The 63,706-nt window shown below is 35.5% G+C and overlaps 1 protein-coding gene across 1 annotated transcript; it reads right to left on the reverse strand.

Annotated features, from left to right (window-relative positions):
- Window positions 1-331: 331 nt before the first annotated feature.
- On the reverse strand, window positions 332-52,435 carry Exn (Ephexin). The gene is made up of 19 exons (XM_090174351.1): window positions 52,365-52,435; window positions 23,072-23,353; window positions 20,932-21,110; window positions 17,817-20,255; window positions 17,127-17,217; window positions 16,897-17,068; window positions 15,839-16,432; window positions 14,586-14,994; window positions 14,417-14,495; window positions 14,199-14,358; window positions 13,380-13,709; window positions 13,041-13,276; window positions 12,820-12,972; window positions 11,285-11,489; window positions 10,322-10,587; window positions 9,701-9,883; window positions 8,717-8,796; window positions 2,145-2,249; window positions 332-2,066 (listed from the first exon to the last, which is right to left on the reverse strand). The coding sequence occupies exons 2-19, from the start codon at window positions 23,266-23,268 to the stop codon at window positions 1,879-1,881; spliced, it is 6,066 nt and encodes a 2,021-aa protein (XP_090030477.1). The 5' UTR covers window positions 23,269-23,353; window positions 52,365-52,435; the 3' UTR covers window positions 332-1,878.
- Between the last annotated feature and the right edge of the window lie 11,271 nt (window positions 52,436-63,706).

Genomic DNA, 63,706 nt, shown 5'->3' on the forward strand with positions numbered 1-63,706 from the left:
TATTTTCATTGTCGAAGCAGGGACACTTACTGGCAGGATTAGTGTATGGCACATGTTGACGTAAATAAACCGAAATAATTGTAAATTTGTTTGATCTAGTTTTGGGTATTTTGGAAACTTATGCAAACTGCTACAGAGACTATTAATGAGATTTGAATTAACCAAATATTTAGCATACTTATAATTATTACTAAAAGTCTATACATATATTTTTAACTCACAGTTACAAATTATTTATTCAAATTTAAACTAACACCTAAATTGCTACTGTTCCTTATTTATATTTTGGTTTCATTATCAGTATAAAATAAGTTAAATGAAAAGGGATAGCTACAATTTTAAAAAGCACTTATTAAGACTAAAATGAAATGGGTTTGAAAAGCATTTGAACAAAAGCCACCCGTTACATAATTTCTTTCACATATTATCATGGTTTTAAAATATATGGTACCCACATGTTGAAATATAAATATTAAAAAAAAAAGAGATGAATGTGTACTTTAAGATTTTGGGCGAAGTATTAATTTTTACTTGTATCATAAGTCTAACAATATGTCCCTTTAAGTACGAAATTTTAAACATTTCATCCAGGCAAATGCTAGTTGAATTTTCCTCAGATTTATAGGCTCATGAGAATGGAATGAACCATTATCTTTATGCATTCTTGGTAGACAATCTTAATGCAATTTACACGAAGACCTCAATACTTGGGTGATTCAAGTTTATGGGTGTACCAGCTCGTGTTACCTCAATTCAGGTTAAATTAAGCCCACTGCCAACTAGAATTTTCTGAGTGGCGTACTTTGTAACCTGCTTCTCGAGGTTGATATGGACAAGGGCTGTTTAAAATTGGTGTACACTAAGATAATTCCAATTCTTTTTGCAACCTAGCAAGTAGTTCTTTATGATTATTATACCTGTGGCAGAAATGTAAAAATTTGTTGCCTGATAAATATGGATGTCCATACTAGCTTTAATCCCCATTTTCACATTTTCTCACATTATAAAACTACCTAAACTTTACTATCGTCACCTTCTTAATAGAACTATATAATTCATGGAAAATAATGGGTTGATTTAACTAGTTTCCCACAAGGAAAATGCCTTCTAGTTTTAAGACAATTTCAATAACTTTGGTTCCTTTACTTCTGCTTTAACTAACTAAGGCTCCTTACTAGAGGCGTACTGACACGGATACAGAGTTGTAATTTAAATTTTGAGCCAAACACTGTTTGCTTACCTTGTAAGTCAATGGAAAAATCTTGTAATTTTCTGTTTTAGGTAATGGTTTAGCCATAAAGAGGCACTATTTAATCGATACTACACTGTTCTTGTCTCAATCATCAAAATCTCGTATTTGTTATACTTCTCATTTAAAATTCACTTCCGTAAAGTATATGATGCTAAACTTGTGTTTGCTTATGATTAGAGTTATTTAGAAATAATTCAAATCATTAATATAAATTGTAACCGTTTTAAATTCCAATCCAAGCAAATGAAGTATTATTGCTGTACATAAATAAAGAAATATCAGTAAAACTGAAAATTTCATAAGAGAAAATTGTTCTGTTAGCATTGATGGTTTGTGGGTTATTAGTTTCTAGTGTACATCTTTTGTACTGTATTAAATTTACTTTAGTAATATTTTAGTATGATGTTAAGAGCAAAAACACTTATACTAAAAAATATTTCTGTTAGAAAAAATATATTTCCCTTTTTAGTCTCAAAAACATCTGAAGCTTCAGTGTTTAAATTCATTTGTTAAGCACTAAGCTTCAACAATCTAGATAAAGACATTTACTTAAAAAATATATATTTACTATGATCATTTTTAAGCGTAAAATGTTTTATCAAATTGGACTAGACTAGTAAAACGGATTATTTCATTTTCGCTTGATTCATGAAGGCTTTTCTTTGTTCTTCAACATATGCCTGGGAGAGCATTAACAAACGGTAACGCTGTCTTAGGTTTCGTGCTCTAATGTGCGAGCTGATTATTTCGACAGAGAAAGAAGCTGGAAACCATCCACTTAAGCCATCTCTCAATCGTTCACCCTCGTACCAACCTGAAAAAATAATTTTTTTTTTAATAAAAACAAAATACACTTGAGGTAGAATAGTTTGTTCAATTAACTATGCTTTACCATCTGGCATTTTCCTTAAAACGTTAACAACATCAGATTCTTCAAGACTTAGTTCATCAGGTTGTTGAGCAAAGTATGGATATATACACTGAACCTGAGGGCAATCTATAAATACAAAAAAATAATTAGGAACTGATAAAACGTTTTAAAGTTCATATTGGACCAATTCTAGTTCGACTAAAATTTTAAAAACAATGCTAAGCAATAATATACCAACAACATATTAAGCCAATACTTTTAATATAGTATAAACAAAAGTAAATAGGGGGAGAAAGTCTATCACTGCCTTCAGATTTTACCTTCCACCATGCTTGACACCCTTTTTAAAGAGCTAGTGATCACGTGATATTTCTAACAAATAAGGATAGCACATTACACGCGAAGTAGTGTATTTGTGGTATTCCGGTCTGCGCTCAAGATGAAAATTTTGAATTTTATTCCCTGGCAACCATGTCACCGCCTCGCGATTTCAAATAGTCTCTGTCCAATGCTGACCATTATTTCCTTCGATAACGGTTGATTTTAATTAATAATTACTATATCAATTGTAAAATAAACAAAATAAGCTCGTAGCTATAGCTATTATTTCAGTAAAACTTGCAAATTGTTAGGCCTTAACATCGTAGATATACCAATTAGTCCCGATCTCTGCTCTTAAATGGCGCCACGCTCTCCATGATTAAAGTGAGCGTTATTCTAGTTACGGTTTATTTCTTTTCAAAAGTCGTGTTAATATTTTTAAAATGTCGCATTTTAGTTTCTATCATATATCTACTTTATTTAGGAACTAAATTAACCAAATTATCGAAAGCAAAAGTTTAATATTCACGTATTTTATAGAGAACTATTTTACATCGTGGCGGAGTACAACCGATACCTTTGTTTCCCTGTAAAGAGGCAAGGGGGAAGTCATTTCCGAAGCCCAAAAATTTTACCCCTCAAATAAGACGTCGTGCGGTTGGACCCAAGTGCCAGCCTTTCTCCCACTATTTACTTTTGGTATAAACAATATATTTTTTTAGTTTTACAAATATATTTGTTGGTAAACATAGTTTTCATTACTTTGGCATTACAAAAATCTAACTATCTACTTATGTAAATCTAATTTACTTATGAACATATTTGTTTATAAAAACAGTACGCGTTATGATCGCTTGGTGGCGCCACCATCAGTATGTTCTGGTATATAAAGCCATGCAGATATAGCTACTCATCTCACTCTTAACTTATAGCTTCAGTCACTCACTTCAGCTGTGCCCATCTGCTTGGTATTATGTTTAAAATTTAACTGTTAACTATTGTCTCTCATGGCACTTGTAACATTTGTTGTAAATATATATTTTAACAAAGTTTATTTTATTAAATTTAACTTTGTTCAAATACTTCGTCCACAATTTCGTAGTCATAAAACTTCACTCAACATGGTAGCAGAGCGTGGTTGGCGGTATTGGCGACTATATTGTTGGAGAAGACCCACAAGGCAATAGAAGAGACAAACGACGTCATGGCTGAAGGCGGAGTAGCGGTGAGTCGGATAGTTAAACTAACTTCCACTAATTATCGCAATTGGAAATATGAGATGGAATACCTTTTGGCTGAGAAAGATTACTGGGACATAGTAATCGGAACCGAGGCGCCGCCCCGATCCTTCTACTGCTAAGGATGCTGACGTAGCCAAATTCAGAAGTCGGGATTCCAAGGCTCATAGCGTTGACCATTAGCCAGGAGTTGAGGGGTCTATTTGCCGGTACGCCGAAGCATTCCTATACCCTGTGGAGTGTGTTGTAGAATCATTTTGAGCCAGTATCAAGGGCCCGTGTTGGAGCGTTGATGACAGAATTCTATGCGCTTACGTATCACGATGGTTAAGGTATACCGGAATTTTTGGGCCGACTATACAGGTCATCCCATAGACGATGTTCAGGTATCCTTCAAAATGATTGGTACTTTACCTAGCGCTTATGATTCTTTAGTGGCACATATCTATCAACTTGACGATTCAGAGTTCAAACCAAAGCGCATAAAACCAACCTTGGTCGCAGAATATGGGAGACGATTGCAAAAGGAATCTACTCAGAATGCATTTTTGGCAAGTAAATCCACTTAAGACAAGTCCAGGACGTTCATGGGTGAAAGTCACAAATGTGGAAAACAAGGACATGGTTCCGGCGATTGCCGACAACGGAAGAATCCGAAGCAATTGAAAGATAAAACACAAAGAGGCGCATTTTTGACTATGGCGTTTTGCACAAACTCTGCTGCAAAAGAATGGATTCTTGATTCTGGGGCGGCCAAGCATTTCTGCAATCAGCGTGAGTGGTTTTACACATTTACATCTTTCAAGTCTGATGCTATAATTGGCGAAAGAACCTCACGAATTGAAGGAACGATTGCTTGATCAAGCCAGATACAGGAGTTGTAGAGAGAAAAAGAACTGTCGTACATATTTCCCTAATGGATCATTTGCGTTTCGAGCCCCATTGTCGAAAAACAACTTGTATGCAGTGGACGCACAGGTCATGTTTAACGGTCCAGATGGGGAAGACAAGAAGAGTACTTGTAAAGTTTATGGCTTCACACGAGATGTTACAGGGTCTTGGTCCATTAAAGGGATCATTGGAGAACTGCAAAGAATGCAGTTTGTTCAAGAGTACGAAGACAAGTCATAAGCCTATTGCCCAGATCCAGAGCGAACAGCTGCTGGAGCTGATACACTCAGATGTATGGGGACCAGTACAGATACCCTCGATACTTCATCACGTTCATAGATGACAGGAGCCGGGAAAAGTATCAAGGCAGTTCGTACCGACTATGGGTTGGAATTTTGATCAAGGGAGTTCGATGGCTTTTGTGACAAAGAGGGTCTGAGACACGAGTGAACGAATGCCTATTCACCTGCCACGAACGGGGTTGACGAGCGTATTAATAGGACACTTCTCAACATGGTACGAACGTTCCTTGAAGATTCCGTAGTACCAACCAATCTATGGATGGAGATGGTTCAGACTGCCGTATATGTTAGAAATTATTCTAAACATGATAAACTCGGAGACCAAGTACCGTTGGAAATTTGGATGGGGCGGAAGCCGAGCTCGATTCACTTTTGACGTATTGGAAGCATAGCATATGTCCTCAACAGCAACGGCGCAATAAATTCCAACGAAGAGCCAAGATGGGAGTACTTGTAGGGTATGCCACCCGAACGAAAGGATAGTTTGGTATCCTGACAATAATACGGTGGTTGAAAGTCAACACGTCCGAGTTGACGAGAACAAAGCCGGGATTAACCACATTGAACATGACTTATCTGATGATGACTTCGTTGAATTCCGATGGGCACCTGATAATGAAGACCACATTGCTACGAATGAGGTAAGAGAGTCAGATGCGGAAGATGAAACATCAGAGACCAATATATGTCCTGAGCCCACTGACATGGAAGACAAGCCCGAAGTTACGAATCAAGAGGTTAAGGCTCAACCGTCAGCTACAGCGTTACCTCAGGGCTGGAGACGTGAAGTCCGTATACGTCAGTCTGGATCATCTAAAGGAGTATTGGATGTGTACTACTACACTCCCGACGGAAAGCAGTTCCGATCCTGGAAATCACTGGAGGAATATTTCCGCGGAAATGGGTTGGCATATGATAAATCATTGTTAGATTTTTCCAGAAAAACAATCACAGCGTCATTGGCCTCTTACCTCATAGACGAGCAGGATCAAAACAAACCAACTCACCCGAGCCATTTGCAAGACACGCCCGGTGAGAGGTTTGAGATTTATTACGCCGATGTACAGATCCCAAGGACGTATGACGAAGCTACCTCATCACCCCAAGCAGAACAATGGCAGCAGGCCATGGAGGCCGAAGTGGACACTCTCAACGTGCGAGACGTCGCTGAAATTGTCCATAAACTGACTTCAAAGAAGATCGTTGAATGTCGTTGGGTTAACACCCTGAAAGAAGATAGTCAGGGGCGCATTACCCGATATAAGGCACGGCTGGTCGCCCAGGGGTACAACAAGGTCGAAGGAGTTGACTACGAAGCTTCAGCCTGATACGACTCTTTCTGGTTTTGTTCGTCACTTGTCTAGGTTGGGAACACTACCACTTAGATGTGAAGAATGCTTATCAATATGGGAGCTTGGATCAGGAGGTATACATGCGACAAATACCTGGTTTCGAGATAGCAGATGTCAACGCATTGAAGAAAGCCCTTTATGGATTACCACAGAGTGGGCGCCAATGGTTTGTTGAATTGGACAAATGTTTTCATGAGTTGGGCTTTAGGTCACTAATAGGAACTAACTGTGTATATTACATACCAATGCTGATTAAGAACAAAGACTCCCTAAATGATGTGTTCAGGAGAATCTCGTCGAAATTCGAAACCAAACAGCTCAGCCCGATACGGAAGTTGCTGGGAATCGAATTTGATTTCCGGGCGGACGGCTCATTCAGGATGCATCAATCAAACTACATACTTCAAGTCGGGAAAAACTACGGGATAACGACCGAAACACATGTCTACCTACCAATTCCTGCGGGTACTGTCCTGACCAGGAATGACTCCCCAACTGATGAAGAGGAAATAGACAGGATGAAATCATTCCCTTATCGGTCGTTGATTGGGAGCCTACTCTTCATAGCTCAACGGACGAGACCAGATGTCCTTTATTCAGTGATAGCGTTATCACAATACAACAGCAATACGTACACTGGTGTCGTTTAGTCCAATTGACACGCTATCTCTTAACCACATCAACGAAAGGTCTGACATATAATAAAATGGGCAAACCTAATATGACTATTTATAGCGACAGCAACTGGGCTTCCGATCGAGACTCCAGAAAATCAATCAGTGGATATGTCGTCTGTTTTGGCTTTTCCCCAGTCGCAACAACAATCCGTCTCATTATCAACAATGGAGGCAGAATATGTAGCATTATCAGAGGCGACGAAAGAACTCCTGTGGCTATTACACATACTCAAGGAGCTGGAACAGTTTGGCATTGTTCTTTATCGACCAACCATCCTCAGCGATAGTCAATATGCAATATTCTACTCAAAGAACCATGTCGAGAAGCAGAGATTGAAGCACATCGACGTGAGATACCATTTTATCCGTGAAGACTTGGACAACAGTCTGTTCGAGCTGAAGTACGTCGAATCAAAGAAGAACATTGCAGACATCTTTACGAAGACATTAAATCGCGCGAACTTTGACAACTGTGTAAACTTATTACAACTACGTTCCTGAAATCGTATTGGGTATACCAAAGAGGGGGAGTGTTGGTAAACATAGTTGGCATTACAAAAATCTAACTATCTACTTATGTAAGTATAATTTACTTATGAACCTATTGGTTAATAAAAACAGTACGCGTTATGATCGCTTGGTGGAGCCACCATCAGTATGTTCTGGTTCACTCTTAACTTATAGCTTCAGTCACTTACTTCAGCTGTGCCCATCTGCCTGGTATTATGTTTTAAATTTAACTGTTAACTATTGTCTCTCATGGCACTTGTAACATTTGTTGTAAATATATATTTTAACCAAATTTATTTTATTAAATTTAACTTTGTTCAAATACTTCGTTCACAAAGTAACTAAAAAATATATTGTTCAAATAAAAATTACTGATTTTCACAGGGTGTCCACTTCAAAACAATTCAGAGCTAATAATCGAAAAGCTATTTTTTCCTAGGAATTTGATAAATATTTCAGATCATATAGCACGCACAGGGGGTCTTTTGATGATACAAAACTCAGCAGACATTGAACTATATCCTCAGGTCATTCAAAATCTATCTCGAGGACCTTGGGCTTAACCGGTTCCAATTAGAACGGTGTGCACATTTCTTTTTATGTCAAAGTGGCTCTGTACGACCTTGAAGACATGGTTCAAGGTCAACCAAATTTTAATAGTCAAAGATATTGTACCACAGTGAATTGGTCCTGAAAATGTCGATAACGTAGCACAAGTACTTTCTAAGTCATTAACACCTCAGCATGATCTCTTGGACATTTTTATTTATTTATTTTAGGTTTATTTTGTTGGTCAATTTACATTGGTTCAGAGTCACTTAGATATAAAATGCGATGGCACACACCTTTCTAATTGGAACTGAGTCTTTAAGCCCAACAGTTCTCGAGATATTTTGAATGACCTTGAGGACGAAGGTGTATGCTATGCGATCTGAAAATATCCAATTCCTAGATAAAATAGCTTTTCGATCATTAGCTCTGGATCGTTTTCAGTGGACATCCTCTATAATTTCATACCAAATTTTCTTAGTTTTTGTTTTTACTTTCTTTAAAATAATAAGTAAATACTTATTTTTGGTATAAGTTGAATTTTTAGAATATTCAGCGAAATTGGTAACTATCTACTTTTGCACCTGTGAGACTTTACAAGTTACAGAAAATGTGCTAATAAATATATTTTTCATGAACAAAATTTCAAATTTAATTAATAATAATTGAATAAAATTTTTTATTTTTCATACAAAGTTCTTATTTTCTTGATAGAAGGCGTTATAAAAATTATATATAATAAAATGTACATACCCCATTCTTCATAGATTTTTTCCTCTGGGTTTTCAGAAATTGGAGGTGTAACTGCTTCCATCCACCTGGTTCGATCACTCCTAAAAAATTATAAATTAAATTTTTGACATAAGCAACAGCACAGTTAAGTCACACAATTTCATTTTGGGTACTGTGACTGTAATATTGTATCAAAACACGGAACCTTTATGCTAGATTGAGTGTGCACTAAACTTTGTTAAATTAAGGAGACATAATTCCTAGTAAGAGCCGAATGTAACAAACTATCTAAATCAAGCATAAGTTTTATGCTCATTACATATGGTGGCCAGTGTTAGGATAAGAACTCCTTTCACAACCAAGTGATCAATGTCACAATTAAGCACTACTGCGTTGGTGGACAGCATACATTGACATTTCATGATATGGAGGAAGATTTTGGCAAATAAGTTGGAATACTACTTTGCTAATACACAGCTTTTATTTGAATATGTTGGCATTTAAAGACCGAGACCAGAGCGAATTTCCACCCCTCTTATCCTGTACTTAATTTTTTGACGAGTGACAACTGATTGACATCTCTGACAACTTGAATGACCGCCTGAACAATTCCATGTATTGTAGCTTACCTCTTTTTTTGATGCTCATTGTATATATTCTATTCAAAAACAGTCCAAGCCGTTGGTCAAGCTGTCGACGCTATCACTCAATTTTGTGGGGGTCTAAATTCGCACACGAGAAAATGGAATCTCTGTTCTCGGCCTTTAAGGAGTAATATTTAAAAACAATCTCTGAAAGATAATTTTAAAATTGGATCTGACCAGGTTAAGAATACATAATGCAGTTTTATCATAACTTTATTATAGTTTCTACTTGATTGAAGAGTTTTCCAAGGTTTAGTGAATAATCTGCTCTATATTACTATTACATAAAACCCGCAAATTCTACTGCTCACAGCAAACCACCTCTAAAACTTGCATTGCACCAAAAAATACACATACTTACTCTAAAGGACAACTTAAAATCATTTCAATTGTTTTAAATTCATTATTCTGCAACATTGTTAATTGGAATAAGTTCCTTAAACCATCTGGAAGTTTTCCTGGAAGTTGAACATTAGATTCTTCTATAGTGAAAACTTGGACCATATTTCTTGGACAGTAATCTAAAACAATGAATGACTCCTCGCTACAAGAAAGAACAGGTTTTTTTTTCAAACTTTAAATGGCTTTTCTTTCAAAACAGACTACTTTGAAATATTTTATATAAATAGCATGCAATAAGAGCTTTAAAACTTTATTTCGATTTGATACAAGTTATGTGGCGACAATACCACTGCAGTCTCAAAAGCATAACTTACCTCACAAATAAGTAGAATTTTTCAAACAAGAGCATATCTAGTAAAATCGTTTTTTACAAAAATTTGTTTGCAATGCACACGCAACTAAATGGCTTAGCCAAGATTTTAAAACATATAGAAAAGCTCATGCTTATAAATTAAATTATATTTTGGCCTAAGGTGTTCTATCTATTAGATTTTGTGGTACATTTTACTTTCTAACATTCTAAATCTAGTTCTTTTACACGATAGTTGCTAAAAATGCAAAAAAAATTACTGTTTCTTACTTTTTCTTTTTAGCAACCACAAGCAGATCAGTAAAAAGAAAGAAGTAGACAGGGTTCTTTGCAAACTTCGATCCTCTTCCAAATGTTCTTTTGGAAGTTGACGAGTCAAATGCCACTCTGGTTAACTCGCCTTTCTTAACTAACCACCTTGATGCTGAAATAAGAGGGATACTCTTGCAATCTCTGAAATCTAACTGTCGACTAATGACCAGCATTTCTTCCATTCGCTCCATTCTTCGAGCCCCTTCATTACACTCTGACACAACCTTAATGATAGAAAAGAAAATTTCAGGAAACAATGTTTTTCCCATTTGTTCAAATAATGATACACCATTAATAATATTATTTAGTTATTTTACATTTATTTGCTTATCTTTTGTTTTATTTAAAAATTTTATAAATTTTATAATTTTAAACTCTAGTGGTTGCCAGCAAAGTTTTCCATTCTTTATAGTATAAAAATTATTATTATTATAATTATCATTTCATTTATTATTAATGAGCCTAAAACCCGAAATTATGGTATCAATTTCTGGAAAGGGAGCCAAGATAAATGATTTTGTGGCATTTAATTACTGCCATAAGTATATAATTTTGTATATTTTTATTTTTAAATAAGTGGATCTTTTCCTTAAGTGTTTTCTACCAATAAATTTATTCACTGCAACTATTCCAACATCCAAGGTCTTCAATGACATAGGCCAAGCTTTAGTCTAATTTAGTTTAATTTCATGACATGTTAACCAGATTTTAACTCATTGATTACTAATTAGTTCATGGTTATGCCTTTGCTTGTCTGTATTATCCTCTTCTGCTTTTAATATGTTTTAGAAGCCAATTATTGAGCATAAAGGTTTTCAGGACACTATACAAAAGGCTAAAGCTATGCTTAGTTGATATTTTTTTATTAACATTAATGGGTCTCTTCTCAATTAAATGAACTTGAATTATGAAATTCCATACCTTGTTCAGCATAGCCAAAGTTAGTTTGCAAATACTATGGAACTGTGAGTTAGGTGATAGTCTATGGTAAATGGCGTCAACCAGCAGGGGCATTCTGGTTATTCTTTGCATTGGTAACATAAGGAAAGATAGCATATCCAATCCTTGACAAATAGGATTAGATTCCAAACGATGAAGCACATCTATGAAGTCTGGTCTTGTAGCCCTAATTTTAAAAAAAAGTCAAATTAATTTTGTGTTGTGTACTAATAGCAAGAGACATAGATGATAAAGAGTCTGCCTTGACGCTGCCGTGAAATTTTCTAACTTCTCTGTTATGTTTTGTCCTTCCTTGCGCATGATTACGTTTGACGTTTTAGCACTTTGAAAATGCTTTATTTGTCCGGGAAAAATAGGGCTGCTGATCTACTTTTCTCGGGTGTTTGGATTTTTATTTCTTGCAAGTACCAATCAATGAAAGCGAATGTTTTAACTAGGCTTAGTGGTTTGTAACTAGAAACTTGGTAATTTTCTTCAATATCTTTTGATTTTATCAGTGGCGTCGCTAGGGTGTTTTAGGCGGCGCTTGAGCCACCTGTCAAATTTCTGAAGCGCCACCTAAAATTTCCGAGAAGCGCCACCTAAAATTCCCAATTTTTCCAATTCACTTGTCGAAAAGGTTCTTCGAACTTAAAAATGGGCATCAAAAACTTAATTTTTCATAGTCGGCCTCAATATTTCAACTTTAAAAACCTTTTTGGGAGCTCCCCCCTCCCCCATATCACTCACTATAGGACGCCCCTGACCAGTGCTAATGGCTTAAGCGCCACCAGTTTTGAAATCCTGGTGACGCCACTCGATTTTATCAACATATCAGCAACTATTGAAATTTTAAAAAAAATAAAAATGCTTTGCTTTGTTTTCGGATCAACATCAATAAAGCATTGAGTACCAATTTCTTGAACATCGTTAAACTTTACATACACATTGTACTGAGTTGCCTAATTTCTAAACTTCTCCCTACTTTTTTCCACGACATTGTAAGTTACTTAATGTTAAAATAAAGTTAAAAACTATTTAAATATGAAATTGAATCTCCTAAGAAGTTAAATTTTTCCTCAACATTTTAAGTTATTTAACGTGAAAATATAGTTAAACACTATTAAAATATGAAATTCTATCTTCTAAGATCGAGCTAAGCCTGAGTTTGGAAAGTTCCCAAAATAAAAATTTTAACAAAGCAGATGATTTTTCATTCGTATCCCCCTAATTCCTACTAGGGTCGCTAGTGTTGCGGGTACTATTTAAAAAAAACGATTTGAATTTTAACATTATGATTGGAGGTTGGCGAAGTTCGAAGTTTTCAGGAAACCTATGGTAGAATTAAGCTAGGGGAGGTCTCTCGAGGCACTCTTTTTCTTTTGTTTTTGCTAATAATTAAAAGTGAAATTAAGTAAACTGGCATAAGGTACATTGACACAATACCCAGAGTCATACAATTAATTCATAGATCTGGTACAAAAGTAGTAGTAGCTAATAACTTAAGGTGAACTTACTTAAGTTCCTTCAAAATTCGATCTTGATAAACTTGATTAGCACAATATTTGACGTAAACATTGAAGAACTTGCTTGCATGTTCATATAAAATATCACAAATATTTGTTAGAACTATATTCTCTTGCCATCTGCGTTCTAGATCTGCCAAAAGTCTAATAAAAACAGAGCATATTAAATAATAAAACAAACATAGATAAAAATGAAATGTAAAATGTCATACCGTGCACTAACATCTCTAACAGGTGCTACATCTGAAAATAATATATGTCGCTCTCTCCTCCCAAGAACACAATTTACTGAAAAATCATCTGAAAACTCGGGGCACTGCATAAAGTGTTCAATCAGAATATTTAAACTCTTCAAATATGATGCCTCCGAAGTGATAACTTCAAACATTGCTTCTTGTATTTTACGATCTTGAGATGATATCTTTTCCAAAATTCCACTGTTTTTAACCTATTGGAACAGTTCATTAAATGTATAAATTTTCATAAATAGACGGTTTTAGAGTTTATTGTTATTATTATTTTTTAGAGTTTATAAATATCTTAACAATTACCTCAGGAACTTCACACCATAAAGTTCTTTGACCACCATTGCCCTCTTGTCGAAGGAGTTCCATTGCTGAAGGAATACTACTACCACTGGATGGAGGGAAAAGTGATTTCAGTGTTCCTAAGCCTGGAGATGCAGGACACTTATCATTTTCCAAATCTTTAAGTTTGTCATCATCTGATTCTGTATCGCTAAAGTCATCACTGAAATCTTCACGATACATAGGTTCATCTTCTTCCATAGTAGACATGGACTGCCATAAAGTAGCTCTTTGTTTCGCATCTTTGTGGTAAAATTGGTATAGAGGTTCTTCTTCAAATGGTGACCTTAATGGCTAAAATGAAATACTAATTATAAAAATTATAAATAATCAGAATTTATCCATAGATTAAATTTCATTTACAATGGGCCGAGACTACAAAATATTGATTGATTGCTCAATGATCAACTTTAAATCGATTCACACTCCTTGACATTTAGATACTTAATATTTTAATGTCAAAATTAAATTAAATTCATTTGAATTAAAATTATATAGATAGATGATAAGAAACTAAAAACAGTAATGACACTTCCATGTGGATTTTTCTAACATTGCTAGTACTACATGTATAAGACAGTTATCTAGGTTTTCGGAAACATAAATCATTATGGTATTAAAACGCTTAAACAAAGGGAGACATTATATAAAAATTTTCAGTGTCCAGAATACTACCACCATATATTTATGGTATTTTTAAGATATAACTTAATTTTAAATATTATTCCTTAGATCTTTAAAATACATAATTTAGCAACTGATAATTATGAAAAAATTATTAACCTCTTTCATATCACAATTTATAAGGAGGTAACTGCACAGACTTTCACTATCTGTACCCCCTATTGGAAGAGTCAAACTTGTGGGTTTAGATGCGAGTTCCTCAGCATTTATGTAGCTCCCACCACCTGAGTGTGAAGAATGACTACTCGCAACAGAGCTCCTAATTAAGAATAAAACATAAGATCCAAATTTATTGAACATCATCATTAAAGCATTACCGGCATTTTGGAGATAAAGAAAATGGACTATCAACCGGAACACAGGATGATGAGGAACTTGATGCTCTGGTACCAGTGCCTAACATACAAAATTTATACAATATAGAAAATATTTTCCATAATGGCAAAAACTACATAACTACAAATTAAAGATAAAGCGTCTACTTACTTGAGCAAGAGCTTCTTTCAGAATTACTACCACTTCTTTTAAATTTTTCAGATTGATTATTTGTTGCTGATTCTTCATTCACAGTACTAACTTGCAAAGGAGCAACAGAATCCAATGACTTTGTTTTTTCTTCACGTGGTATCCTAGACAGAGGTGGTCGTAGAATTTCTAAAGACTTTGTACCACTGTGGGTTCTAACAACAGTGGTCCCAGTGATAGGTGGTAAAGGTGGTGGAGAACTGGGTCTTCGTATTGAACCAGAAACTCTTCTTTTAATTGTGGCAACCTTTGTAGGTGATGTGCTATCTAGCCTTTCAGATGATGTTCCATTACCAGAGTCAACCTCAGAGTGATTTTCATGAGCAATATCATTTTCTGATTGAGATTTTTGTCTCGTGTCTCTATTAACCTGAAAAATAAATATAAATATAAAATAATAGGCAGAAATGATTAACTTATGAAGGCATTTAGTGTAATGCAAAGATAACAGATTTCTACCAAGAATTTATAGCTCAGTGCAAAAAAATAAAATTGCTGTGCAAATAATTTTAAAATTAAAAAAGTGCACTTTTTTGCTTGAGAGTAATCAAATATTTTTACTTATTACGTATCATAATGCATAATTAAAGATTACATAACCTAACCATAAAAGACTTCTAATGTAGTTCATGAGTGAGATGCATATCATAGCATATTCAAGCAGGTAAATTGCCACTTATATTCAGTAAAAGGGTCACTGAATATGATAAAAGATGCATGGTGGTACTATCTATTAACTATTCAACATGATGGCCATTTCAAAACAGACAATCAAACTGATAAATCTTGTGCATCTGCCCTTTTAAATATCCAAATTGGGCTAAGTTATTGTCAATAAATATGTTTTGATGCATTCTACAAATAATTGTCAATGTCATTTTTCAATAAATGTATGTAGCAGCATCTAACAGTAAAACGAGTAAATTTTAATTTTAAATTAGTATAGTACTGTTTATCGAATACCATTAATCAATATTTTTTATCATAAACTATATAATCAAATAATTAATTAATGTCAATTAGAATGATCTTATTATAATTACAAGCTGACCTATAGGTAAATGAAAAAAGGGGCTACATTGTGAAACATTTTAATAAGTGGATATATAGTCCCAACAAAATAGAATAATCATACTAATAAAGGTATGAAATACAAACACTTAGTCAAAGCTGTAGAATTTTACTTAGTGCTTTAAAGGGCGTCGAAAACTTACCGTCGACCATCTTACATAGAACATCGATCCTTTTTTGCGAGTTCTCTTTTTATTTCCATGTGTTGTTATAGCTACTGGATTCACGGGTAGTGTTGTTGAAGATGTTGTATTTCCATTTTTTTGCCTCAAAATAAACTTTATCAAAGTCTTTCTTTTAGATGCACCAACAGAGGGAACAGCAGGTGGTGAAATACTTTGTTTTGACTTCAAGACTTCATTTTCGCTAACGTTGTGCGCACTTTGAGCTTTGCCTTTTCCTAATTTTGAGTCTAGCTCAACGTGGATATCTTTCTTAGTTAATGACCAGTTTCTCTTCAGAGAAGTGGAATTATCTGTAGGTAGCTCATTACAATTTTCGGTAAAAGAATTTCGTTTCTTCAGCCCAGATATATTGTGGTACTTTGTAGCTGAGCTAAGTTTAGCGTCATTATGTGATGGAGGTGAAATATCAGGATTCTCATCAATACTTTTTAATCCCTTTCCTAGGACGTCAACTTTTTCATCATTCTGATAATTATTATCAACAATTTCTTCATAAAGTGCTTCATAGAAATGATCAGATGTTGAACTTAGAGATGAATCATCACCATCCACCTAAAGTTTTTAAAAGAAAAAAAAACAATCTTTATGCATCCATAATTTAAGGAATATGCATAATATAATAGGTAAATTAAAAAATTTAACATATTACATGATATACCATTAATTTAAATGGTGTAATTTAAGTCTCTGAATATTTTTGTATGCCATTAATTTAATGTATTACATTTGTTCATATTTCATTACCCAAGTTTAAAGAAATCGTTTGTTTTTTGAAAATCTGATTTAAGGAAAATATATACCAAACTAGATTTTTATAATTTTTTTATAGAAAAATCTCTAGTCTATATGATGATATAACCTATAATACGATACGAAATATGTTTATAATAGAGTAAGTAGATTTTAAATTAAGGTAATGAATTGATCTAAAAAATAATTTTACAAAAATTATTCAATTTAAAGAAATAACAAAAATTCCATTTGAATCTTTTACACTTAACACTTTTATAACTTACTGATTCCCAAATCATGATATCCTGGTAATCTTTGTGATTCCATGTATCATCATCTGCGTCCAGTAAAGAAGATGAAGCCTCAGCTGTTGCCAGCTCACGTACGCTTTCCCTCCAAGATTTTCTGGAGCCTGCTTGAGAGCTGATACTTTTTGTACGAACTCTCAGCCTGGCACTAGTGAGATAAATTTCAGTGTTAAAATAGCATCAGAATTATCATAAGTACTTCATACTTTAAATGGCTGTTTTTGTGACTGTCTGTATTTCCTTCTAGTTCAGTGTCACTGACATCAACCCAACCTTCATCGCTATCGCATGAGCTTCCTATTGATATAAATAATAATAAAATAAAAATAATAATAATATTATTATTATTATTATTATTATTCATAATAATAATAATAATAATTATTATTATTATTATTATTATTATTATTTTTAGCTATATAAGATCATAATTAAATTATAAAGGTTCAGGCACACTAACACGTTTCTGTATCAAATGGAGAATATATAATTGAGGCGAGTTTTGTAAAGAATAAATGACATCTAGATGATCTAGCACCATAAGTGGTAATTATGCTACTTATGCTAGCGCTAACAGCTATCTAGCAGAGTAATATTTTATCTAATGAAAAATTGATAGCAATAGACCGCATATTTGGGAAGATGTATGAGTGATATCTCTATTGTGTGCCAATCCCTTCACCTCAGCTTTTGAATCAGTCTAGTTACAGCAATCATAAGGTAAAATGAAAAATAAATTATCCAAATATTTTTCATTTGCAGTGTGGACCTTTAAAGTTAACAATTGCTAATTTTTTCATGCATTTTTTTAAGAAATCAAAGTGTCTGTCCACAACGTCAAGGATTCTAAATTTCAAAAAGAATTTATTTAACATTGTAATTTTTAAGCTTCTTACCATTGTCTGTATTCTTGGTTTCTTGTTGTCTTACAAATGATGCCTCCATGTAAATATGATCTTCGTGGCACTTTTTAACTGGTGAACTTGGGTGAGGAAACGGCAACGAATAATAATTTCCTAAGGCTCTCTGCTCTCCTCCATCCATCTTCGGGCGGTTTCTAGTTCCCTCATCACTTTGGCTGCTACTGCTAAGTTTTGGTCCAAGATCTTTCCACAAAAACGACTGGTTAGGAACTGCATTAGCAGGAAACACACTTGATGTTGATGATGTGGAATCTTTACGGTCATACTTTTGAACCAGCCATTCTTCAAGTTCAGCCAGAAGCGAGTCTTCATTGCTTGGTGCGTTTATGTAAAGAGCTTTCTTTGGGGTTACAATTTGTCTTGGTGGAGGAAGATCTGGTTGTTTTATTGAAGGTCTTTTTCCTGATGGATGTTTTAAGACATTTTTGAGCTTTGATGTTTGGCATTTCGATATTTTATCCTCACATAAAATTGGTCGCTTAGATTCTTTATTAGATTTATCAGGAATACAACGAGGACTTAAATTAGGGCATGTTTTTGAATTTTGAGCTTTGGTATTTATATTCTGTGGATGAGATGGTTCATTTTGAGCTTTTGAACAAGAGTTCTTAATTTTGTCATGACCCTTTGTTGGGCTTTTATAATTGAAATTGTATGGATTGTTCTTACAGTGACTTGCTGAGGTAGGAGTATTTTCATGACTGGATCCGGACTCGCTGCTGTTTGATGAAGCTAACTGTTCCTCAAATGATTGGACTACTTGTTTTACAATACTAAGCTTTCTACTTCCTTGTAGCATTTGTTTATGTCCATCAATATCTTCAGTTGATGATTCACTTGCAGGGGAGCTATTTTTTAAAGAGGACATTGATGTATCTCTAGACGAAGGAAGTGACAAACATCTATCCTTAAAAGCCTGTGTCGTTTGATACTTTGGTGGAGATGAATCATATTTTGTATCAGTTTCAGGATTTTTTGGTTTGGTTTTGTTTTTAATACAGGGTAAACCAGACACAGGTCTTAAAACTGTATCAGATATTGCACTCCTTTCATCTAAATTTGTGTCTTGTAAATTATTAAATTGTTGAGCTAATAATGCCACTCTGGATTTTGTGGTAATTGACGTCACTTCATTGTCTTGATCAATTTTCATCCAAGCACCGTTAATTGCTTTTTGCCAGCATTTAGAACTGACTGTGTTTGTTGCATTAAATGTAGATAAATCTAATGACTTTGGTTGGCAACGAACTGGAACATCTTCGAACTCTCTATCTCCTGTTAGAGAATGCAGAGTGCTTTTCGACCTTCCAGGAATGACTCTCAATTTTTCAGTATCTTTAGCTCTGCTATTGTTTTCTACATTGGATTTGTGTAAAATGCCTAAAGATTGGTTTAGTGCATTGTTGCTACAAGATTTGGATGAAGAGGACTTCCGTGAAAACTCTTTCGGGAATTCCTTTACCTCAGTTTGAGAAATAATTGGACTAGAGTCACGGAGATTGATATCTCTAGATGAAACATAATCTTGTTTGAATGAACTTGATCGAGTTAAAGAACTAGATGGGTTATGATTATTAGATAGTTTCCCACTTAAAATTGAATCATATTCTTTAGAAGTTGAAGCAATCCTCTTACGGAGGGCTTTCACTTTCTCTTCAAAACTATCAGGTTCAAACTTAGAGTTAATACTTTTCGTTGTAGTGACTGGGCATTCAGAAACTTCTTTGGACACCCCCAAATTTAATTCACCAGATTTACTAAGTGAGAGTCCAGCTCCATTAATTTTTCTAGCTCTGCATAAGTTTGTTCTATTTCCTATACTACTATAAAAACACTTATCGTCATTGTATTCAGTATTTGACACTCTTTTTTCGTTGAGACCTTTTGTGACTGATTTTTCTTTAACCAAAGATGAACCACTTTCCTTCTGCAGCAAGCTATCACTATCACTACACCTCCTAATTCGGTCAGAACTAGATTGCAAATCTAATCTGGTAGATAATGTTGGAAGCTTGCTAATACCATTTCTTTGGGATGAATTAATTCTAGTTAATTCAGTTTTTTCATCTATTTCGTTAGAGATATTGTGAAGATTAGCGGAGTGGCAATAAGTAGGGACTTTAGATGATTTTTTGAGAGCCAGCTCTCTTTCAGTGCTTTTAGCACGAGTTGATGAGATCAATGGTAATGAAGATGTAGAATGGCTATGAGTTCTACTGAGCTTCGACTTGATATGACATTCCGAATCACTATTGGCAGAAGACTCTTTGTTACTTTCAAATGCTTCTTTAATACGTGACCACTTTGGTGATGATATTAGACTTCCAACCCTTTCATTTTCACTCGAATTTGTGGCAAATGAATCCCTAGAGGCATCCTGAGAAGAACTCTTCTTCCTTGAACTTGCGATTCCTGTTAGTAAATATAAATATAATCATAATTATATTTTTGTTGAGCTCGCGCGAAAACGCACGAGACCCTCTACACGGAAATATTAGGAAGCATGCTCTCCAAAAATAACACTTTTTATACAAGTATGTGCTTATATTATTTTATAGAAAGAGCTATTCAATACTCCTTGTTCAAATGGATTTCCTTGGGTAAAATACACTTTTCAGGGGGAATTAAAAAGACCAAATCATCTTTTACAACAAGTTCATTGGATGAATAATTTAACAAAGAAAAAATTGTAACCGCTAAGCAGCTCAAGTTGCCTATGAAGTTTCTCTATGGTAATTTAAAGTGTTGATAACATGAAAATCTCATAGAAATAAACTTAATGACAATAATTTTAATCTTAAAGCCATTTAAGTCTTCTTTCAAAAAATGTCACTTGTTTTAAAATGCTTTATTTTTTAGCTTAAAACTAACCTGTTTGTTACACCTTCTCTAAAAAAATTGTAAATTTTATTTTAGAAGTCTCGAAAAGATCTGAAAAACATGGTTTCCAGCATTTTTAGCTGCTGTGAAATTGTTGACAAGAAAATCAAGATGTATAAATGCAGTAGACTACAAACTTTTTAACTTGGTATTGACTTATACAGTTTATTTTACCTACAGTAATTAAATTAGAATAAAATGAACCTACCATTAGTGGTGTTTAATTTAGGTGTGGCAATTGACTTTGTTCCAGCGCCTCTTGCTGGAGACAGCGACAAAGTAGTGGATGTAGATGACTTTGAAGAAATTACACTAGATCCAGATTCACGGCGCTTTCTAAGAGTATCTTCAGAATGTCGAGATAAACCAAGACTATTTGAAGTGAAACTGCCAAAAACAGTGATTGATATCAGTTTGTAAGACTAACATGAGTAATAGTAATGTGAATTTAAACAAAACTGTATTTATGTTATTGGCCCCTAACAATAACATCATATGTAACATAATTAATAATAAGTATGCCAAAAAAGTATTTTCTTTAATGAAACCTTGTTCACGGGATATGACGTAATTTACGTCTCTTCTCACTCCGTGGCTGTACTGATGGTAAACGGAAGATAGTGAAGTGGATTTTGAATCCCTCGCGCGTTTCTGGCTTTGACCATCTACAGTTTAGCCTGTGCCTCGCGATCACGTGATTTTGTTACTTTTTCAATAGCCCAAGGATTAGAATAATTTTTGCATTTTTGTGTCCGCTTATTGTATGTTCCATGTGAAACAAGGTCTCATTGAAATTTTTTATATGGAAATGTTGAATAATGAAGTATTATGTTACATATGATCTCAAAGGGATCGAATAATATAGGAATTCTAGATATAAAAAGAGTACGAACTGTAAAATAAATTGGTATTGCAATTGATGAGATGCTGACATGGAAAACACATGTTGATTATACTATTACTAAAATTGATAAGATAATTTGGTCTCTTTATCAATTACTTAATAACCAAGGTAGATTCAGCTGTACAATTGTATAATGCTCTTATTCAACCAATTACGGTTGTATTTTTTACAATTTAATCTCTCAAACCTCCTTAAAAACTACAAGTAAAACAAAAATGTGCAAAAATAATTAAACATAAAACAATTTGATTCAGCAACAAAATGTCTTAATGTATTTTGAAAGTTTACACTATAAGAGAAAGATATAAGTTACACTGGTCTATCTTTACGCATAAAATATTCTATAAGTACCACTTTACATAACTGAAATTTTTCATAATAGAACTGTATACAGAGTGTCTACTAAAAATCTTGAACCGTGTCTTCATGGTCATTCAAAAACTACCTTGAGAACTGTTGGGTTTACGGATTTGGTTCCATTCATTAACCTTCAATTTCTTGACTACTGATTGGTCAAGTTTGGTCAAATCAAGTTATTTGAACTATTAATGGCAAGCAACAACTTTTTAATTGGAACCAAATTTTTAAACCCAACAATTCTAGAGAGTTTTTGGATGACCTTGAAGACATGGGTCAAAGTCATTCAATTTTACACTATTTAATGTCCCCCTGCACGAGGAATGTTCCTTAGAAATTTGAAATTTAAAAAGAAAACGTTTTTCAGTTATTTATCATTTATAATTTTTTAGTGGACACCCTGTATAGCTATCTCCCAAAAATAATAGTGTTCAATACGTATTAAAACGGTATTGGAATCAATTACCAAATGAAATTAGAAACATAAATAATGAAAACATATTTAAATGAAAAATGAACTATTTAAAAATCTGAATTGGAATGGCTATACCTAGGGACCCCACTGAAAACCAGTTTCAGCTGAATGGGATATATCATTTGCTTCTTTTATTATTATTATTATTCACATTTTTGCATCGGAACTACATAATGCTGACTAGCTCTTATTGTCAATAAGTATGATTGACCAAGAAAGTGTTAAAATGCGGGTAGAAACCATTTTGGCCTCATGCATACTATCATAACTATCATATCATAGTTTTACACAGAGGGCTTCGAAATTTTGAATAACAAGATATTGATGGCACAAGAAATTTCTATCAATTGGTGGATTTCTGGCGAAGTTTTGTTGTAAATTGTAACTAATGGTTGGCAGTACAACAAATCACCCCAGGATTTTTTTCTGGGGGGGGGGGGCAATGAGTCCCAAAACATTTTTAGGTAGTTAGTTTGTAATGATAAGCAAAAAACGAGCTTCGGGGGGGCCCCATAGAATTTTTTTGGGGGGGCCTCTTGAGTTCTCAGCTACGCCACTGGACCAAACATCATTTTCGGACTTATGTCTATTTTATTCATGGGAATAAGTTACCTGTGGGACTTGTAACGTAGTGAATAGCGATTCTCTATTTCTGTTTTCTTATTGGGTTCATTTGAAGTATCAACATTGGTTCTCCCTGCTGATCTTGATGCTGCAGATCGAGAAATAGCTGCTAAGCCACGTAAGTAAGTCTCATCTGAGCTTCGAATAAGTTCTGGAAGGTTTCTTCGGTATGATGAGACAGGCATACCGACTCTAGGAATGCACTAGGATTTGTCTTTCATTGATTCCTTTTTGAGCAACAACTTGATAATTTATGACCAAGCAAGCAACCTGTTAAAAAATACATAATCAGATCCACTGAAAGGTATAGACTATTATTTCATGGAAACCCTTTAAGGACACATTTTCACTGACAAATGTTTTAATTCATGCTAGGTTAGTTACCAAAATTTTTTTTAAACAATATAGCTCCTAAAAGGAGCTGACACTCCAACTTTGGGAGAACTTAATTGACAAAACCGAAGGTCTTAATGGAACATATGAGGAATTTAAATAGTAGTGTTGAACACAGCAAAATAATATAAAATGTCCAGTGAAATTGTCCAGATTTTATTTTCTTAAGAGATGAAGAAACTAGGCATGCTCGAGCAACGAAAGAGTTAAATTAAGTTGTAACCCATCCTCAGAAAAACATTACACGTGACCTTGATTATGTTATAGAAACACCTATTGAATCAATTTATACGTAAAGAAAAGTTTAAAAAAATCTAAAGACGTTAAAATGTCTATGGTTTTCTTCTACAGAATAGGGAATTTTCAAGAAAAGCGCCCCTCCTAAATATTTGTTTTGATTGTGCTATATTATAGCATTTTTTGCAAGGTATCTATTGCCGTTAAAATTATTTTTCGGAAATTGATACTTAAAGAAATAATTTAATTAAAAATTGTCCAAAGATTCTATACTGGCTTCGCTCGAGCCCTGGGGGGCCGGACCAGCGCCCAACCCCCTTAGCTTTAGTTGTGTCCGCCATGTTGGGAAGAATTGTTTTTTAATAGGAAAAAGCATAGGTTATGTCGTGTGACGTTGAACTGTTAGTTCTCATATCAGTTTCGTCATAATGTTTATTCATTGTCATACTTAATTACAGTTATTATATAACTTATGATGTAACATGAGCTAGGTATCTAGCATAAACAGTTTTGGGTCAGGTATGACAAGTACATGTTGATATTGGGCCTCCCAGTGGCGTAGACAAGGGGGGGTTCCGGGTCCAGACCCCCCTTGGGCCTACCTTTGACTGTACTAAATTTCCACCCCTTATCGACCCCCTCTTAACATTCACATACTTTGACCCCCCCTTGACGAATTTTTGGCTACGCCACTGGAGGCCCCCAAATTTTAATTTATGGACTTAAGAAGAAGGATTTTGAAAGCCATAAAAATATGGCAAAACACAGTAAAAAGTTTATTTCTATGCTTCCTTAAAAAAAATAGGCGCTTAAATAAATCATCCTTCTTCCTCCAAGGAAATCAGCAAGAAGTAATATTTCAGAGAGCCACGACCCGCAACGTATTGTTTATATAGTGTTTGTTGAAATAAGGGAAACTTTTCACCTGTAAACAGAACGTCCTGTTTTTGCCAAGCCTAAATATGTCAAAAAAAGCTACCTGGTTAAAAGGGAACGTTTGTTGTTGTCGTAAAGGTGAAAAATTTCCATTATTTTAACAATTACTATATAAACAGTGATATATAAACAGTGACTTGCATGTCCTGGCTCTCGGAAATATTACTTCTTGGCGATTTCTTTGGAGGATGATTTATTGAAACGTCTATTAAGCAGAATTTTAGTAATTTAATATTAATATTTTGGTCAACATTGTAGGATTTTGGGGCCGTTTAAAATTACAAGGTTGAAACCATATTTTTCGTATCATTTTTAGTATGTTAAAATAAATGAATGATAGGAGCATCATAGAAACTACAAGAGGAATAGAAAGAGTCGATGAAAAGTACGGGCAAAAGGTTCTCCGTTCTTTCCGCTTGAATCTAATTGGCCGTCATTTCCAAAGCTTTTTTTGATTGGACCAGAGATAACCAGAAATGAAGGGAGAACCTTTTGCCCGTGTCATCTTAGTAAAGCACGTACAAAGGCAGGGCCTTCTATTCCTATGATAGGAGCATGCCATAGAAATCTCATAGGTAACTAGAATGCTGCCGCCTACGGCCGAGCTTGACGCCAGTTCGCCTTGAACCTTCAGCCAATGAGAGGCCATAGAGTGGTTCCGCCAAGGAGGATAATAATCCTCCTTGGATCCGCTACTATAGCGGGAGATAGGTGACGTCATTCTCTCTGGTGACATTAAATTCTTGGCAGAACCACTCTTTGAGCTCTGATTGGCTGAGATCTGGCTATCGTCTGCCACGGCGTTTGGCCCATTTGCCAGTTACACGGCAGCATTCTAGTTACCTATGAGATTTCTATGGAGCATGCTGCCTTGATTTTTGCCAAAGATTTTCTAATGAAGCGTTTACAATCGGCCTCCATCGGTCGCTTTGTTGTTCTATTATTATCCTCCTTGGCGGAACCACTCTATGGCCTCTCATTGGCTGAAGGTTCAAGGCGAACTGGCGTCAAGCTCGGCCGTAGGCGGCAGCATTCTAGTTACCTATGAGATTTCTATGGTTCTATCACTGTCAACGTTTAAAACAAGCGCTAAACTACCGATGGTTTTCGAAATTTCAGCACTTACAATCGTCACGATTGAACGTCCTCGGTAAACCGCTATTTTTTTTTTTTTTCATTTTAAAATGGTGGGATAAATGGAAGAAATGAACAACTTAGTATTTAATAGAAAAACCAATTTATAAATTATTATAAATTAAACATTTTTCATAATCAGTCATTAATAAACAAACCGAGTAACTCTTCCAATCGCTGTCAGTCAATTTCGCCGTAGCAACATCATTTTGCTTCGAAGACGACATAAATTAATTTACAAAATCGTGGCAGAATTTATAGCAGTAGCCCCATATTAAGAAAAATAGCGCACTTTACGGAATTTCTGAGCCGATCGTAAGCGCTAACAATCGTGACGTCACAACCGGAAGTTCTTAAAGTCGTTCAACCACTTTTATCGGCTCAGCGCTGGCTCCGATGACTAGATACTGAACGTACCCCATATTTTTTGCAGATTGTGTAGCAGACAACATGTTTTTCGTCGGAAGTGTCCCATTATTTTAAACTAGTTAATCCAGTGTTTTTAAAAATCGTGCATGCACTACTGAGTTAATCATCGCCGCGTGTATATAGTAGATTTGTGGACAAAACAAAATACAAGGTGCCAAAGTAAAAATTTGCTTTTTAAAGAAAGTATGTACTAAATCCCAAAATCGTCTTTAAAACACGCTACGGCTCGTATTAAAAGTAACTAGTGGCAATCACTCCTAGCTTCTGATGTGAAATTCGTTAATCCACCATAAATAAAAACGTTCATACTCCCTTTAAAATACCAAATGTGAAAGAAAATCAATACTCTCGCCCTAAAAATTATTAGTAGCAACCCTTTCTACCCTCTATGGTATCATTAAATATCTCCCGGCAAATAATCGAAAGATGTTCCATTAGTCGGCATTTTCCAAGAAGTTGAACCGGCATTTTTGGCACTAGGGAAAACGTCTCACACAACGTGCGATAAAGTTCACAAAAGCCGGTCCGGTTGGAGCACCAGCGAGATAACGTAGCCTTTCATTGTATCGACCCCGCAAATATCTCGAACGAAGGAAATACTTCGTGAATGACTCAGAGCGGCTATTATTGCCGAGAAGAGGAGAACGGCCGTAGGCCTATTTTCATCGATTTTTCAACCAGGCGGGATTTTGCACAGCGAATGATAATTGGGCCGCGTGAATGGCGTGATCTCCCCCAGTTTTCAATGGAAGATGCTACCATGGATAAATTAGGCGTAACGCTGCCCCCCTCGTGGGATTGTAAGCACTATCCACTCACCCCATATATTTTAAGGTTTAATATCTTATTTATTTCAGATATTAGAATTATTTATAGGATTTCCATTCGACGTGACGTAACAGGAAATTTTTTCAAAGCGCATTATTTTATTACTAGTATTTCTTTGTTTAACACTGGTTATTCCCAAAGAAAATGGTCATATAATTTTCAATGGAGAGTGAATAGCTTATTCTGAAATATAATATCTACAATTACATGTATAAAAGAGTTGCGCCCTTGTTACAGGGTTGGCAATTTTATCAAATAAATCGTTTTTTTTTATATAAATCGGATTTTGTTTTTTTTTATGGTTTTTTATTTTAATTAAATTTTTAAGTTTTATATAATTTAGTATCATAATTTTACCTAGAACAAATGTTTTAATTTTTTAAAGACTTAATCTATATATATGTATAATGAATTTATTAAATTTAAGCTAATAATCATACAGAAGTTTTATTTTTTTAAATCCATTTTGGTACTTTACAAAACAAATTCGCCGGAATCGCCACCCACAGGTAGGATCCAATGCAACATTAGGGGGAAGTACAAGAAAGATTATATTTAAACCTAAATAATAGCAATTGGCTAACCAATGAAAAATGTACACGAGAAAATTCACGACTTTTGACGGGTTGCGTTCTCCTTGTTGTGGTGCTGTGTTTGTTGCTCCTAGGAAATATTGACAAGGCTGTCATACCCAAAATCACTTTGTTTAAATCAATGATTTTTTAAATCACTTGATTTTAATCAATAATTTTTTAAATCATTTGATTTTCATCAATAATTTTTTAAATAACTTGATTTTAATCAATAGTTTTTTAAATCACTTGATTTTAATCAATTATTTATTTTAATCACTTGATCTATATAATTTAAATCATTAATGTTCAAATCCCTTGATCTATATAATTTCAATCAATAATTATTTTAAAAATTAACTTGATTACAATCAGCCAACCCTAACACACTTATGCCAAACGTAATTATTAACTTATGGTTTAACGTGGTTGAGGGTACTTCAACAGGCTAAAAAACTTAAACATTATAACACCTACATTTTTTTATAAAACTAAATCAATAAAGCCAGAAGAATTTCCAGAGAGGCCGTGGGCGAAAATAATTGTTGTCGAAGAACGACAAATGTAGGATGGTGCGGCTCCAAAAACTAGCGGAAAGTAAAGATGTTAAGTTGCCGACGTTACGAACGCGAACGTCTAGCTTTCCACGGTAAACAGTATCCTTGGTTTAACCGACGTTTCGTCCAGCCATCTTGGCAGTGTTGCCGAAAGCATTCAGAAATTCCTGTTTAAATTTCGTTGCTAAAACTACTCAATAATGGATGATAAATGTTGGCGGGAATCCCACGCTCCCAATGATCGTTCATTTTAAAGTTCTTCTGGAAAATAAAGGGGTGTCAATCGTGAGCGACATCTGGCGATAGAAAGTGACACTCCCAGGAAAATACACATTCCAAATGCGGGCGGGAAGACGTTTATATCACTTTCTTTTGGTCCCGTGATACCGCTAGCAAATGTTAAAGCCAACACCTCTAAACAAAATCGTCAAACCGGAAGAAAATGTTTTTTCCCAGGGACCCCTCCCAAAGGGTACAATTCGTTTTCTATTCGCGCCCGAAAACTATCGCTTCGCCCCCTTTGGTTCGCGATCTTATAAACATCGCTTACGTAATGCACTCGCGCCATGTGGATTTGCCGAGCATTTTACCCAGTTTACAAATTCCCACGAAAGATGCCGCTCGTTCGTTACTAAATCTACACGTGTAGGAGAGAAGCATTAACTTCCATGTTTAATGTGGATTAATTAATTTCACATTTCTGCCATAAGCTTTAATAGGTGATTGGCGCTAGTTACGTAATGCGCTCGTGATAATGTAAGTCACCATGTTTCGTAAAATGTTTTGGCGTGCGTTTTACCCTGGGTTTAATTCTGGGTAACATTTCACACAACATGATGACTTGCATTACAGCTAGTGCCAATCATCCCTAGCTTCTGTTAAACCTGGTGGTTTTCTGGTTTCTAAAAGGTACCGCTAACACTAAAGTCGTTATTTTCTGATTTCAATAAGGTACTTCTAACGCTTAAGTCGTTATTTTCTGATTTCGATAAAGTACCGCTAACACTAAAGTCGTTATTTTCTGATTTCGATTATATAACAGTTAAGTCGTTTGATTTCTGACCTAAGTAATACACCCTCTCGGAGAACCGGAATAGCAACAGAAGATGGAATATTTTTAGTTATCTGTGATCAAAGATAATTTAAACTCGTACCCTAGATTCGAAATCACTCTCTCGCGCGTTGCCGATAGCGTTTACCCACTTCCCGCCGGAACTAAGAAAAAATTCGCTCCATGGTTTGCGCCTTACCGCCACCACTGCCAACTTCGATAACGCGCGTGATCGAAGTTGGCCATGCTACAACCGATGGAGCCCGATTTTTCTGAGGTCACGTGCCGGAAAAGGGTGAACGCTTCGTAACAAAACCGTCAATAGAAAGCTCTCAGTATTCGAATCTAGGGTACGAGTTTAAATTATCTTTGCTGTGAAATCATTTGAGGTAGTAAATGTCAAATCATTATACCATGGACTGTATTATAGCTAAAGGGACGGGTTATCTTGTAGCTTCCACAATGCTATTTACCTAGTTCGACGACGATTTGTCGCGGGGGGGGAAGAGTGAGAGATTTTCTTAGGATCTTCAAGGCCATTTTGTCGCCTGAAAGCAAAAACCAAGTAACTTTAACTAGGTATAAACAGGTTAAATTTACGTAGTTTGTGCTTTCAGGGGCCGATTTTCTTTTTTCTAAATGAAATGGTAACGGTTTTTAACGCTCCTCGGAAGTTTTTTTAACGTTGATTATATTTGTAATTTTTGGCTTTTTATTCAGTTTATATTTAAATTAATGAGAAAACTTAGCATTTTTTGTAGAGGCTAAAGTTTATTAACAATTTAAATATGGTTAAAAAGCAGTGTTCGTATTCTTTGTGTGGTAATAAGGACAATTCTATTGCCTCTAGTAGACAAATTAGGTATTTTACTTTTCCTCGCCCTAAAAAAGACATCGCAAAATGTAAAAGATGGATTTCTGCTTGCGGTAGATTTGACTATCGCTTAGAATTATCAAATATCAACAAATCTACACTTTACATTTGCTCTGAACATTTTGTCGGTGGTCTTGGTCCCACATCAGAAAACCCTGACCTCGTTTTGAACTTTTGATGAAATTTTCACAATAACCTTGAAAACGCTTGATTTAGGAGACTGCCAACTATTTTTAACCTCACCAAGTTGGCCGCAAACGGACTCTCCTCCCGCCGATGTTTTAGCTGGATAACCCGTCCCTTTAGCTATAATACAGTCCATGATTATACGAAATTACGAATATGACGTAAAAGAGGATCAAGTTATAAGGAAACCTAAAAACCTTCAAGTCGAAATGGTTCGAGCCTTCAAGGCTTGTTTTCCGCTTGGAAACGGCCTTTATACGTATAATTTGAGAAAAAAATTACAAAGGCAATTTTATCAACTGTAATAACAGAACTTCACGAAGCTGACTTTAAAGTATTAGCATGTGTGAACGATATGGGAGGTGGTAATATGGGTCTTTGGCGTGAGCTCGGAGTCAATGTAAACAAAACGTGGTTTCACAACCCGGCGTTACCAGACGAAGTGGTGTATTGTGTCGCGGATGCCCCCACGCTTCAAAGCTCGTTACAAACTGGTTCCTTGACCCCGTACTGTCACTTTTTAATCAAGACAAGGGGGAACTTAAAGGGGAACGGTCAAGCTTTAACCATTTAGATAGCTCTATAGCCCATTAAAAACTAAAATTTATGGTGAAAACCGCATCAAAAAATATTAAGTGGTTAATTTTTAATAAAATAAAGAAATTTCGGGAAATCGAAAAGCGCGCGTCCGCCGCGACACCTGGTGAGAAGTCGGTGAGACAGAAAAACAACGTAAAAGCGCGCGCTGCTGAAGACGCCAAAAATATGTTTTGCACGCGCGGCGCGTTTCAGTTATAAGAGACCTAAGCCTAAATTGCGCGATTTTAAAAGTTAGGAAACTTCGCAAATCGCTTATACGGGGTTAGGGGCGCTGGCGGCAGCCCCTAAGATGGCGGCGAAAATTCAAACCCAAACACCTGGCGTTATTTTTCGTTTCAACTTTTTGGGCCAAAAGCTATCTTTTCAAGACAAAAAAAGGTACGTGTTAGTATATTGAACGTCTTGTTAATCTTTTGATACGGAAATAAGGCCATATTTGGAAAAGCTTGGCCATTCCCCTTTAAATCGTGCCATAAAATGTGTCAGAATGTTCGCGTGGCTGTGAAGTGACCCTGTAGCAACAGCAGTGACAAACATCTGGTAATGAAGAGTTATATCTTTATCATCGGACTTTATACACACAGTAAATGAGTGGTTTGATACCACAAATAGCTACCAAGAACGATGGGATTAAAAGTGCTTACGGAGTTGATCTCGAAAATCAACCAGAAAAATTAGATAATACGAGCCATATGATTCAGTCATGTTACAACAAAAAGGGTGACTTATTAAATAGTCAGCAACTTTTTCAAAAAGGAATTTTTCAATTTGAGAAAGAGGATGACTTTTTTTTTAATAAATATTGAGGGTAGTCACCCGTTACACCATAAGTGAGCTATTAAAATTCACCATCAGTGAGCCATTCAAATTCACCATCAGTGAGCCATTCAAATTCACCATCAGTGAGCCATTCAAATTCACCATCAGTGAGCCATTCAAACTCACCATCAGTGAGCCCGATAAAAAAAATTCCATATAATCCCAGTACAAGCTCACCAAGACATCCGCACAATATTTAAGCTAACAAATTCTCCCAAAAAAGACCCTCGTGTCAATAAAGAAAATGACAACAGAGTAAACACTGAACTTGATTTTAGTGTACATGACGGTCTAGATGTTTAACTGGCTTGGTAGCGAAAAAGATTTTCAGATTTGAATTTAAAAGCTCCCAATGAAAACCATTTAGAACATTCTTATACTGTACCATCTTGAGCTAGTCTGCTATCTTACGCCAGATAGTACCATCTCAGAAATTTCTTTAGGATGTGAAATATTTCGAAAGTGTATTTGTTAGCTATCACAAAGCGAATGTAGATGCTAAACCTACCTAAATTCATTACTAAAAGTCGCATTAATTCTAAAAGGAATATATTAGTTAAAGACCTTTAACGTCGTTTTCCAGAACTCACACTCTAAAATATCGATATCAACTTGGTATTGATATTTCCAAAAATGACTGCAAAAAATATATTTACCTTTTAAATCAAGCCTGAATGTATACCAAAAACTATGCAAAAACTCCTACTTAGAATTTCTAAAAAAATCACTACTTCTAAGGAGTTTGGTGGAGAATAAAATTTTGTAGTCAAAAATCAAACACCGGTAAATTGTGTGGTGGTTTATAAACAAATATTTTAAATTAAAATAAAATTCATACGCTCTGTCTTTTTTAACTTTTGGCCAGGTTTGGGCTCAGTTTGCCCCACTGTGCGGCGTCCGCTACGTTGGTCCGGTAAGGGAGCGACCATAAATTACGTGAGGCGCTTAGGGGAGGGAGGGAGTCGAGCTGAATCTCACTTGGAGGAGAGGGGCGGTTTCGGCAACTATCACGTCATTTTTTTCCGCCAGAAACAGGGTAAAATTGCGATAAAACATGTTTCTCCACTAAAATATGGCTGCCGAGCACCGGCGTGTGGTCCACAGAGCACCACCGGCACCAGCGCGCAGTGCCATCCTCACGGATTGTCACACGTCGAGTTACTGAGCTTCGGTGGGCAAGCGACAACGGTTTAGAGTGGCTAAATCAGAGCGAGGTTGAAGGAGCAGATGATTTTACTGTAAATCACGTGGACATGTTGGTTCTAGTAGTCACTCTTGAGACGACACATGAATCCCCGTGGACTGAATTAGAATGAATATTCTTTTACGAATTTTAGTAGTTCCTTAATACTTAAAATTTAAGTACTTTATCGTTCGATTTTCTCACTGTGATTCTAGACTACGTTCTGTCTAAAATTCTAGTCTTAAAGGGAATAGAACCTCCAACGCGTTCTTTATGGAAGACCCCATCAATTTCCGGTATTCCCTTCACAATCAGCGATTATCAGCGCCGCAGGTCTGAAAAGCCATGGGAGGCAGCGGACAATATTGGAACCCTAGGAGGGCGACAGAAATACCAGAGGTTATATTCCCTTTAACTAGTCTTCAATATAAATAATCAAGCAAATTATGTTTTTTTAAATAAATCCAACGCAATCAAACACAGATTAACATATTTACACTAAAAATACGCATTTTGAAAAATCTCACGTGATATTAGGGGGGAGGGAGGGTCCAGCCAAATCTCACAACATCTCACCAAGGGCGGAGGGGGGTCGAAAATTCTCCAAAATCGCCTCACGTAATTAATGGACGCTCCCAAATCGCGTGTCGGCTGTGTTGTGTAGATTAATTTCATTGCTTATAGTACGTTTTATTATTTGGCTTATTATAAGTATTAATATGCCGCGAAAAGGTACCACAAATTAATTTAAAATCTTCATCCAATTAAAAAAAATCATCCTTATAGTTATCCAATTATAATTCGACACTTAAGCCTTGGCTGCCCATTTCCAAGATAAAAATGACGTTTTCCCCTAGTAAGAACAATTGAGTTGGGAATATCAATCTAGAGATCCAATCAAAACTTCGGATTTCAGTATTTCGCGAAACAAGTTTTTAAAAAATAAGAATACTGCCGTCTGCTCCCAAATGACGAGAAAACTTTATCATTCTACCCGTGGCGACGTCTATCTCTCAATGGTTCGTTCGAATAAGACGCGTTTTCCGGCCAAAAGATTTTTTTTCCAAAAACAATGGATGGCGCCACGAGTCATATGATAACGTTTTCTCGTCATTTTAGAGGAGACGGCACAAAAACTTGTTTCGCGGGGAGCAGATTTGATTGGATCTCTAGATTAATATTTCCAACTCAATGGTAAGAACCGAGGCACAGTTGGTGGTTGTGAAATTAGCCAATCATCGGACTTTGATTAATTTTATTAAAACCGGAAATATATTAGCAGTCGAAAGGAATAACTGGTTGATAATCTGTATAAAGTAATTTTTTTAACTACTTACAAATTTAGTATTGCCTGAAAAAAAGCCCAGAAAGAAAGGAACTATTTTTTCTGAGTCAAAAATTTCAATAAAAATCCCTGTTAATACGACTGGGGGATGGAAACAAATTCTTGAAAATATTTTGGCTCCTCAAATAATTCGTCGCGCTAAACGACCCAAGTCCAAGACTTTCTCCTCAATATTTACTTTTGGTATCAATACTTTCTTGGTGAGAATGATTATGTTGACACGACTTTTAGGTGCTTCACCCAGTCATGAGCCGCGTTGTCCATGTTCACACATACCCTCTACAACGTTGCGTTACTTGCGTATACCGTTGCTTCGTTGACAATTTTGGCAGCGATTCGTGACGTCATCAAGTCGGTTTTTTCTTACAAAAATCAAAAGTGTCAACTCTACCTTCGCGCCCGTTAAATTTTTTACTTTGAGCTAGTCTCACAATAGACTACATAACCTACTAGTTCTAATACACTCTTTCATCGGGTTTTTTTACCTCCCCCATTTTACCCCCTTGAGCCGCCATTATTTGGCAGCTTTTTCTAGTGGGGGGAAAAGAGCGGGGAATAATTCTCTTCTTGAAAATTTCCGAGCTCGGCTTAGGCTGGCTAGTAGAGCCTAGGCTTATCGTTAAGGCCTAATTTGAAGCTTGATTTCAATCGTAATTATGGGTTCGGGAAGAGTTTGCGCGGTTAAAACTTGTAAAAATAATCAACGAAAATTTGTCGAAATGGAATAAATCTTTTTGTGAGATTCACAATGATTTAAAATGCGACTGTCCATGCATGGTACCTTTTAGTTTGCATGTGTTTCCGAAAAATAATGAATATCTACTAGTTTGGATTTCATCCTTGGGTAGAGAAAATTTCGTTCCAACAATAAATTCAAGGGTAAGATTAATGGTTATTTAACCTAAACCTATTATATTTTATATTAATTAACACTTTATTTAGATTTGTAGTATTCATTTTGAAGATGGAAGACCAACAACAAAGAATCCTAATCCCACATTAAATCTAGGATCCGGAGAAAATGTATAATATCTTAATATTGTTCGTAATGGCATGGGTATTCTAATTAAAAATGCTATTTTGTGTAGAGCCTACAATTAAATCAAGTTGTAAAATCTCCCATGAAAGTGAACGTCTTCAAGGAGTGGCCGCAACCGACTTGCAAAATAAATGATAATAATAGCGTAACTTCAGTTCTGAGAGAAGAAATTTATGTTGATCAGATGCAACTAGGGGTACCTTCACGGAGCATGCCATATTGTAATTCTCCCGAAAAAGATTTGAATTTACAGACAAGTACCTTGTGTTTACGAGCCACGCAAACACCAAGGATTGACAATCATAGTCCAAGTCACCGTGCTTTTCCCCGAAGGAGAATGATGCTTGATTGCAGTAATGATAACAATAACTCGTTGTTACCTATTTTTCCAAATTATTCTGTAGAAAAAAGGAAGTTGGATTTTGGGAAGGATCTGACCAGTACACCCAGAAATTCTAACGAGAGTCAATTTCCAAAGTTACGTGGTATATTTTCAAATATTTCGAGTGTCAATGTTCCAGGTTTTGAAGTTGCCGAGGAACAGTCTTTAATTATGTCTGCGAGTGAAAATAATTTACCTAATTTGTCTGTATTTAGTCAATGCCATATGAATATGGTAGGTCAAAGTTCCTTACAAGTTGTACCTGATGAAAATAATGTATCTAGCCAATTTAATACTCGTATCTTAGATCAAAGTTCCCTAAATATACCTGATGAAAGTAATGTCAAAGCTAAATGTGACATATCAACTCAGTGTGATAAAAGTAATTACTCAAATATTTGTGATCAAGCAACGCAATGGGAAGATTTTTCTTTCAATCGTGATCATAGCTACAGCAAAAAGTCCTCCGATCCAACTACCAATACCATTGGAATTCAAGTCAATTCACCTTATTTAAGTTATCAAGACATGAGCGATTCAGATTGTTTGTTTTATACCGGCCTTCATTTGGAGGTATTTCTAAAGTTGTTGGCTTTTTTATTAGAATATGTATCTGATTTTCCTTTTAAAATGGCAAAGGGTGATCAACTGCTTATCGTACTTTTGCGACTGAGGCTCGGACTACTTTTAGAAGACCTTGGTAGACGGTTCTCTATTTCAACATCGTTGGTCTGTACCATCATTCAAAAGTGGCTTCCTGTCATGGGCGATAAGCTTAAAAGTCTGGTATTTTGGTCTTCAAGGGAAACAATCCGATCTTCGCTGCCAGCATGTTTTGAGGAATTCTATCCTAATACAACTTGTATAATAGATTGTAGTGAAATTTTTATTAACAGACCTTCGTTGCTGAGAGCGAGAGCAGAAACGTTCAGCTCATACAAAAGTCATAACACTGCAAAAGTTATGGTAGGAATAGCCCCTAATGGTCATTTCATGTTTGTTTCAAAGTGCTATGGTGGCAGAGCTAGCGATAAGTTTATTTTTAATGATTCAAAAATAATAGATTACACTGTACCAGGAGACGAATTGATGGCTGACAGGGGTTTTGCAATTACAGACGCTCTTTTAATACGACAAGTTAAATTAAATATTCCAGCTTCTACTAGGAAAAAAAAAGCAGTTAAGTGAGAGTGAAATGGTTAGTACGCGACGGTTGACCAATGTGAGAATTCACATTGAGAGGGCGATTAGACGCCTAAAGGAGTACCGTATTTTAAAATTTGAACTAAACATAACTAGTCTTTCAAAACAACTTGATAATATGGTACTTGTTTGTGTGGCTTTGTGTAATTTAAAACCTCCACTGATAAAAAACAAAAATCAAAATTTTAATAATAGCGAAAGTGATATTTAAAATTTCTTGTCCAAAAATAACTTCAAAAATGATTAAAATTTTTAATTAAAATTTCTCTTCAACAAACAATTTATAATGCTCTTTAATGTTTAAATAACTTGTGTTAAAGTCACTAGTAAGCTTAGGCAACATATGCTTGAAATAAAAGGTACGTAGCCTAATTATTAACTGATTTACGAAAGTTTAATTAAATTTGCAACCTGTTAAGATTGATAGTTGAGGACAGTCTGATCGATAAACATAAAAGTGAGCGTACTTTCTTGCAGTGCAATACAAACCTAATTGTACTTGCGTGTAATAACCTTTTACACCTTTAGGATCTAGTTCCGCAACCCCATCAACAATTTTCAAGTCCACTTTTTTTAAATGAAATGCTTAGCCATCTGGAAAAGGACATTTCACCTCGATTATTTCATCCTCTCGAACTAAGCCATCAGGACTGGCTGATAACCAAGGGTTTGATTTTGAAATAAATGTTCCGCAAGGTTGTACATCTAAATCGCTAATTTTAGCAAATTGTTCTATGGCAGTGGCTTCCAAGTTTTTACCATGAGTAGTGAATTTATTTCCTTCAAATGTCTTGTAAATATGATTCAAGAGAAATTTTTCTGGATTAGTGGTATCTCGTTTAGGAACGTTGTTTGCCGTTGATCCTGTCAACCGTAAACGACGACTTTCCATCCAGAGTGTAGATTGTGATTGGTTTAAAGTGGCGTTTTGCAAGGCATGTATTTTATCATTAGGGAGGCAAATAAATCTGTTGTAGAATCCAGCACAAAATCCACATGAATTTGGTAAATTTACCATATCTTCGTGATCATGAATTAGGGGTGTGGTAGAAGTTTGAACGATTCTCTGTTGAATTTTTGGCTCAGCTACTGTGTTGGTTAAAATTGTACCAGGCACTCTCATTAACTCTCTCAAACCATTGCTTTCCAAATCTCTTACCATTTCACTGTGTGTATTATAATACTTAAGCTTAAAGGTCTTTTCTTTTTTATTTACATTCGCTGTATGCATAGAGACTTGATCACCAACTTTTGGTTTCTTAAATATAATATCCTGGATTAGAATAGGTTCTATATTACGCTTTGACCCAACGTTCCACTTCATTTGTTCATCTGTACAAGTTAATCCAACCATATTTAAAGTGTTTGCTAAATCAATTTTCCACAAAATTGCTCCCACATGGCTACAGGTTTTACCTAAGCCAGCCATGCAAGTACAGCCTCCGCACAACACTATACCGCATCGTTTAGCACAAACCCATGCTTGGTGACTATCGGAGATGGATTGTGATGGTGTAACTGTAGCTTTTAAATACAATATATCCTTAGCTACCTCGTAAGCATAGACAGTTTCAACCCATCCGCTTTCTAAGTAATTATGGGACTGAAGACTTTCCTTTCCTTTTTTTAAGTCACAAGCTTCAGTTTCCACTAAATAACACACAATTTGAGGACCTCTTGTTAGAGGCCTCATTTTAGTGTCATCAATCCAGAGGTGATCTGCCACAGTCGATGGATGGGGCAAAGAGATTCCATTATCTGAATAAAAAACTCTTACTACACAAATTCTTTGTTTCATGGATTTACGTCTCATTAATAAAAACTTACCAACTTCTATTAAATTCATCTCGAATGTTTCACACAGAATTATTCATAAAATCAGTGAATCACAACACCACTACTACTCAGTACTCAGGCACAGTTACTGTAAACTTAAGCAAAAGTCTTAAGCCTAGGCCAATTAGAAAGAAAAACGGCTGCCAAATAATGGCGGCTAATGGGGGAAAAACAGGAGGATGGCAAGATGGCCGCGCCCAGTAAATTTGGTATATTTAGTCTATGGTCTGGCGCGATTTTCTCTCTTCGATGTATTCGCCCGGAGACATACGTTCTAAAACGCCTCACTCGGCGGCGCTGGAGTGGAGGAAATTTCGAATTTTGATGACGTATTTCCCACCCCCTCTTTTCACTTCTCGACAAGCTCCCATTAAACATTATACCGTACTGACACACTTTTGGGTCTTATGTCGCTTTTGCAAAAATCGTCAATCGTGAATTTTTTTGGGCCTAATAAAATTTGTATGCCTTTTTTAGAAGAAAATGTCTCCCAACTTTTTGTCTATTTGTTTAAAAATGCAACAAATTTCTTCTAGGTGCATTCATTTTTAATTAGAATGTTTTGAAACGTCACTCAAATGCGTGAGCAGACGAACTTCTAGTTATATTTTTATACTATGCATGCCTAATTTTCTTCAAAACTCACTGGAAATAAAAAATGTGAACAAAAATATTTCCAAACGCTTCGAACCACAGCGAGATCAAAACGAGGAAAAACGTTTCCGAGGGTACGTGTGAACGTGGCTATTGGTTCCCTAAAGGCTAAAACTGACGTCTTCCAAACCGATTGAAACCCACGTGGGTGACGTTTCCCCCCCCCCTTCCCCTCTTGTACCGAAGTACAACTAGGTCATGACGTCCGCGGGTCGTCATTCTAACTAATTTTAAGTAAATATATTCTTGGTAATACATCAAATTATCTGCGCTTACTAACGTGCTTATCCTGAATCTCCAACGAAAGAAAAATAATAAAACTCGCGAAGAATTCAAGCAAAAGAACAAAAGGTCACGGCGGAAATTGCGTCATCAAGAATGCCAAGATCAAACTACTCTCTATCTCTACGAACAAGAATGTATGTTTAGACGAGCCACGGGCACCGTAGACGAATCCCCCCCCCCTGGCACGAGATGGGGGGAAGAAACACTTAATCCGTCTGTATTTCGATAGCCGTAAGGTAGGAGCAACAAACACATCACCCCACACAAGGAGAACGCAGTCGTGCATTTTCTTGCGTACATTTTTCATTGGTTAGACGCTTTAGCGCCTGCTGCCGTCGGAAGGAGAAAATCCGGAAATTACCTTCCCACCCGCCCGTAAAACGTTCATCATAAAGGCTCGTCCAATGAAATTTGTACGCAACACTGCGTTAGCGTGTTTAAAGGCTGGCTGCGTTCTCCTTGTGTTTGTTGCTCCTAGCTGCCCTTTCAGCAACGTTACAACGTATGGAAATCCATCCCTCTACTTGGAATGCTTATCCTGCCGTATCGCGTTTGGTAAGACCACTCTGACGGCTTTGGCCCGGCCTACGAGATAAAAAAATCCCCAATGCGCGCGTTCCCCTCTCACGTTGTTGTTTGTTAAGTTAACATAGTGACGTCAAAAAAACCGTCAGCCACATCGAGACGAAAATCTGCCGCGATGAGCATTCCAAGTAGAGGTATGGATGGATTCCTGTTCTTGTGATATGATTCTATCTCTTGTATCGAAATGACGACGAGTAGAAAGTGGGAGAGAATCGCTCTGGGCTATTTCTCTGGGAACACGTTGTGTCCTTTGCAGATAATTCCATCAAAGACTCTGAAAGGTTTTCTCGCTTCGAAATCCGGAAAATTCTTCAAGTCGAGTATTCTAGTTGACCTCCCAGAGAGATCAAGAGAGAGAAATATACCGATTGCGTTTTAAAGAGAGTATAAAGTGTTCGTTGGTAGGTCAACGAATTTAAAACTTTTACCGGTAGGAGCGCTTTAGATGGACTTTTCGAGGGGCTTATCACTATCCGTAATCGGTGTACAAGCCTGTAGCTTTGACTGTACTAAAGTGATTACGTAATCGATTACAGATTTAGCACTACCAAAGGCTGTGATCACTGTAATCGGTGTACCGAATTTAAAGAAGTGGTTAGCCCCTCGGGACTTTTAGAGTGAAAGGGTTGCCACAATATTTGCACATTCAATCTCGTTGACCTTTCCCTGGGGGTGATTGGCGCTAGTTACGTTAAACAAGATCGTTATTGCGTCTTAGCAGATGATTTTTAGATTTAGCTTATGCTCCCTTTAAGGCCGAAATTAGACCATTTTTAATTTTCTATTTAATTTTTATCAAAGTTTAATAAATTTCCTTCAACTTATGTTTTATTATAAATATTATGTTTTTATAGTAACGTTTAAAAATGGACAGAGCTGTTAAGGAACTAAATAGATTTAATAAGCACAGAAATATAATAATATTAACTTCATAAAATTAAATTACCCAACTTTTCACAAATTCTTAAAATATCCTGTCCTTTCCCTGACCTTTGAAGCCTATTGTCAAATTCCCTGCCTCTTTAGGCCTATTTCCCTGATTCACTGACTTTTTAGGCTTACATTAAAAATTTCCCGACTTTTCAAACTTATTTTCAAAATACCCCGACTTTTTAAGTCTATTTTCAAATTCCTTTACTTGTTAGGCCTATTTTTACTCTTATTTTTAAAATTCCCTGATTTCTCTGCCCTGTGACCACCCTATGTTGGGGCCCGGAGTCAACGCCTGTTAATTTTTCCCGATAGAGGCGCTGACATTTTGGGCAAGACATGAATTCTACGCCATTCCATACATACTTATCAGTAATTATTTCGACTAACTGACAACATGAAAATATTAACTAATGGGAATAAATCATAATACAAAAACCCCTTTCTTCAATTATATCGCCCACCAGCGCTCCTACACTGAGAGTAACACGAAACATTTCAACCCAAATCCAAATTTCGAAAGTACTTGCTTAATAACGTAAATTAAATATATTAGGCCCAACCTCGTTGGATGATATAGTAAATTTGTTTGGGTAGAAATCTTTCTTATTTCGGACACCGTGGTGCTACAAGCGCCATCTATAATCGCGTCCAGTAGTTTATTCGTCCAAGACTAAACACTTATGGGTCTTTATTTTCGACTTACGAAAATACCTTCTATAGGGTGAATTCTCGTGACGTCATCATCGCTGTAGTGGAAGGCTAGTGTCATCCGCCTTTCCCCCATAACTATCTACCTTAGAGCAATGGCCGCCATCTTCTCGTGAATACCACCTATTGACCGTTAGTTAGATAAGGATCCCTCGTGGTTTACCCATGGAGGCTAGGACTAACAAAATGAGATACGATTGGAGCTACTTAATTAAACCATGAACCAATTATCCTTACATTTAAACGTCGTACTATTTCTAAAACGCGTGAAATAGGGTGTGACCCTTTTTTTAAGATAAGAAAATTAAGAATAGCATCCACCGCAACCTTGAACACCCATTCATCCATAAAGATGATGCCTAATTGATCATGAAAAGGGTTCAATTAGCGAAGCCTAATACATATTCGTTTAATATGAGATCTTTGGAGGACACCAAACACGAAAATTCGAGATTTTTCTGAGAAATCGCGGTTGTAGCAAAGTTAATAATTACTTGAGGCAAAAATTTATTTATTGATACTGTCGGGCGAATAACTAACAATTGTAAGTTGAGACCAAAAGCTACGAAGTGAAATTACTCGATATGATATAAATCGGAATTTTATTGGTTTTTGATTGTATCCATAATTTTTGTCTTGACAAAAAGGAAAAATATTGCGAGTCCAGCGGTAACGTAAATGAAATTTTAAATTAGTTTTAAGTAAATTTAATTTATAATTAAAAATTTAATTTAATTTATAATTAAAAATTTAATTTAATTTATAATTAAAAATTTAATTTAATTTATAATTAAAAATTTAATTTAATTTATAATTAAAAATTTAATTTTATTTATAATTAAAAATTTAATTTAATTTATAATTAAAAATTTAATTTAATTTATAATTAAAAATTTAATTTAATTTATAATTAAAAATTTAATTTAATTTATAATTAAAAATTTAATTTAATTTATAATTAAAAATTTAATTTAATTTATAATTAAAAATTTAATTTAATTTATAATTAAAAATTTAATTTAATTTATAATTAAAAATTTAATTTAATTTATAATTAAAAATTTAATTTAATTTATAATTAAAAATTTAATTTAATTTATAATTAAAAATTTAATTTAATTTATAATTAAAAATTTAATTTAATTTATAATTAAAAATTTAATTTAATTTATAATTAAAAATTTAATTTAATTTATAATTAAAAATTTAATTTAATTTATAATTAAATTTTTATTTTATTTCTCTGAGTTACTATTGCTAGAATGCCTACTTTTGTAAAATACTTTGAAATATAATTTGTAATTTCAATCGATAATTTAAAATAATCAATTTAAATAGCGATTGAAATTACTTATTTAAGTCAAAATTACTTAAATCAGATAACCCCGAGATACCCGACTGATTTGATTTTTCTAAGGGGGGGAGAAGTTTACTCTTCGAGCACGCGGTGGATTAGAAGCAACGCCACAAGTCATCTCAATCTTCCAAATATAAATATATACATTCTTGGTAAAATAAATATATTACTGGTGGGGGATTTGGAATAATTGACGAGCGCTAGATGCAGCCCTCCCAGAGAACAATTACCTGGCCACTCCCTGGAAATTTCACGCTCGGATTGAACCGCAGCCGATGGCAGTAACCATCGTGGCCCGAAGCTCGTCCCTGCACCATTAGGTGGCTTGCATGGTCACGGTGAGCGTCGAGGTAGAAAACGCTTCAGTGGCTCGAAGCTGATATTTTTCAATTTTTAATGGTTTTCCACGTTATAGAATGAGTCATTTCACGAGAAATCGTCCCATCTTCACCTTGTCCGCGGGGTGGTCACGATGGCCTATTGCAACGGGATGCGCAATAGAGCAGCGAACTCCGAGGACAAGCAGGTATAACCACGCGATTAACAAAGAATGAGTCAGACGCGTCACGCGTGTTTATAAACAAAGAAAAGTATGTTAAAGTAATCAGTAAAAGTATTTTACTTTCATATTCTCGATAATTAAATAAAAGGTTTTATAGGAAAATGGGTGGGTTTGCATAAGCCTCAGTTTCGCGCCATAAACGTGGACAGCAAAACACGACGGTTGTGTTCCGTCAAGTAATGTGGAAAATAGTGCTAAATACCAAAAAGACCAATAATACCTTCAATGGCTAATATGACAATAGTGACAAATAACTATTTTTAAAAACGCCAAAACAATTGTCATTAAAAATATATGGATCTGGGCTATTTTAGTCAAATATATTTGTCGAGTTGCCAGATTTTGGGCTACAAAATAACCTAATCTAGTTGTTTATTTTTGGATATTTTTAAAGAAATAACGATTTTTCTAGAACAGGCTCGGAAATTGGGGTTTTCTTGAGTGGTCCTTGGGACCACTGACCCTTGACCTAATTACTTTTATCGGAGTCCAATGCTTAAATATTTATTTCTCGGAAATTGTAAGTAAATGCATCATCGATGCGCGCTAGAATTGATTTTTTTTAAAAGTGGTTCCATTTAAAATTTTATGAAAAATTAAGAATTAATAAAATAGTCCCAAGAACCAATTATCCTAGGTTTAAAGTGATTCAACCAATTAATAAAGTGATTTTTGACTACTAGACCACCATTATTAATGAGCCGGTTCTGATGTCATCTGCTGGACTGTTCTTTCACTTCCTCAACGTCTGGTAATTTTTATAATAATAATCAGCTAGGGTAATACCCAAGGCACCACTGCACTTTAGGCCCAAGTCATCGAGCGACGTTTAATGCCTTTAATCAGGAGGCCGGGTTACAAATGACGCTCGACAAATGATCTCAAATCTTAAACATTTTCAATTTAAATTACTTTCTTTTATTTTTACTGATTTCCATTCGTATATTTACCTTATTTACATCAATTTAATGCAATCATTTATTGGCATGGACTAAAAAAGTGGCGTTTTTGCTGTAATTTGATTTGCATTTTGCACCCAGATAAAGCCAGGACAGGCTCCCGTTCAATAGTTTCGAAGAATTTATAGTGAAATATGATGATAATTTCACAATGTATAGGATAATTATAGGACTAAAATTACCAATTTATAGGATAATTATAGGACTAAAATTACCAATTTATAGGATAATTATAGGACTAAAATTACCAATTTATAGGATAATTATAGGACTAAAATTACCATTTTATAGGATAATTATAGGACTAAAATTACCAATTTAAAAGATAATTATAGGACTAAAATTACCATTTTATAGGATAATTATAGAACTAAAATTACCATTTTATAGGATAATTATAGGACTAAAATTACCATTTTATAGGATAATTATAGGACTAAAATTACCATTTTATAGGATAATTATAAGACTAAAATTACCATTTTATAGGATAATTATAGAACTAAAATTACCATTTTATAGGATAATTATAGGACTAAAATTACCAATTTAAAGGATAATTATAGGACTAAAATTACCATTTTATAGGATAATTATAGGACTAAAATTACCATTTTATAGGATAATTATAGGACTAAAATTACCAATTTAAAGGATAATTATAGGACTAAAATTACCAATTTATAGGATAATTAAAGGAATAAAATTACCATTTTACAGGATAAATATAGAACTAAAATTACAATTTTATAGGATAATTATAGAACTAAAATTACCATTTTATAGGATAATTATAGGACTAAAATTACCATTTGATAGGATAATTATAGGACTAAAATTACCTTTTTATAGGATAATTATAGGCCCATACATTTGGCTGAAGTGGGACTAATATTACGGTTGGGCTGACTTGTTATTTCTATCAACGCGTTGCTTATTAACAATTGAAAATATCAACAGGAGTGTGTTTTGTTTATCGTTTTGACCTACTGCAATACGATGGAAAAATGTATGTTTAAAATCGCGTGCGCCTGGAAATTGGTACGCGTATTTCGTTTTATTAAACGCAATCTGCTTCTAACAAACAGAATTACTCGAAATTTCCGGATTTCCGGGAACTGAATGTTAGATATATTTGAATGTATCAGACTCTTAAAATTTATCCCAATTAAATTTATTGGTAACAACACCGTTTCTGTTAGTTCCCGGTCTCCAGCGGGTTAAATATTTCCCGAGAGCAATTTTTACAATGCCCACGCATTCTTTGGTGGACTTTAGACGGAGTCGTTAGGCCTAATACAGCGTTTATTTCGTAGTCGCTATAGTCCTAGTCGTAGTTAAAGGGAATATAACCTGCAAAGCAATCTTTATGGAAGACCCCTTTAATTTTTCAAATTTCCCTGTACAGTGGCGCCAAACATTTTTAGAGCGAAAGGCAAGAGCGGCCAGAGCTGCAAGCTTTGGTGTTCCACACCAAATACCTGAGGTTATATTCCCTTTAAAAATAAAGGAGAAAATTCCGGCGATAATAATAACAAAAATCAGTTAGGCTAATAACATAAGTAACATAATAAATATCCAGGGTGTCCTATATGTTAGCAGTCCATTGCAATATTTTTGTGAAATTCTTCACGATTATTGCATTCATCTTTTATGCTCGGGCATCCATTAGAATCCAACGTTAAAATAGTTATATCAAAAGTCAAAAAGCAAAATTGCAATTGACGGCTTAAATATAGGACTAATGTAGATTAGTTTAACCATAAGTCTATAATATTGGTTAAAAAGTCATTTTGAGAATATTTTACTAAAAGTTAGTAACGGAGTTACGTCATCATAAGAAGTAAATCTCCCCCTAGCGAGGCGCTGTCAAAGACAAGGTGTGACGCGGAAGCAGTAATGCAGTCCGTCTTGTGAATAGCACTCAGTAAAACTTTTGCACGTGGAGAATAGCAAAAGTATGACAATACATGTACTTTCGTATGCTAAAGGTTTAATGAATGCTCGACTCGAGATCGACCACATAAAAGACTATTTATTGTCGCCTTTCTGGATCTTTTTTTAGTCTATGGTATTATATCGTAGGTAGATGGCGATAGGATCTCCACAGAACGACGGAAAAAAAATACATTAACTTTGACCAGTGCTACTTAGTTCCTCCGTTCCTCCCTTCTCCACTCCCAACTTGTATTTCGCTCGTAACATTAAGAAATAAGTCCGATTGACACCTTTTGGTAATTATGTCACTTTTGAGAATAGGAAGTGTCACACTTATTTAACAATATTATTCACTTATGGTTTAACTGATATCGGCAGATTTGCGAGAAAAGCTAGAATTCCTAAACAGTACTAGGGATGCACCGATATATCGGCCTATTTTTCTAATATCGGTATCGGCTTAAACGAATCCAATATTGGCCGATACCGGTATTATAAAAATATTTTTAGGACAAACTTTTAAAAATAAAAGTCATCAAAAGCTAGATCATTTCATTTTTTAGACAGGGGGTTACAATAAATAGGGAAATATAAGAAACTAAATAGGGAAATATAAGAAACTAAATAGGAAAATATAAGAAACTAAATAGGAAAATATAAGAAACTAAATAGGAAAATATAAGAAACTAAATAGGAAAATATAAGAAACTAAATAGGAAAATATAAGAAACTAAATAGGAAAATATAAGAAACTAAATAGGAAAATATAAGAAACTAAATAGGAAAATATAAGAAACTAAATAAGAAAATATAAGAAACTAAATAGGAAAATATAAGAAACTAAATAGGAAAATATAAGAAACTAAATAGGAAAATATAAGAAACTAAATAGGAAAATTTAGGAAAAATAATACGGTAATTATTGAATATCGGTATACTTTGACTCGAATCATCTAGAACATGGATAATTTTTTGAACACTGCTTTTTACATTATTGGATCACTTAGCGGATTTCCGAAGCCCGGACATTTGTTCGAAAGTGGCAGTGTTTTCGCTAGATGATCTATGACACGTGTGTAAAAAAGTTCTTTCATTTTCAAAAGACCGTGATTTATAGGAAAATAGGGGAAAATAAAGGAATTTATAGGAAGTCTGATCACCCGGTCTTTTGAATACATCGAAAATGGCGGACTTGCGTTGCACCCCCAAATGTGGAGATAGAAAATAAATATTTTGTGGCGTAGTATTGGTGGACTTCGCAATGAGTCGTTAGGCCTAATACGTGTCTTTAGCCTTGTCGTCATAGTGAGCGAATACACAGTTTTTGTTTTACTGAGAGCACAAGACAGACTGCATTACAGGCTTCGTACTCACTAGGTCAACTTGTAATACCAATTTGAAATCACTTTAAACTCCCTTTAAAACACTTATTGCTAACGAATCTACTTTTAAATCGATTTGATAATTATCTTAGTACGGTCAACCAGGTCAGGGTTATTAATGTTTTAAGAGGTTGTGTAAGGACGCTATACCATTAGTAGAAACGCGCGGTATTTTACGTTAAGTTGTCAACAGCGCCCTCTGTGGCAGTTAAACAGAAGCTCACGGAGAAGAAAATAATGATGGGAGCGATTAATTATGAAAATAATTTAATAAAATGTATTAACTTTTATAATATAAATATTTTAGGTTAATATTTATTTAAAATATGGCTATCTTTAATCAATTTAATTAACAAAAATAATAAAAACGTTTCCTAGATGGCGCTAACGGGCAATAACGATAAAAAAGGGTGAATTTATTGAAACCAAGTCTGATTGATGTGGGCCTATCCAAAAGCTTACCATGAGCCAACCTTCTAATGTTGAATAACCCTGGTTTGGGCTTTAATAGTGATTTGAATCTCAACGAAGTTACTTGTCTAATGGAATGACATAATTTTAATTTAACTGGCAACATATCAAAAATGAAGACCACAACGACAACAAAATTATCTGACTTTAGGTTTTTAATCGTTCAACTAGTTTGTCGGTGGTAGACAAAATATCGCGTTATGTAACTTATTTGAAATATTGCCTAAGCCAAACAATTTTATTTTATCGATTATTAGTTTCGATACTTACAAGGAGACTACCCGAGGTGGTTATCACCGATTTTGTTGAAATTCGAGGGTTAGGTAGACCTTATGGTAGTATGAAAATTGCCAAAGGGAAAAATTGCAATGGGCTTTAGTTTTCCCATGGCAACCGAAAATGATTTTGACCTCTCAAAACGAAAAATTATCCGTTTAAAAAAGCATGGGATTTTCGGGGTTTCACAGGGTACTTACAGTAACTTACTTACTTAAAAAATTTGAAAAAAAATATATTTTCAAAACTTACCCAAAAAGATGAATTTGACCTATTTTGGGTCAAATTCATCAAGGATTTTGAGTAAAATATTTCAATTTTGGTTAAAATTTAACAAAATTTGGGTAACCAAGAAAAAATCCAATGCTTTTTTAAATGGAGAGGTAAAAAACATTTTCGTTTGCCATAGGAAAACTAAAGCCCATTGCAACTTTTCCCTTTGCGAATTTTCATACTAGCATAAGGTCTACCTAACCCCCGAGTTTCAACAAAATCGGTGATAACCACCTCGGGTAGTCTCCTTATTAGTATCCAAAACAAAACGAAAAGTATTTTATGGAAATGAGCTAGATTTTTACTCCAACTATCAGTGTTCAAAAGTGGTAAATGTCAGGTGTCAAATAATGTGGCAAAAAGTGGTAAATACCGACATGACGAATTATACTTTTACTGGCTATTTTGCAAAAATAGTGGCAAATAAAAAATTTTAATAAAAATAAAAAAACATACCAAAGAAAAAATTTATTAGTGCTATTTTAGAAAAATATACTGGATTAGTTGCCAAATTTTGGGCTAGAAACTCAATTATAGCCCAATCTAGTTATTTCTTTTGGCTATTTTCCACGATTTTTCCTGACTTTGAATTCGTCTTTCTTTAAGGGGTTTTTTAATGGTTCTTTTGTGAAAAACTGAAACATTATCTCACATGTAAATGATGCTACATATCTGGAAGATACTATTTACAACATTTAAATGCATTTACTGATTAGTAGTCACTATATGTCACTTTTTATTTACCACTTTTTGCCACTGGCATGGACTTTATTCTAAAAAAGTTACATTTAGGTAACACTGCCAACTAAACAACACTAGGGGGCTTTCCCTCTCTTATTTAATACACTCATACTCCATTTAATACTGGCGAGGGGCACGCGACGCACGCTCGGTGGCACGTGTTAATTGTAACGTGCTACCGAGCATGCGTCACGCGCTTTATTTAATAGAAGCGGGAGAGTCCACTAGTGTTGTGTAGCGCCATCTACATCGTAGTAGGAGAAGAAATCGTCCTTAGTGTGGAACCAAGGGGAAAATTAGTTGTAGCCAGTGGTGTAGCTGATAACTCAGAGCCCCCCCCCCGCAAAAATCTCTATGAGGCCCCCCTTTTTAATTTTTTTATGGTTAGCGGGGCCCCTCTCCGAAGCTCGAGGGTTGTAGCGCGTTTAGGCAGACGAATATTTATTTGGAATACGTAGGGAGACATCAGAGTAGTAGTATTAATTTAGAAATTTTTCACACGGATGTCTCACCACTAGATGGCGTCAGATGTTATAGAACTGTGGCGAATCAAAAATTTTAATTGTAGCTCTTGAAGGTAGAGAGCACGCGCTGAAGTCGCGAGACCTTTCAGAATTTGAAACCCGCGTGCCAATAAAGTATTAAAAAGCTTAAGCTCGTGACGCAGATAAAAACATTTTATACTTTTAATTTTTTATTGTTTTATTTTTTTGTAAACACATATAATAACACGTTCTTTCTAAGCCTATAATTGATTTTCATTAGCCATTACATGTATGTTATTATTTAAATAAATTTAGCAGGCTTTTAACGGTATGTACTAAGCCACTTTTCCAGTGGTAATAATCGAGTTTCAATAATATCTGACACATGCGCAGTTAGACGCAAAAGTAGACGGGGACGGTTTTTTGACGTCATACCCATGACGTCAGCTTCGGTTTCCCTTTGTTGTGACAAGTACCATCCTAATAGTGATGGTTAAAGTCGATAGACGGCAGTGCGGTTATTGAAACTATCTTATTAATTATTCATTAACTTATCAAATGTTTGAGCTATTCTATGCTTAAAAATCTTTGAAATATCATCACTATCCTTTAAAAACCGTAGGCGAAAACCAAGCACGTATATAAGGGGGGGGGGTTTAGGGGGTTTAAACTCCCCCTCCCCCTTAGGACTCGATTCCTTTCTTACGACAGAAGCGCAACATTAAATGTATTAAAAAACTTCGTTTGATACACGTGCGGAAATGTCATTGTCAGTCGTCCCGAGACTAGCCAGTACTTTAAATATGCGTTATAGCTAACGAAAAATTTCGCGTTCGCGATTTAATCTGGGTGTGTTATAACCCGTCCCACCCCTCCCCCCCCCCTTCGACTTTCTATATCTACGTGCTTGGCGAAAACTAGCTAGTTTTGGAGTAATTTTTTAGGAAATAGCGAGCAACTTCAAAATACAGTTTGGCTGTTATACTATGGAAGAAGTTGGTAGTTTGGGGTAAAAGGTGTACTCTTTTCGTCCCAAAGTGAGCGAATAATATTAAGCCTTTTTTAAAAACGTCAAATCAACGCCACGTGATCCGAACTTCGTTAAGATTCCGCTTGGTGCGCTGCCGTATGGCTCTCGATATCCTTGTGAAACATTTCTTAGTCTATAGAGTAGTATCGGCTCCCCGACTTCTACTGTATTAGGGTCTACGGGATAATAACGTAGCCGATACTACTCTATGAACCAACAATCAAGGTGATAAAATTATCTTAGAAAGCGACATGTAAGGCACAGAAATGTTGAAATTAGACTAAATTTCCACACCGTTCCCCGCAAAATAGTGAAATTCCGTACCCCATTATGTTTTAGGTCTCTATACGAAATCAATTTATACGCTTTAATTCATAATAGTTGGCGGTCAGAATAAAATTGAATCAAATGAAAATATTCAATCCCACGTAATGTAACATATTAACAAAAAATATCACAGAAGTTGTCGATTTCAATGAAATCCAAAAATTAAATCACGAAAACCAAACTGAAAATTTCAAATCAGCTTAACTCCACGAAATGAGCAACCATAAGTAACATAACAATAAATAGCTTCACAATAAACACATAAGTTCTTCGCAGTTAAGTTAATATAGAAATAGCGCCACCCTTTGGCTACGGGAATGTAGCCTGGTAGTAAGATCATGCTACTCATACGTTCTAGGTAACCTAGGTACGTTCTTGGTGAAACTGATTATACCAAAGAAAATAGAGAAAGGAATAGAAATTTCATCTCGATATGATAATGATATTGTTATTATGACGTAAGCCTCGTCTCTTTTAATATTTAGCCGGAAAATCATTACGCAAAACCAAAGTTTCCGAACATCGAGATTGTGTTCACACAAACGCCAAAGCTACCGTTTAAATTCGTAAATATCTATTGATAAATTATCGACTTCAATCCTTATAAATACATATCGACCCGGGTGGCCAATACCGGTATCGTTAACGCTAACGATGTGACAAGTCGCATTGATTAAGCAGAAAACACTTCTATCAAAAATTAATACTTACAAACATGTTGTTCTGTCAAATATCCATTCCGTAAGGTTAGCGACAACAAAAAATTGACAACCAAAACTGACGAAACACTGTAAAATGCACAATACACCGAACGCCTTCTGTCAATGTTTTGAAGATTCCGCAAATTTAATTTAGCAAACGCGAAACTTAGAAATTATATATTTCTGCTTCAAATGATACCATCTAGTTCGGGGAAATTATATTAAATGAAACGCAAGCGCTTTACTCGCAAAAAAGCTTCTGGGAACACGCTCACGTACGAAGCAACCATTCGGCTCAAAATCCCGTTTCTCTCTGTCTTTCTCGTTGCTCTCCGCGAATTACAAAAGGGAGTGTCGGGGAGGAGGAACTCGGATTTCCCCCGAGCGACCATTAGGCCTAGGCCTAGTCGATATTCCCGCCTCGCGAAAACGCGTCTCTCCAAGGTGAAAGCCCCGCGTCAGACCCGAAAGACGATCGAGTAACGCTGCTACGTTAACTTGACCCTCTCCAGAACGAAACGCGGTCGTGTCGCCGTTATTTCCTGAGTCATCAACCAAGTAGCGTCTGATTCTACGAGCGTTTCTTCCCCTTCGCGCTTCCGCTATAAATAGCGCTTTAGGAGGGGGGACTTTGGGTATAAAAGTCGACGTACTTCGGTGCCTATGGCATCAGCAAAAAAAAAGAAATCGATTTCGTCTGGTTCGAGCAGACCTCTTTCAAATCCAGAAGTCCTACTTTCACTACTGATTCTTTTAGGATGCTATCGTGCGAGGAAACTAGCCCTTGGCCATATATAATAATCCCCATCCTACACCCACTGCGCTTCAATATTCCAGAGCCGACTATGTTGTTGGGGAGGAGCGTGGGAGGGTATTAAAGTGCTTGTACTAGTAGATGGCCCCTGGACCCGTACGTGTTCCCGTTCACTTTCATCTTCCCGCGACAGGAACGTGGATGGTCAGAATCACGTCCGCGTGTCAAGCGCCGAAACTTGGCCTATAACGTGATCCGGTTTCTCCCGCTCTTTACGCCACATTCCCGCGACCGTGCACATCTATCATGTCAGACGGTTACAGCACGGAAAAGGATGGAACCAGATTGAAACATTATCTTGTAAAAGGAGCGAAATTCGACGTGCCAAAATGACGCTACGTTTCTCATTCTTTGGAAGTTGGACCTCGAAGATATCAAAATTCCAGAACCCAAAAGCGACCTACAAATATATTTGTTGTTTATATTCCCATATTAAATCTTGGTAGATGTTTGGAAATTCAGAACAATACCTGGTTCTTCGCACCAGTGGCGTAGCCAGAAAATAGTCAAGGGGGGTGTCGAAGTACGTGAATGTTAAGAGGGGGTCGAGAAGGGGTGGGAATTTAGTACAGTCAAAGGTAGTCCCAATGGGGGGGTCTGGACCCGGAAACCCAAACCCCCTCCTTGTCTACGCCACTGCTTAGCACGGTTGGCAAGAATCAGCCACCCTGGTTTAAACCAGCTTTAACCACCGTAAAAATCCATGGTTAAACAACTTTTTTATTAAAAAAATATTGAGAAATGAATTAGAAATATTGAAAAAACTAAAACTTAAAGGGATCCATCACTGACAACAGGGGGAGGCAGAGGGGTAACATAAAATCCAGACTGGCAGGGTGCTTCAAAAACAGTTTTTTTGTGACCCCTATGCCTTCCCTTGTTGTGAGTGACGGATCCCTTTAAACTTCACTTATTGTCGTAAGTAATGAGAGCTAGATATAAGCAATTAGGGGATCTTAAAATTCATTTTGCGCGTGAAAATACGCCGACATGTTAATGATGTTAGGGTTTAAAAGCGGGTAAATAAGTCTGCTATACCTCACAATGTAAAGATACTGTCACGCGCAAAAACGTCATTTTGAAATCGGGCAATTTGATCATTTTCGAAGTAATGAGAGCTAGATATAAGCAATTTGAGCATTTTTTTATTTGTTGTTGTAACCGGCTCAAACTACAAGTTACATCCGGATTTAAACATACTGGATTTTTAAATATTTAAAGAAGTCGTTTTTTTCCAACCCTGGTTCTCAGCAGCGTAGCAACCAGAGCGACAAGAGCCCAATGTCCCCTCCTAAAGTTTCTACTAAGGGACAACGGGGTAGGTACATTGGTTCGAATTTCATTCGTCCGAACCGCCGAAATAAAAAAGGTTTCAATTGTTCGAGTGCTAGGTACGTTAGAAACCAGTCCTATGTGTTTAGCAGGCGATTTTTCCACATTAGTTTCTACTCCCTACAAAATTATTACTAAATATTTCACGAATTCATCTATACTCGAAGTCACTGTTACCTTCGATTTTTAGTCTCCGCCTGAAATATAATCCACTAAATGAAGTGATCTATGTTAAATATTATTAGATTACAGTTGGAAAAAAATTATGGCTGCCACTATGAAGTAAGAACTTGAAAGGGATAATAAAAACATTTATATTTTCACAATAATTGCTACCCACTTAAAAATTGAATATGCCTTTCTGTAAAATAAGCTACGCTTGCTGAACTTGTTTTTATGTAGCTCATTCAACACAAAATACGTTCAAGGAAACGAGAACGAAATACGTTCAGTTCAGTTTATGCTTAAAAACAGGGTGCCTCGTCGAATCATGGTCGGTCGAATTTAGTCTTATGTCCAGGGCTTTTAGTAGTGAAACGTCATCGATACGTCACCCGTGACGCAGCAGCAACATCAAAACAAGAAGGCCAATGTTACTTTCGAGAAAGGTCAATTTAAAGTAACACCGCGACGTAAGTACCTCAACCACCGTCATTCGTAATAACACCCGTTTCTACATATTAGGGTCATTCCACGGAGGTTCGAACACAGAGGGAACCATGGGTCGTCCGATTTTAATGCAATTTTACACATGGTAAATTGTGGCTAATAGAGTGAAATTTTAGCCTAATATAATGAGTGGTTCCGAAATTATAGACTTTTGAAAATACCCCACGTTTTTAAGGTTTCGTTTGCGCAAAAGCCGTACCCCTAAGCGTTATGGTGAATAACATTTTTGCAAACAAGGCTAATATCACGCGAATCTCGTCTCTAGGACAATTCATAGCGTTGATTTCTAAAATGCTAACAAAAATATTTTATTTGTAACGGTTGTTTAAAAAATCGAACGTTTTTCAAAATATTTAGTGCATGGGGGGTCAACTTTGAAGCCAAGTACTGAAAAAGGGCATACTCCGATTGTAATGTTTCCTCTATATATTGATAGCCATAAGCCTAAGCTTTTATATGATGTGCAATATGTTTGTGATATCGGGGCGTTAAGATCCCAAAACCAAACAAACATTATTTTCATGAAAAACACGTCTTTAAGAAAAAAAAAACATATTTTTATTCAGCTCTGATAAATTTTATTTATTTTGAAATATAATCTGTGCATTCGCTATGCAAATTTTAGGAATTTTCAACTTGGTTGACTTCCGTTGAGATGAAGACAAATTGAAAACCATTTATATCCAACTTAACGAAGATAGATGCTGACCTTTTTTATCCCGTATTATATCGGTCGTTCTTTTCACTAAAATATTACTACTTATTATTTTATTAGCCACAATTTACCGTGTGTAGAATTTCATTAAAATCGGATGACCCATTAAATAGATCATGATTTTACAGTTATAAGGACTAAACATTGCACAGAAAAAAGAGAATTTTTCAATTTAAATTAACATGATCAATTTTCAGATCGAGCGTTTGTGCAAAGTCCGCAAGTTGTGAGATAATGTTTTACCTGTGGGTGCTTTTATTACTAACAAGGAGACTACCCGAGGTGGTTATCGGGGGGGGGGGGGGTAGTTAGTCCTCTTGGTAGTATGAAAATTCCCAAAGGGAAAAGTTGCAATGGGCTTTAGTTTTCCCATGACAACCGAAAATGTTTCTAACCACTCAAAACCAAAAGTTTCCATTTAAAAAAGCATGGGATTTTCTCGGTTTACTTAAAAAATTTGGAGAAATTTTCAAAACTTATTCAAAAAGATGAATTTGACCTATTTTGGGTAAAATTGAAAAATTTTGGTTAAATTTTAACAACATTTGGGTAACCGAAAAAATCCCATGATTTTTTAAATGGAGAGGTCAAAAACATTTTCGGTTGCCATAGGGAAACAAAAGCCCATTGCAACTTTTCCCTTTGGCAATTTTCATGCTACCATAAGGTCTACCTAACCCCCGAATTTCAACAAAATCGGTGATGTAAGTAAGCCCATCTATTGACCAGATAAAGTAGTTACTTTGATGTTTATACATAGTTTGCACCGAAGGGAGGGGCATATGGTCTCCATGGAAACCGGGAGGGGAGATCAAAAAGTCAAAAAAATAGCTACTAAATAGGTAGACATTTTGTTGGTCATCGCAACGAAGCGACAAAACGTACGAAAATTAGATTTATGCTTAAATTGTTTTTAAATTAATGTCTATCATTCTATGGGCCCTAACAAAACCAGGTAAGATTAGAAACCCGGGTTATTTAACCCAATTAGCAAATGACGACTGTAATATCTACGAAAAGAAGTTGGCAAAGTTTATCAAATTAGGCCTTGGTGGTGATCGAATAAAATAAAAAAATTCGTCTCCCTTTCTAATTGAACTACTAGAAACAATTTGTAACAAGGCAGTTAACCAATTTTAACGTGAATCTAAATTCTTAATAATTTTAAAATAATTAAAATCCGTAAACAGACGATTGAAACTGTTAACCCTCGCGTTTTACTGATAAATCTACACCAGCAAAATGGCGGCATTGTACGGTTCATTCTTGCTCAAATAACATATTTATTCTTGGTGCATATATCTATACTTGAAACTGCGTCATTGGTGAATAAGGATGCAAACTATGTATTAATTTAAAATGCCAACCGCTTTAGTTGTGTCGGGTAGTATTAATTTCGAGTATAATTTTAACCCTATTGAATTTATTTCGTCTATAATCATATTCCACAAGTGCTGACCCTTAGTGGTCTTATAGCTAGGTGACGCCATACCCAAATCTACCGTTCAAAATGTGCAGTTTAGAAACAAATTATCACGCCCTATGCCTCGTCACGGTTCTCTGCACGTGCTCACTATAGTCCTAGTCGATACTAATAAGAAATATCCATATTCTATCTCTAGCCGGATACGAAAGACCACCATTTTCAGTGTATTCCAAAGAAAATAACCCGAATCTGAGAAACCATTATATACCAACTTGGCAGCCATGACTAAAGCTACGAAGTGCCATTACCTAATCTTGGTATCGTAATTGCTCTGTGTTACCATGGAGGAAACACAAAACATTGTAAAAGTTTAATAAAATGAAAATATGAATCCATCAATCCATCATAATCAGGCTTGGACATAAGGATTTTATTTTTAGTAGTCAGCCTGACTAGTGAGCCTCCTATCTTAATTTATTTTAGTAGTCACTGACTAGTGGCGGTATAAAAACCATTAAGACAGCCAACATTTTGCTTTACCCATCAGAATTAAAATAGGAGTTTATTACCACTTGAGTTATATGACATGATCACAATTTTTTAACGAATTAATATTTTAACCTTGTCAAAGACTCTTTTCATAGATATTAATTATTATCAAAGACCCAATAATTTGAGATAGACATTCTGAATGTTGTGATTTTTTAAAATAAAATGGGATTAATTAATGATGAATTTACGATACGCCATATTCGCCATTATTTATAAATATTTAGGTAAATTTTTAACTAGTCAAATTGACGAGTGAGCCCCCAGATTTAGATTAATTTTAGTAGTCAGAGCATTTATTTTGGTAGTCAAATGCCGTGACTAGTACCTTATATCCAACCCGGATTATAACCGTCTAATACGCGAAATTGCGTAGCGCTAAAAGTCCTTACGCTACTGGCTGCCAAACGCTAATAGCGTCTGCTTATACAATTCCTAATAAAACCGAAAGAGGTCGCCAATTTTTACAAAGAAAAATTTCAAAATAATTTTCTTGTTCTTAGTGTTTACATGTACGAATTTTGTTCTGGTAATGCCTAGGTTGATGCCTAGTGACTCTAGTCCTATATTTAGTTATTAACGTCAAGAACCGCACCTATACATGTATATCTAGGAGCAACAAACACAAGGAGAACGCAGCTAGCCCTTAAACACGTGAACGCAGTGTTGCGTACAAATTTCATTGTACGAACCTTTTCACTGAACGTTTTACGGGCGGGGGAAGACAATATCCGAATTTTTCCCCTTCCGACGTCAACAGGCGCTAAAGCGTCTAACCAATGAAAAATGTACGCGAGAAAATGCACGACTTTTGACGGGTTGCGTTCTCCTTGCGTGGGGTGCTGCGTTTGTTGCTCCTAGATGTATATCGAATACATTTTTTTGAAACTAACCGGTATATCGAACCAGACGCTATAAACAGTGCCCCGCCGCGTTGCAAATACGAGGTAATTAGGTCCATACCCTTTTTTCCCAAACATATTAGACTAATAATAAATGTAGCCGCGACACTCTTCAACGTGCGAGAAGGGGAAGCGTAATTATTATTCATAAATCCTTTTTGACTGAGCAAAGCCCTCTTAAAAAGCACTCGTAAGCGTTTTAAATATCAGCCTCTTGAATTACGGCTCTTCGAAAGAAAAAAAGTCCCTATCTCTCGCCAGAGGGAGCTGCTGAATTAAGAAGCCGGCGGCGGGGGTGGAGGCGGAGAGACGCGAAAATAATATTTCGTAGGCTCGATAACATCGAAGCCCGCACGTGCCGTTCGCGCGCCATCGCGAGATCTAAAGTAAAGACTGAGAGCGAAAGTCAAGCGAGTCTATAAACCTCTATTTGAAAAATAGAATATCTAGATTTTGGGAATCAATTAAAAAACGTTTTTAAAAGTAGCGTTAAAAATATTAAGTAATGAGTTAATCTGCTGCAAATCACCCGGGTATTTTTAAAGAGTAAGTTGCATATAGATTTTCGGAATAGAAACTTAACTACTTTATATTTTTCTTGTTCATTTTATCATGGGCTTTCCGAAACTGTAACTCACTTGATGAAATATTTAATATTAAAATTAAATTTACGTGTAGCGCTCCGCTGCGGCTTTTATTTTGAACGATAACTTTACCGAGCCTAGTTTGTGACGTCATTGACTACGTTTTTTTTTTCAGAATTTTTCCCACCGCATCTGGTTAGCTTACATAGTTCCCCCTATCCTACCAAAATCAATCGGATAATATCCTTAATAGATATGGTGAGGCCAATTTAGCGCGCACTCTAAAAAGAATAAAGGCTAGTGAACGTCGACGCGAAAAATTCCCGTTAGGCCTAATGCAATATTTTTGCGTCGACTCTCACCGTTGTGGCGTTTTTGCCCTAGTTTTTTGCCATAAAACCATGTAAGCACTCGCGTACAAAATTCAGTAGCAGAATCTCATGGTTCTATAAGATATTTTTCGGATTCGGTATCTACATTTTGAATCCAAATCTAAACTCTATGTTGGGGATAGCGGCCAATGAGAAATAACGTGTAGTCAATGACGTCAATCACCACGCTAAAATTCAAATTGTTTGGCCGTTCTATTAATTACTTCTTATTAACTACGAAACGGAAAGCAACGAAACTTTATATTTGGTTATTTTAAACGTAGGCGCTTCGTCAGAAGTAAATGAACCGAAATTATCAGACTGCTATACTACCCATGTTGGAGGTGTTTTCCATATGAAGTTACATTTTGACCTCGAATTTGAAATTTGGCGCACTCCTAGGCCAAAAAAAGTTTTTGTTTTTATGAAACCATTTTTTATACATAGAAATAGCTATACCCACAATTTCCAAGTGCATTTTATCGCGTCAAAAGACGGGGATGGAAATTAGCTTTTATTTGACTCGATTTTCTCATAATTCTGAGCGCTATTTCGATAACTTCGGTTCATTTACTTCTGACTTCGTTTAATAACAAAATTGATGCGATAACGAATAATTTGCAACTTACTCTTTAATTCTAATTTATCGTGTATCTCGACTTGCTTGACTGTAGCTCTTTGGTAGCGCGCGATAGATAGGTGAGGGGAGATGCTCCTTACGTAACCATAGCTGCAGTAATATTGACGATGGGCGAATGGGCGGAGCAACATAGTCGGGGTTATAAAGCAGACCGAACAGAGGGGTGATTATGGATTTTGGGGGTTCTAGCTTCACTATTCGAATTTATATAAGTTGGTTGGTTGCTCAAGAGGAAGCCTCGAAGGTTATTCGGGTAAAATGCAATATTGAAAATGCAGAGCGTACCCCGAAAATATTAATTTTATTAAGCAACGGTTCTAACATTTTACGAAGGTTATTATTAGCGAGAAGCAGTGAATTTTAACATAAATGTAGTCCATGTAGATGGTAATATTGGAGAGCCCTCAGCCCCATACAATAAAGTCTTTAATATTTATCCATAAGGCATAAGTACGTCTCTTTGGGGAATATTTTAGCGATGGCTATTTAAAGCCTGACTTCAATAGAAGACTGAAATATCCCCCATACTAGTGATGCGCTGAGTCAAAAGCTACGTAAGACCCTTGAACGAGAGGATGCAAAACTGAGACGAAGCCCGTTAGAGAGTCTGTGTTACCATAAGCCTATCATAAGGACCATATAAATAAAGGTCTACCATAGGGGCCCATGGTAACGGCGTTCAGTGGCGTAGACAAGGGGGGTTTCCGGGTCCAGACACCCCTTTGGGCCTACCTTTGACTGTACTTAATTTCCACCCCCTTCTTAACATTCTCTTACTTCGACCCCCCCCCCTTTAACGAATTTCTGACTACGCCACTGACAGCGTTGTCCTGGCGAGAAGAAAATTAACGTACGACGATAGGGCAGTAGCGACATCTTCTTTTTAAAAATTTCTGTATCTAAAATATCATCTTACGCTCGGGTTGATAAATGCCACAAAAACGCGTCTAAATCTCAAATTTGGAAAATAAATACCTTCAGAAACACAACTCCTATTTCTAATAGCCAGTTTCAGGAATCATTTTGCAAAGGTAAGTGTTAATTTTAAGTTTTAAAGCGATAAACTTGTGATTAAGCCTTGGTTACGGTGCTAAGGGCTCGCGCCGGAGATTTTCCCCGCCTGGTTCTAAGTTCATTCATAATGCATTTCGCGAAATTTATTTCAGAAATGCATAGTTGAGGACGTAGCCACTAGGAGGTGCAGATTTTGAATACCTACCTCTTAATAACGGGTAGGTGATCGTCAAAATTTTGGCCTAGACCTTTGCTTATGCGGACCTTATGATAGGCTTATGGTGTTACGAATAGTTCTTAGTAATCGTTTTGCACTGGAAGAATTGGAAGTTTAATACTAGAAATAAATAATATTCCTCTTACGAGCTAGCTATGTTGTATTATTTGATTGAAACATGTTCCTACGCAAGCTAGCGTTGATTTTTTTAAAACGCTTGCGGATAAAAATAAACATATGATTTATGAATAGGTAATAGTGTCATTTTTACATTTCACATCTTTAAGCGAAGAAATAGACTCGGTAAATTTTGAGCCTGATGTGGTTGGGTGGGAAATTCGCATTTTTGTGGCGTAAATAGGTACTTTTCCAGTCAGAAATATATTATAAACCTTTGGTAACACTTATGGAACAATGCTATGCGTGACCGAAAACTATCGCTACGCCCCCTTTGGTTCGCCATTGAAACCTAAATAGGTAGCGGCTAAAGCAGACGCTATTAGTTTTTTCCTCGTCGTTCTTCGTAAATTTGACTTTAAAAATAATGATACTTGCATTTTAATAATATAATTTTTGCATCGTCTACTCATGGACAATAAATTAAGAGGACAGGTTATCGATACCCTTCCACAGTGCATTTTATTTATCCCCGCGTATCAATCAGCTCGAGAGACTCCGAGGGAGTCTTGCAAGGTCGTTGGTACCACGTGATCTTAAAATTTCAAAATGGAAATCTAATGCGGTTGATATTGTTACGTAATTTTTTGCGCTTTATATTTTAGTAATTTTTAATTTTGGTTTTTTAATTCAATAAAAACTATCAACTGATATTTAGTATATCATATTTAATCTATAAAAACTTGAAAAAATACCTTTTGGCGTAAAAATGTATCTTTTTTCTTTTTTCGAACAGTATCGTCCACTCTTAGCGATACTTGTTTTTTTTTCAAATAACCTTGGACGACTCCCTTAGTGTGATTGGTTTACGGGGGCTAAAAACCAGGCTTTTTACCGATCCTCTAAAAACTTCTATCCATGGTCTACTCATATTTTGTTATATAGGTTTATTTAAGAAAAAAAAGTTCTTGTGACTTTTTAACAGGGTTGCCAGATTCCAAGCGCTGGATTGTCGTATAGAGTTTCGATTTGGATCGTACTAGAAAACTAGATTAACGATAAAAAACAGTTTGTTAAACCTAGTATTCAGCTCACTTTTATGTACGAAAAAACACGCGAGAAAATATCGAGGGGCTAACCACTTCCTAAAATGATATACATCAATTACAGGCATATGAAACTGAGTACAGCCTTTGGCAATGCTAATTATGTAATCAGTTACGTCATCACTTTAGTACAGTCAAAGCTACAAGATTGTACACCTATTTGTACGAGGGGCAGGTCACTTCCTTGATTAACGCACCCCTACAAAGATTAAATCCAATTTAACCGTGATTATTTTGCTTAAAATCGATTTAATCACGATTATGTTGATTGTGTTTAAATCATGTTTAGAATGTTTAAATTTGATTTAATCGTGTTTAAATGATTTAATCGTGTTTAAATGATTAAATCGGATTTAAATGATTAAATCATGATTAAAAAGATTAGATCATGATTAAACGATTAGATCATGATTAGAATGCTTAAATCACGTTTAATCATGGTTCGAATGTTTACATCTGATTTAATCATGATTGAATGATTAAATATGATTGAAATGATAAAATCTGATTAAAATGATTAAATCCTGAATAAAAAGATTAGATCATTATTAAAATAATTAAATCACGTTTAAATTGTGATTAGATTGATTAAATCGTGATTAGATTTTATAATCTCGATTAAATTTTTAAATCTTGATCACCCTGATTTAATCATGATTATCCTGATTAAATCATTTTACTATGATTAAGACGCACCCAAAATGGAAGTGACCTGCCCCTCGTATTAGTACCTCGGTATAATTTAACAGATAATTAAATCTTCATTAGTGTTCTAGTTATTAATGGTACAAATTAGATTATTATAATTTTTGTTTCTTATATAATATTAATAATAATAATAATATTATTATTGTTTCTTATATAATTACGTGTGCAAGTTGGTTTTATCAAATTGC

Source organism: Leiobunum rupestre, chromosome 1 (assembly GCF_980474605.1).
Source record: "Leiobunum rupestre chromosome 1, qqLeiRupe1.1.hap1, whole genome shotgun sequence".
Taxonomy (NCBI): Eukaryota; Metazoa; Arthropoda; class Arachnida; order Opiliones; family Sclerosomatidae; genus Leiobunum; species Leiobunum rupestre.

Excerpts from the sequence above, each read along its gene's own strand:
- Exn (XM_090174351.1), bottom strand. The coding sequence starts at position 23,268 with ATGCCTGTCTCATCATACCGAAGAAACCTTCCAGAACTTATTCGAAGC. Across the intron at positions 17,218-17,816 it reads AACCAAGAATACAGACAATG|GAAGCTCATGCGATAGCGAT; the intron begins GTAAGAAGCTTA and ends TTATATCAATAG. Across the intron at positions 11,490-12,819 it reads CGAATTTTGAAGGAACTTAA|GGCTACAAGACCAGACTTCA; the intron begins GTAAGTTCACCT and ends TTTTAAAATTAG.